Raw genomic sequence first — 72,089 nt, forward strand, 5'->3', positions numbered from 1 at the left:
CATTACGTCATGCTTCAGAAAGGTGAAAAATGGTCAATTTTCAAATGTTTTATTTTTGCACGTCAGTTCACATTTGTAGGAAAATCATCAGTTTTAGAGCTAAAATTAGCATGTTTAAAGTGATTTTAAGGCTTCCAGGGGCCCAGGAAGTGAATTAAAAACCATTTGGAGGCATTTAATGTTCAAGCAAAAACAGCTGATTTTTGAGTTTTAGAGCTAAAATTAGCATGTTTAAAGTGATTTTCATGCTTCTAGGGGCCCTAAACACAACATTTGTGGAATGGTTAAAAGTGCATAAAAATGGCCAATTTACTCACTCTGAGGTCTCAAAAAGTGTTTCTTCACCCCGGGAAATAAATGAAATACCATTTGGAGGCATTTAATGTTCAAGAAAAAACAGCTGATTTTTGACAAAAGAGATAACACCCCCCCCCCCATTACGTCATGCTTCAGAAAGGTGAAATATGGTCCGTTTTCAAATGTTTTATTTTTGAACGTCAGTTCACATTTGTAGGTGGATCATCAGTTTTAGAGCTAAAATTAGCATGTTTAAAGTGATTTTCATGCTTCTAGGGGCCCTAAACACAACATTTGTGAAATGGTTAAAAGTGCATGAAAATGGCCAATTTACTCACTCTGAGGTCTCAAAAAGTGTTTCATCACACTGGGAAGTGAATTAAATACCATTTGGAGGCATTTAATGTTCAAGCAAAAATGGCTGATTTTTGATAAAAGAGATAACACCCCCCCATTACGTCTTGCTTCAGAAAGGTGAAAAATTGTCCATTTTTTAATGTTTTATTTTTGAATGTCAGTTCACATTTGTAGGTAGAACATCAGTTTTAGATCTAAAATTAGCAAGTTTAAAGTGATTTTCATGCTTCCAGGGGCCCGTGAAGTGAATTAAAAACCATTTGGAGGCATTTAATGTTCAAGCAAAAACAGCAGATTTTTGACAAAAGAGATAACACCCCCCCATTACGTCATGCTTCAGAAAGGTGAAAAATTGTCCATTTTTAAATGTTTTATTTTTGAATGTCAGTTCACATTTGTAGGTAGATCATCAGTTTTAGAGCTAAAATTAGCATGTTTAAAGTGATTTTCATGCTTCCAGGGGCCCTAAACACAACATTTGTGGAATGGTTAAAAGTGCATGAAAATGGCCAATTTACTCACTCTGAGGTCTCAAAAAGTGTTTCTTCACCCCGGGAAGTGAATTAAATACCATTTGGAGGCATTTAATGTTCAAGCAAAAACAGCAGATTTTTGACAAAAGAGATAACACCCCCCCATTACGTCATGCTTCAGAAAGGTGCAAAATGTTCCAGTTTCAAATATTTAATTTTTGAACGTCAGTTCACATTTGTGGGAAAATCATCAGTTTTAGAGCTAAAATTAGCATGTTTAAAGTGATTTTCAGGCTTCCAGGGGCCCGGAAAGTGAATTAAAAACCATTTGGATGCATTTAATGTTCAAGCAAAAACAGCTGATTTTTGTTAAAAGAGATAACACCCCCCCATTACGTCATGCTTCAGAAAGGTGAAATATGGTCCGTTTTCAAATGTTTTATTTTTGAACGTCAGTTCACATTTGTAGGTGGATCATCAGTTTTAGAGCTAAAATTAGCATGTTTAAAGTGATTTTCATGCTTCCAGGGGCCCTAAACACAACATTTGTGGAATGGTTAAAAGTGCATGAAAATGGCCAAGTTACTCACTCTGAGGTCTCAAAAAGTGTTTCTTCATCCCGGGAAGTGAATTAAATACCATTTGGAGGCATTTAATGTTCAAGCAAAAACGGCTGATTTTTGACAAAAGAGATAACACCCCCCCCATTACGTCATGCTTCAGAAAGGTGAAAAATTGTCCGCTTTCAAATGTTTTATTTTTGAACGTCAGTTCACATTTGTAGGTAGATCATCAGTTTTAGAGTTAAAATTAGCATGTTTAAAGTGATTTTCATGCTTCCAGGGGCCCTAAACACAACATTTGTGTAATGGTTAAAAGTGCATGAAAATGGCCAATTTGCTCACTCTGAGGTCTCAAAAAGTGTTTCTTCACACCGGGAATACCATTTGGAGGCATTTAATGTTCAAGCAATAACGGCTGATTTTTGATAAAAGAGATAACACCCCCATTACGTCTTGCTTCAGAAAGGTGAAAAATGGTCCATTTTTAAATGTTTTATTTTTGAATGTCAGTTCACATTTGTAGGTAGATCATCAGTTTTAGAGCTAAAATTTGCATATTTAAAGTGATTTTCATGCTTCCAGGGGCCCTAAACACAACATTTGTGGAATGGTTAAAAGTGCATGAAAATGGCCAAGTTACTCACTCTGAGGTCTCAAAAAGTGTTTCTTCATCCCGGGAAGTGAATTAAATACCATTTGGAGGCATTTAATGTTCAAGCAAAAACGGCTGATTTTTGACAAAAGAGATAACACCCCCCCCATTACGTCATGCTTCAGAAAGGTGAAAAATTGTCCGCTTTCAAATGTTTTATTTTTGAACGTCAGTTCACATTTGTAGGTAGATCATCAGTTTTAGAGTTAAAATTAGCATGTTTAAAGTGATTTTCATGCTTCCAGGGGCCCTAAACACAACATTTGTGTAATGGTTAAAAGTGCATGAAAATGGCCAATTTGCTCACTCTGAGGTCTCAAAAAGTGTTTCTTCACACCGGGAATACCATTTGGAGGCATTTAATGTTCAAGCAATAACGGCTGATTTTTGATAAAAGAGATAACACCCCCATTACGTCTTGCTTCAGAAAGGTGAAAAATGGTCCATTTTTAAATGTTTTATTTTTGAATGTCAGTTCACATTTGTAGGTAGATCATCAGTTTTAGAGCTAAAATTTGCATATTTAAAGTGATTTTCATGCTTCCAGGGGCCCTAAACACAACATTTGTGGAATGGTTAAAAGTGCATGAAAATGGCCAATTTACTCACTCTGAGGTCTCAAAAAGTGTTTCTTCACCCCGGGAAGTGAATTAAATGCCATTTGGAGGCATTTATTGTTCAAGCAAAAACGGCTGATTTTTGACAAAAGAGATAACACCCCCCATTACATCATGCTTCAGAAAGGTGAAAAATGGTCCAGTTTCAAATATTTAATTTTTGAACGTCAGTTCACATTTGTGGGTGGATCATCAGTTTTAGAGCTAAAATTAGCATGTTTAAAGTGATTTTCATGCTTCCAGGGGCCCTAAACACAACATTTGTGGAATGGTTAAAAGTGCATGAAAATGGCCAATTTACTCACTCTGACGTCTCAAAAAGTGTTTCTTCACCCCGGGAAGTGAATTAAATGCCATTTGGAGGCATTTAATGTTCAAGCAAAAACGGCTGATTTTTGACAAAAGAGATAACACTTCCCCATTACGTCATGCTTCAGAAAGGTGAAAAATGGTCCATTTTCAAATGTTTTATTTTTGCACGTCAGTTCACATTTGTAGGAAAATCATCAGTTTTAGAGCTGAAATTAGCATGTTTAAAGTGATTTTAAGGCTTCCAGGGGCCCAGGAAGTGAATTAAAAACCATTTGGAGGCATTTAATGTTCAAGCAAAAACAGCTGATTTTTGAGTTTTAGAGCTAAAATTAGCATGTTTAAAGTGATTTTCATGCTTCTAGGGGCCCTAAACACAACATTTGTGGAATGGTTAAAAGTGCATGAAAATGGCCAATTTACTCACTCTGAGGTCTCAAAAAGTGTTTCTTCACCCCGGGAAGTAAATGAAATACCATTTGGAGGCATTTAATGTTCAAGCAAAAACGGCTGATTTTTGACAAAAGAGATAACACCCCCCCATTACGTCATGCATCAGAAAGGTGAAATATGGTCCGTTTTCAAATGTTTTATTTTTGAACGTCAGTTCACATTTGTAGGTGGATCATCAGTTTTAGAGCTAAAATTAGCATGTTTAAAGTGATTTTCATGCTTCCAGGGGCCCTAAACACAACATTTGTGAAATGGTTAAAAGTGCATGAAAATGGCCAATTTACTCACTCTGAGGTCTCAAAAAGTGTTTCATCACACCGGGAAGTGAATTAAATACCATTTGGAGGCATTTAATGTTCAAGCAAAAACGGCTGATTTTTGATAAAAGAGATAACACCCCCCCATTACGTCTTGCTTCAGAAAGGTGAAAAATGGTCCATTTTTAAATGTTTTATTTTTGAATGTAAGTTCACATTTGTAGGTAGATCATCAGTTTTAGATAAAAAATTAGCATGTTTAAAGTGATTTTCATGCTACCAGGGGCCCGTGAAGTGAATTAAAAAACATTTGGAGGCATTTAATGTTCAAGCAAAAACAGTAGATTTTTGACAAAAGAGATAACACCCCCCCATTATGTCATGCTTCAGAAAGGTGCAAAATAGTCCAGTTTCAAATATTTTATTTTTGAACATCAGTTCACATTTGTAGGTGGATCATCAGTTTTAGAGCTAAAATTAGCATGTTTAAAGTGATTTTCATGCTTCCAGGGGCCCTAAACACAACATCTGTGGAATGGTTAAAAGTGCATGAAAATGGCCAATTTACTCACTCTGACGTCTCAAAAAGTGTTTCTTCACCACGGGAAGTGAATTAAATGCCATTTGGAGGCATTTAATGTTCAAGCAAAAACGGCAGATTTTTGACAAAAGAGATAACACTCCCCCATTACGTCATGCTTCAGAAAGGTGAAAAATGGTCCGTTTTCAAATGTTTTATTTTTGCACATCAGTTCACATTCGTAGGAAAATCATCAGTTTTAGAGCTAAAATTAGCATGTTTAAAGTGATTTTAAGGCTTCCAGGGGCCCGGGAAGTGAATTAAAAACCATTTGGAGGCATTTCATGTTCAAGCAAAAACAGCTGATTTTTGACAAAAGAGATAACACCCCCCCATTACGTCATGCTTCAGAAATGTGCAAAATGGTCCGTTTTCAAATGTTTTATATTTGAACGTCAGTTCACATTTGTAGGTGGATCATCAGTTTTAGAGCTAAAATTAGCATGTTTAAAGTGATTTTCATGCTTCCAGGGGCCCTAAACACAACATTTGTGGAATGGTTAAAAGTGCATGAAAATGGCCAATTTACTCACTCTGAGGTCTCAAAAAGTGTTTCTTCACTTCGGGAAGTAAATGAAATACCATTTGGAGGCATTTAATGTTCAAGCAAAAACGGCTGATTTTTGACAAAAGAGATAACACCCCCCCATTCCGTCATGCATCAGAAAGGTGAAATATGGTCCGTTTTCAAATGTTTTATTTTTGAACGTCAGTTCACATTTGTAGGTGGATCATCAGTTTTAGAGCTAAAATTAGCATGTTTAAAGTGATTTTCATGCTTCCAGGGGCCCTAAACACAACATTTGTGAAATGGTTAAAAGTGCATGAAAATGGCCAATTTACTCACTCTGAGGTCTCAAAAAGTGTTTCATCACACCGGGAAGTGAATTAAATACCATTTGGAGGCATTTAATGTTCAAGCAAAAACGGCTGATTTTTGATAAAAGAGATAACACCCCCCCATTACGTCTTGCTTCAGAAAGGTGAAAAATGGTCCATTTTTAAATGTTTTATTTTTGAATGTCAGTTCACATTTGTAGGTAGATCATCAGTTTTAGATAAAAAATTAGCATGTTTAAAGTGATTTTCATGCTACCAGGGGCCCGTGAAGTGAATTAAAAAACATTTGGAGGCATTTAATGTTCAAGCAAAAACAGTAGATTTTTGACAAAAGAGATAACACCCCCCCATTACGTCATGCTTCAGAAAGGTGCAAAATAGTCCAGTTTCAAATATTTTATTTTTGAACATCAGTTCACATTTGTAGGTGGATCATCAGTTTTAGAGCTAAAATTAGCATGTTTAAAGTGATTTTCATGCTTCCAGGGGCCCTAAACACAACATCTGTGGAATGGTTAAAAGTGCATGAAAATGGCCAATTTACTCACTCTGACGTCTCAAAAAGTGTTTCTTCACCACGGGAAGTGAATTAAATGCCATTTGGAGGCATTTAATGTTCAAGCAAAAACGGCAGATTTTTGACAAAAGAGATAACACTCCCCCATTACGTCATGCTTCAGAAAGGTGAAAAATGGTCCGTTTTCAAATGTTTTATTTTTGCACATCAGTTCACATTCGTAGGAAAATCATCAGTTTTAGAGCTAAAATTAGAATATTTAAAGTGATTTTAAGGCTTCCAGGGGCCCGGGAAGTCAATTAAAAACCATTTGGAGGCATTTCATGTTCAAGCAAAAACAGCTGATTTTTGACAAAAGAGATAACACCCCCCCATTATGTCATGCTTCAGAAATGTGCAAAATGGTCCGTTTTCAAATGTTTTATATTTGAACGTCAGTTCACATTTGTAGGTGGATCATCAGTTTTAAAGCTAAAATTAGCATGTTTAAAGTGATTTTCATGCTTCCAGGGGCCCTAAACACAACATTTGTGGAATGGTTAAAAGTGCATGAAAATGGCCAATTTACTCACTCTGAGGTCTCAAAAAGTGTTTCTTCACCCCGGGAAGTGAATTAAATACCATTTGGAGGCATTTAATGTTCAAGCAAAAACGGCTGATTTTTGACAAAAGAGATAACACCCCCATTACGTCATGCTTCAGAAAGGTGAAAAATGGCCGTTTTCAAATGTTTTATTTTTTAACGTCAGTTCACTTTTGTAGGTAGATCATCAGTTTTAGAGCAAAAATTAGCATGTTTAAAGTGATTTTCATGCTTTCAGGGGCCCGGAAAGTGAATTAAAAATCATTTGGAGGCATTTAATGTTCAAGCAAAAACAGCTGATTTTTGACAAAAGAGATAACACCCCCCCATTACGTCATGCTTCAGAAAGGTGAAAAATTGTCCGCTTTCAAATGTTTTAATTTTGAACGTCATTTCACATTTGTAGGTGGATTTTCAGTTTTAGAGCTAAAATTAGCATGTTTAAAGTGATTTTCATGCTTCCAGGGGCCCTAAACACAACATTTGTGGAATGGTTAAAAGTGCATGAAAATTGCCAATTTACTCACTCTGAGGTCTAAAAAGTGTTTCTTCACCCCGGGAAGTGAATTAAATGCCATTTGGAGACATTTAATGTTCAAGCTAAAACGGCAGATTTTTGACAAAAGAGATAACACCCCCCCATTACGTCATGCTTCAGAAAGGTGAAAAATGGTCCGCTTTCAAATGTTTTATTTTTGAACGTCAGTTCACATTTGTAGGTGGATCATCAGTTTTAGAGCTAAAATTAGCATGTTTAAAGTGATTTTCAGGCTTCCAGGGGCCCGGAAAGTGAATTAAAAACCATTTGGATGCATTTAATGTTCAAGCAAAAACAGCTGATTTTTGATAAAAGAGATAACACCCCCCCATTACGTCTTGCTTCAGAAAGGTGAAAAATGGTCCATTTTTAAATGTTTTATTTTTGAATGTCAGTTCACATTTGTAGGTAGATCATCAGTTTTAGATAAAAAATTAGCATGTTTAAAGTGATTTTCATGCTACCAGGGGCCCGTGAAGTAAATTAAAAAACATTTGGAGGCATTTAATGTTCAAGCAAAAACAGTAGATTTTTGACAAAAGAGATAACACCCCCCCATTACGTCATGCTTCAGAAAGGTGCAAAATAGTCCAGTTTCAAATATTTTATTTTTGAACATCAGTTCACATTTGTAGGTGGATCATCAGTTTTAGAGCTAAAATTAGCATGTTTAAAGTGATTTTCATGCTTCCAGGGGCCCTAAACACAACATCTGTGGAATGGTTAAAAGTGCATGAAAATGGCCAATTTACTCACTCTGACGTCTCAAAAAGTGTTTCTTCACCACGGGAAGTGAATTAAATGCCATTTGGAGGCATTTAATGTTAAAGCAAAAACGGCAGATTTTTGACAAAAGAGATAACACTCCCCCATTACGTCATGCTTCAGAAAGGTGAAAAATGGTCCGTTTTCAAATGTTTTATTTTTGCACATCAGTTCACATTCGTAGGAAAATCATCAGTTTTAGAGCTAAAATTAGCATGTTTAAAGTGATTTTAAGGCTTCCAGGGGCCCGGGAAGTGAATTAAAAACCATTTGGAGGCATTTCATGTTCAAGCAAAAACAGCTGATTTTTTACAAAAGAGATAACACCCCCCCATTACGTCATGCTTCAGAAATGTGCAAAATGGTCCGTTTTCAAATGTTTTATATTTGAACGTCAGTTCACATTTGTAGGTGGATCATCAGTTTTAGAGCTAAAATTAGCATGTTTAAAGTGATTTTCATGCTTCCAGGGGCCCTAAACACAACATTTGTGGAATGGTTAAAAGTGCATGAAAATGGCCAATTTACTCACTCTGAGGTCTCAAAAAGTGTTTCTTCACCCCGGGAAGTGAATTAAATACCATTTGGAGGCATTTAATGTTCAAGCAAAAACGGCTGATTTTTGACAAAAGAGATAACACCCCCATTACGTCATGCTTCAGAAAGGTGAAAAATGGCCGTTTTCAAATGTTTTATTTTTTAACGTCAGTTCACTTTTGTAGGTAGATCATCAGTTTTAGAGCAAAAATTAGCATGTTTAAAGTGATTTTCATGCTTTCAGGGGCCCGGAAAGTGAATTAAAAATCATTTGGAGGCATTTAATGTTCAAGCAAAAACAGCTGATTTTTGTTAAAAGAGATAACACCCCCCCATTACGTCATGCTTCAGAAAGGTGAAAAATGGTCCGTTTTCAAATGTTTTAATTTTGAACGTCATTTCACATTTGTAGGTGGATTTTCAGTTTTAGAGCTAAAATTAGCATGTTTAAAGTGATTTTCATGCTTCCAGGGGCCCTAAACACAACATTTGTGGAATGGTTAAAAGTGCATGAAAATTGCCAATTTACTCACTCTGAGGTCTAAAAAGTGTTTCTTCACCCCGGGAAGTGAATTAAATGCCATTTGGAGGCATTTAATGTTCAAGCTAAAACGGCAGATTTTTGACAAAAGAGATAACACCCCCCCATTACGTCATGCTTCAGAAAGGTGAAAAATGGTCAGCTTTCAAATGTTTTATTTTTGAACGTCAGTTCACATTTGTAGGTGGATCATCAGTTTTAGAGCTAAAATTAGCATGTTTAAAGTGATTTTCAGGCTTCCAGGGGCCCGGAAAGTGAATTAAAAACCATTTGGATGCATTTAATGTTCAAGCAAAAACAGCTGATTTTTGTTAAAAGAGATAACACCCCCCCCCATTACGTCATGCTTCAGAAAGGTGAAATATGGTCCATTTTCAAATGTTTTATTTTTGAACGTCAGTTCACATTTGTAGGTGGATCATCAGTTTTAGAGCTAAAATTAGCATGTTTAAAGTGATTTTCATGCTTCCAGGGGCCCTAAACACAACATTTGTGAAATGGTTAAAAGTGCATGAAAATGGCCAATTTACTCACTCTGAGGTCTCAAAAAGTGTTTCATCACACTGGGAAGTGAATTTAATACCATTTGGAGGCATTTAATGTTCAAGCAAAAACGGCTGATTTTTGATAAAAGAGATAACACCCCCCCCATTACGTCATGCTTCAGAAAGGTGAAAAATGGTCCATTTTTAAATGTTTTATTTTTGAATGTCAGTTCACATATGTAGGTAGATCATCAGTTTTAGAGCCCAAATTAGCATGTTTAAAGTGATTTTCATGCTTCCAATGGCCCGTGAAGTGAATTAAAAACCATTTGGAGGCATTTAATGTTCAAGCAAAAACAGCAGATTTTTGACAAAAGAGATAACACCCCCCCATTACGTCATGCTTTAGAAAGGTGCAAAATGTTCCAGTTTCAAATATTTAATTTTTGAACGTCAGTTCACATTTGTGGGTGGATCATCAGTTTTAGAGCTAAAATTAGCATGTTTAAAGTGATTTTCATGCTTCCAGGGGCCCTAAACACAACATTTGTGGAATGGTTAAAAGTGCATGAAAATGGCCAATTTACTCACTTTGACGTCTCAAAAAGTGTTTCTTCACCCCGGGAAGTGAATTAAATGCCATTTGGAGGCATTTAATGTTCAAGCAAAAACGGCTGATTTTTGACAAAAGAGATAACACTTCCCCATTACGTCATGCTTCAGAAAGGTGAAAAATGGTCCATTTTCAAATGTTTTATTTTTGCACGTCAGTTCACATTTGTAGGAAAATCATCAGTTTTAGTGCTAAAATTAGCATGTTTAAAGTGATTTTAAGGCTTCCAGGGGCCCAGGAAGTGAATTAAAAACCATTTGGAGGCATTTAGTGTTCAAGCAAAAACAGCAGATTTTTGAGTTTTAGAGCTAAAATTAGCATGTTTAAAGTGATTTTCATGCTTCTAGGGGCCCTAAACACAACATTTGTGGAATGGTTAAAAGTGCATGAAAATGGCCAATTTACTCACTCTGAGGTCTAAAAAGTGTTTCTTCACCCCGGGAAGTGAATTAAATGCCATTTGGAGGCATTTAATGTTCAAGCAAAAACGGCTGATTTTTGACAAAAGAGATAACACCCCCCCATTACGTCATGCTTCAGAAAGGTGAAAAATGGTCCATTTTCAAATGTCTTATTTTTGCACGTCAGTTCACATTTGTAGGAAAATCATCAGTTTTAGAGCTAAAATTAGCATGTTTAAAGTGATTTTCAGGCTTCCAGGGGCCCGGAAAGTGAATTAAAAACCATTTGGATGCATTTAATGTTCAAGCAAAAACAGCTGATTTTTGTTAAAAGAGATAACACCCCCCCCATTACGTCATGCTCCAGAAAGGTGAAAAATGGTCAATTTTCAAATGTTTTATTTTTGCACGTCAGTTCACATTTGTAGGAAAATCATCAGTTTTAGAGCTAAAATTAGCATGTTTAAAGTGATTTTAAGGCTTCCAGGGGCCCAGGAAGTGAATTAAAAACCATTTGGAGGCATTTAATGTTCAAGCAAAAACAGCTGATGTTTGAGTTTAAGTGCTAAAATTAGCATGTTTAAAGTGATTTTCATGCTTCTAGGGGCCCTAAACACAACATTTGTGGAATGGTTAAAAGTGCATAAAAATGGCCAATTTACTCACTCTGAGGTCTCAAAAAGTGTTTCTTCACCCCGGGAAATAAATGAAATACCATTTGGAGGCATTTAATGTTCAAGAAAAAACGGCTGATTTTTGACAAAAGAGATAACACCCACCCCCCATTACGTCATGCTTCAGAAAGGTGAAATATGGTCCGTTTTCAAATGTTTTATTTTTGAACGTCAGTTCACATTTGTAGGTGGATCATCAGTTTTAGAGCTAAAATTAGCATGTTTAAAGTGATTTTCATGCTTCCAGGGGCCCTAAACACAACATTTGTGAAATGGTTAAAAGTGCATGAAAATGGCCAATTTACTCACTCTGAGGTCTCAAAAAGTGTTTCATCACACTGGGAAGTGAATTAAATACCATTAGGAGGCATTTAATGTTCAAGCAAAAATGGCTGATTTTTGATAAAAGAGATAACACCCCCCCATTACGTCTTGCTTCAGAAAGGTGAAAAATGGTCCATTTTTTAATGTTTTATTTTTGAATGTCAGTTCACATTTGTAGGTAGATCATCAGTTTTAGATCTAAAATTAGCAAGTTTAAAGTGATTTTCATGCTTCCAGGGGCCCGTGAAGTGAATTAAAAACCATTTGGAGGCATTTAATGTTCAAGCAAAAACAGCAGATTTTTGACAAAAGAGATAACACCCCCCCATTACGTCATGCTTCAGAAAGGTGAAAAATGGTCCATTTTTAAATGTTTTATTTTTGAATGTCAGTTCACATTTGTAGGTAGATCATCAGTTTTAGAGCTAAAATTAGCATGTTTAAAGTGATTTTCATGCTTCCAGGGGCCCTAAACACAACATTTGTGGAATGGTTAAAAGTGCATGAAAATGGCCAATTTACTCACTCTGAGGTCTCAAAAAGTGTTTCTTCACCCCGGGAAGTGAATTAAATACCATTTGGAGGCATTTAATGTTCAAGCAAAAACAGCAGATTTTTGACAAAAGAGATAACACCCCCCCATTACGTCATGCTTCAGAAAGGTGCAAAATGTTCCAGTTTCAAATATTTAATTTTTGAACGTCAGTTCACATTTGTGGGAAAATCATCAGTTTTAGAGCTAAAATTAGCATGTTTAAAGTGATTTTCAGGCTTCCAGGGGCCCGGAAAGTGAATTAAAAACCATTTGGATGCATTTAATGTTCAAGCAAAAACAGCTGATTTTTGTTAAAAGAGATAACACCCCCCCATTACGTCATGCTTCAGAAAGGTGAAATATGGTCCGTTTTCAAATGTTTTATTTTTGAACGTCAGTTCACATTTGTAGGTGGATCATCAGTTTTAGAGCTAAAATTAGCATGTTTAAAGTGATTTTCATGCTTCCAGGGGCCCTAAACACAACATTTGTGGAATGGTTAAAAGTGCATGAAAATGGCCAAGTTACTCACTCTGAGGTCTCAAAAAGTGTTTCTTCATCCCGGGAAGTGAATTAAATACCATTTGGAGGCATTTAATGTTCAAGCAAAAACGGCTGATTTTTGACAAAAGAGATAACACCCCCCCCATTACGTCATGCTTCAGAAAGGTGAAAAATTGTCCGCTTTCAAATGTTTTATTTTTGAACGTCAGTTCACATTTGTAGGTAGATCATCAGTTTTAGAGTTAAAATTAGCATGTTTAAAGTGATTTTCATGCTTCCAGGGGCCCTAAACACAACATTTGTGTAATGGTTAAAAGTGCATGAAAATGGCCAATTTGCTCACTCTGAGGTCTCAAAAAGTGTTTCTTCACACCGGGAATACCATTTGGAGGCATTTAATGTTCAAGCAATAACGGCTGATTTTTGATAAAAGAGATAACACCCCCCATTACGTCTTGCTTCAGAAAGGTGAAAAATGGTCCATTTTTAAATGTTTTATTTTTGAATGTCAGTTCACATTTGTAGGTAGATCATCAGTTTTAGAGCTAAAATTAGCATGTTTAAAGTGATTTTCATGCTTCCAGGGGCCCTAAACACAACATTTGTGGAATGGTTAAAAGTGCATGAAAATGGCCAAGTTACTCACTCTGAGGTCTCAAAAAGTGTTTCTTCATCCCGGGAAGTGAATTAAATGCCATTTGGAGGCATTTATTGTTCAAGCAAAAACGGCTGATTTTTGATAAAAGAGATAACACCCCCCCATTACGTCTTGCTTCAGAAAGGTGAAAAATGGTCCATTTTTAAATGTTTTATTTTTGAATATCAGTTCACATTTGTAGGTAGATCATCAGTTTTAGATAAAAAATTAGCATGTTTAAAGTGATTTTCATGCTACCAGGGGCCCGTGAAGTGAATTAAAAAACATTTGGAGGCATTTAATGTTCAAGCAAAAACAGTAGATTTTTGACAAAAGAGATAACACCCCCCCATTACGTCATGCTTCAGAAAGGTGCAAAATAGTCCAGTTTCAAATATTTTATTTTTGAACATCAGTTCACATTTGTAGGTGGATCATCAGTTTTAGAGCTAAAATTAGCATGTTTAAAGTGATTTTCATGCTTCCAGGGGACCTAAACACAACATCTGTGGAATGGTTAAAAGTGCATGAAAATGGCCAATTTACTCACTCTGACGTCTCAAAAAGTGTTTCTTCACCACGGGAAGTGAATTAAATGCCATTTGGAGGCATTTAATGTTCAAGCAAAAACGGCAGATTTTTGACAAAAGAGATAACACTCCCCCATTACGTCATGCTTCAGAAAGGTGAAAAATGGTCCGTTTTCAAATGTTTTATTTTTGCACATCAGTTCACATTCGTAGGAAAATCATCAGTTTTAGAGCTAAAATTAGCATGTTTAAAGTGATTTTAAGGCTTCCAGGGGCCCGGGAAGTGAATTAAAAACCATTTGGAGGCATTTCATGTTCAAGCAAAAACAGCTGATTTTTGACAAAAGAGATAACACCCCCCCATTACGTCATGCTTCAGAAATGTGCAAAATGGTCCGTTTTCAAATGTTTTATATTTGAACGTCAGTTCACATTTGTAGGTGGATCATCAGTTTTAGAGCTAAAATTAGCATGTTTAAAGTGATTTTCATGCTTCCAGGGGCCCTAAACACAACATTTGTGGAATGGTTAAAAGTGCATGAAAATGGCCAATTTACTCACTCTGAGGTCTCAAAAAGTGTTTCTTCACCCCGGGAAGTGAATTAAATACCATTTGGAGGCATTTAATGTTCAAGCAAAAACGGCTGATTTTTGACAAAAGAGATAACACCCCCATTACGTCATGCTTCAGAAAGGTGAAAAATGGCCGTTTTCAAATGTTTTATTTTTTAACGTCAGTTCACTTTTGTAGGTAGATCATCAGTTTTAGAGCAAAAATTAGCATGTTTAAAGTGATTTTCATGCTTTCAGGGGCCCGGAAAGTGAATTAAAAATCATTTGGAGGCATTTAATGTTCAAGCAAAAACATCTGATTTTTGTTAAAAGAGATAACACCCCCCCATTACGTCATGCTTCAGAAAGGTGAAAAATGGTCCGTTTTCAAATGTTTTAATTTTGAACGTCATTTCACATTTGTAGGTGGATTTTCAGTTTTAGAGCTAAAATTAGCATGTTTAAAGTGATTTTCATGCTTCCAGGGGCCCTAAACACAACATTTGTGGAATGGTTAAAAGTGCATGAAAATTGCCAATTTACTCACTCTGAGGTCTAAAAAGTGTTTCTTCACCCCGGGAAGTGAATTAAATGCCATTTGGAGGCATTTAATGTTCAAGCTAAAACGGCAGATTTTTGACAAAAGAGATAACACCCCCCCATTACGTCATGCTTCAGAAAGGTGAAAAATGGTCCGCTTTCAAATGTTTTATTTTTGAACGTCAGTTCACATTTGTAGGTGGATCATCAGTTTTAGAGCTAAAATTAGCATGTTTAAAGTGATTTTCAGGCTTCCAGGGGCCCGGAAAGTGAATTAAAAACCATTTGGATGCATTTAATGTTCAAGCAAAAACAGCTGATTTTTGTTAAAAGAGATAACACCCCCCCCCATTACGTCATGCTTCAGAAAGGTGAAATATGGTCCATTTTCAAATGTTTTATTTTTGAACGTCAGTTCACATTTGTAGGTGGATCATCAGTTTTAGAGCTAAAATTAGCATGTTTAAAGTGATTTTCATGCTTCCAGGGGCTCTAAACACAACATTTGTGGAATGGTTAAAAGTGCATGAAAATGGCCAAGTTACTCACTCTGAGGTCTCGAAAAGGGTTTCTTCATCCCGGGAAGTGAATTAAATACCATTTGGAGGCATTTAATGTTCAAGCAAAAACAGCTGATTTTTGACAAAAGAGATAACACCCCCCCATTACGTCATGCTTCAGAAAGGTGAAAAATTGTCCGCTTTCAAATGTTTTATTTTTGAACATCAGTTCACATTTGTAGGTAGATCATCAGTTTTAGAGCTTAAATTAGCATGTTTAAAGTGATTTTCATGCTTCCAGGGGCCCTAAACACAACATTTGTGTAATGGTTAAAAGTGCATGAAAATGGCCAATTTACTCACTCTGAGGTCTCAAAAAGTGTTTCTTCACCCTGGGAAGTGAATTAAATACCATTTGGAGGCATTTAATGTTCAAGCAAAAACAGCAGATTTTTGACAAAAGAGATAACACCCCCCATTACATTATGCTTCAGAAAGGTGCAAAATGGTCCAGTTTCAAATATTTTATTTTTGAACGTCAGTTCACATTTGTAGGTGGATCGTCAGTTTTAGAGCTAAAATTAGCATGTTTAAAGTGATTTTAAGGCTTCCAGGGGCCCGGGAAGTGAATTAAAAACCATTTGGAGGCATTTAATGTTCAAGCAAAAACAGCTGATTTTTGACAAAAGAGATAACACCCCCCCATTACGTCATGCTTCAGAAAGGTGAAAAATGGTCAGTTTTCAAATGTTTTATTTTTGAACGTCAGTTCACATTTGTAGGTGGATCATCAGTTTTAGAGCTAAAATTAGCATGTTTAAAGTGATTTTCATGCTTCTAGGGGCCCTAAACACAACATTTGTGGAATGGTTAAAAGTGCATGAAAATGGCAAATTTACTCACTCTGAGGTCTCAAAAAGTGTTTCTTCACCCCGGGAAGTGAATTAAATGCCATTTGGAGGCATTTAATGTTCAAGCAAAAACAGCTGATTTTTGACCACAGAGATAACACTCCCCCATTACGTCATGCTTCAGAAAGGTGAAAAATGGTCCGTTTTCAAATGTTTTATTTTTGCACGTCAGTTCACATTTGTAGGAAAATGATCAGTTTTAGAGCTAAAATTAGCCTGTTTAAAGTGATTTTAAGGCTTCCAGGGGCCCGGGAAGTGAATTAAAAAACAATTGGAGGCATTTAATGTTCAAGCAAAAACGGCTGATTTTTGACAAAAGAGATAACACCCCCATTACGTCATGCTTCAGAAAGGTGAAAAATGGCCCGTTTTCAGATGTTTTATTTTTTAACGTCAGTTCACATTTGTAGGTAGATCATCAATTTTAGAGCAAAAATTAGCATGTTTAAAGTGCTTTTCATGCTTTCAGGGGCCCGGAAAGTGAAGTAAAAACCATTTAGAGGCATTTAATGTTCAAGCAAAAACAGCTGATTTTTGTTAAAAGAGATAACACCCCCCATTATGTCATTCTTCAGAAAGGTGAAAAATGGTCCGTTTTCAAATGTTTATTTTTGAACGTCAGTTCACATTTGTAGGTGGATCATCAGTTTTAGAGCTAAAATTAGCATGTTTAAAGTGATTTTCATGCATCCAGGGGCCCGTGAAGTGAATTAAAAACCATTTGGAGGCATTTAATATTCAAGCAAAAACAGCAGATTTTTGACAAAAGAGATAACACCCCCCCATTACGTCATGCTTCAGAAAGGTGCAAAATGGTCCATTTTCAAATGTTTTATTTTTGAACGTCAGTTCACATTTGTAGGTGGATCATCAGTTTTAGAGCTAAAATTAGCATGTTTAAAGTGATTTTCATGCTTCCAGGGGCCCTAAACACAACATTTGTGGAATGGTTAAAAGTGCATGAAAATGGCCAATTTACTCACTCTAAGGTCTCAAAAAGTGTTTGTTCACCCCGGGAAGTGAATTAAATACCATTTGGAGGCATTTAATGTTCAAGCAAAAACGGCTGATTTTTGACAAAAGAGATAACACCCCCATTACGTCATGCTTCAGAAAGGTGAAAAATGGCCCGTTTTCAAATGTTTTATTTTTTAACCTCAGTTCACATTTGTAGGTGGATCATCAGTTTTAGAGCTAAAATTAGCATGTTTAAAGTGATTTTCATGCTTCCAAGGGCCCTAAACACAACATTTGTGGAATGGTTAAAGTGCATGAAAATGGCCAATTTCCTCACTCTGAGGTCTCAAATAGTGTTTCTTCACACCGGGAAGTGAATTAAATACCGTTTGGAGGCATTTAATGTTCAAGCAAAAACAGCTGATTTTTGACAAAAGAGATAACACCCCCCCATTACGTAATGCTTCAGAAAGGTGCAAAATGGTCCGTTTTCAAATGTTTTATTTTTGAACGTCAGTTCACATTTGTATTTGGATCATCAGTTTTAGAGCTAACATTAGCATGTTTAAAGTGATTTTCATGCTTCCAGGGGCCCTAAACACAACATTTGTGGAATGGTTAAAAGTGCATAAAAATGGCCAATTTACTCACTCTGACGTCTCAAAAAGTGTTTGTTCACCCCGGGAAGTGAATTAAATACCATTTGGAGGCATTTAATGTTCAAGCAAAAACGGCTGATTTTTGACAAAAGAGATAACACCCCCATTACGTCATGCTTCAGAAAGGTGCAAAATGGTCCATTTTCAAATGTTTTATTTTTGAACGTCAGTTCACATTTGTAGGTGGATCATCAGTTTTAGAGCTAAAATTAGCATGTTTAAAGTGATTTTAAGGCTACCAGGGGCCCGGGAAGTGAATTAAAAACCAATTGGAGGCATTTAATGTTCAAGCAAAAATGGCTGATTTTTGATAAAAGAGAAACACCCCCATTATGTCATGCTTCAGAAAGGTGAAAAATGGCCCGTTTTCAAATGTTTTATTTTTTAACCTCAGTTCACATTTGTAGGTGGATCATCAGTTTTAGAGCTAAAATTAGCATGTTTAAAGTGAATTTCATGCTTCTAGGGGCCCTAAACACAACATTTGTGGAATGGTTAAAAGTGCATGAAAATGGCCAATTTACTCACTCTGAGGTCTCAAAAAGTGTTTCTTCACCCCGGGAAGTGAATTAAATGCCATTTGGAGGCATTTAATGTTCAAGCAAAAACAGCTGATTTTTGACAAAAGAGATAACACTCTCCCATTACGTCATGCTTCAGAAAGGTGAAAAATGGTCCGTTTTCAAATGTTTTATTTTTGCACGTCAGTTCACATTTGTAGGAAAATCATCAGTTTTAGAGCTAAAATTAGCCTGTTTAAAGTGATTTTAAGGCTTCCAGGGGCCCGGGAAGTGAATTAAAAAACAATTGGAGGCATTTAATGTTCAAGCAAAAACGGCTGATTTTTGACAAAAGAGATAACACCCCCATTACGTCATGCTTCAGAAAGGTGAAAAATGTCCCGTTTTCAGATGTTTTATTTTTTAACGTCAGTTCACATTTGTAGGTAGATCATCAGTTTTAGAGCAAAAATTAGCATGTTTAAAGTGCTTTTCATGCTTTCAGGGGCCCGGAAAGTGAAGTAAAAACCATTTAGAGGCATTTAATGTTCAAGCAAAAACAGCTGATTTTTGTTAAAAGAGATAACACCCCCCATTATGTCATTCTTCAGAAAGGTGAAAAATGGCCCGTTTTCAAATGTTTTATTTTTGAACGTCAGTTCACATTTGTAGGTGGATCATCAGTTTTAGAGCTAAAATTAGCATGTTTAAAGTGATTTTCATGCTTCCAGGGGCCCGTGAAGTGAATTAAAAACCATTTGGAGGCATTTAATGTTCAAGCAAAAACGGATGATTTTTGACAAAAGAGATAACACCCCCCCCATTACGTCTTGCTTCAGAAAGGTGAAAAATGGTCCATTTTCAAATGTTTTATTTTTGAATGTCAGTTCACATTTGTAGGTAGATCATCAGTTTTAGAGCTAAAATTAGCATGTTTAAAGTGATTTTCATGCTTCCAGGGGCCCGTGAAGTGAATTAAAAACCATTTGGAGGCATTTAATATTCAAGCAAAAACAGCAGATTTTTGACAAAAGAGATAACACCCCCCCATTACGTCATGCTTCAGAAAGGTGCAAAATGGTCCGTTTTCAAATGTTTTATTTTTGAACGTCAGTTCACATTTGTAGGTGGATCATCAGTTTTAGAGCTAAAATTAGCATGTTTAAAGTGATTTTCATGCTTCCAGGGGCCCTAAACACAACATTTGTGGAATGGTTAAAAGTGAATGAAAATGGCCAATTTACTCACTCTGAGGTCTCAAAAAGTGTTTGTTCAACCCGGGAAGTGAATTAAATACCATTTGGAGGCATTTAATGTTCAAGCAAAAACGGCTGATTTTTGACAAAAGAGATAACACCGCCATTACGTCATGCTTCAGAAAGGTGAATAATTGTCCGCTTTCAAATGTTTTATTGTTGAACGTCAGTTCACATTTGTAGGTAGATCACCAGTTTTAGAGCTAAAATTAGCATGTTTAAAGTGATTTTAAGGCTTCCGGGGCCCGGGAAGTGAATTAAAAACCAATTGGAGGCATTTAATGTTCAAGCAAAAACGGCTGATTTTTGACAAAAGAGATAACACCCCCATTACGTCATGCTTCAGAAAGGTGAAAAATGGCCCATTTTCAGATGTTTTATTTTTTAACGTCAGTTCACATTTGTAGGTAGATCATCAGTTTTAGAGCGAAAATTAGCATGTTTAAAGTGATTTTCATGCTTTCAGGGGCCCGGAAAGTGAATTAAAAACCATTTGGAGGCATTTAATGTTCAAGCAAAAACAGCAGATTTTTATTAAAAGAGATTACACCCCCCCATTACGTCATGCTTCAGAAAGGTGAAAAATGGTCCGTTTTCAAATGTTTTATTTTTGCACATCAGTTCACATTTGTAGGAAAATCATCAGTTTTAGAGCTAAAATTAGCATGTTTAAAGTGATTTTAAGGCTTCCAGGGGCCCGGGAAGTGAATTAAAAACCATTTGGAGGCATTTAATGTTCAAGCAAAAACAGCTGATTTTTGACAAAAGAGATAACACCCCCATTACGTCATGCTTCAGAAAGGTGAAAAATGGCCCATTTTCAAATGTTTTATTTTTTAACGTCAGTTCACATTTGTAGGTAGATCATCAGTTTTAGAGCGAAAATTAGCATGTTTAAAGTGATTTTAAGGCTTCCAGGGGCCCGGGAAGTGAATTAAAAACCATTTGGAGGCATTTAATGTTCAAGCAAAAACAGCTGATTTTTGACAAAAGAGATAACACCCCCCCATTACGTCATGCTTCAGAAAGGTGAAATATAGTCCGTTTTCAAATGTTTTATTTTTGCACATCAGTTCACATTTGTAGGAAAATCATCAGTTTTAGAGCTAAAATTAGCATGTTTAAAGTGATTTTAAGGCTTCCAGGGGCCCGGGAAGTGAATTAAAAACCATTTGGAGGCATTTAATGTTCAAGCAAAAACGGCTGATTTTTGACAAAAGAGATAACACCCCCATTACGTCATGCTTCAGAAAGGTGAAAAATGGCCCATTTTCAGATGTTTTATTTTTTAACGTCAGTTCACATTTGTAGGTAGATCATCAGTTTTAGAGCGAAAATTAGCATGTTTAAAGTGATTTTCATGCTTTCAGGGGCCCGGAAAGTGAATTAAAAACCATTTGGAGGCATTTAATGTTCAAGCAAAAACAGCTGATTTTTGACAAAAGAGATAACACCCCCCCATTACGTCATGCTTCAGAAAGGTGAAATATAGTCCGTTTTCAAATGTTTTATTTCTGAACGTCAGTTCACATTTGTAGGTGGATCATCAGTTTTAGAGCTAAAATTAGCATGTTTAAAGTGAATTTCATGCTTCTAGGGGCCCTAAACACAACATTTGTGGAATGGTTAAAAGTGCATGAAAATGGCCAATTTACTCACTCTGAGGTCTCAAAAAGTGTTTCTTCACCCCGGGAAGTAAATTAAATACCATTTGGAGGCATTTAATGTTCACGCAAAAATGGCTGATTTTTGACAAAAGAGATAACATCCCCCATTATGTCATGCTTCAGAAAGGTGAAAAATTGTCCGCTTTCAAATGTTTTATTTTTGAACATCAGTTCACATTTGTAGGTAGATCATCAGTTTTAGAGCTAAAATTAGCATGTTTAAAGTGATTTTCATTCTTCCAGGGGCCCTAAACACAACATTTGTGGAATGGTTAAAGTGCATGACAATGGCCAATTTACTCACTCTGAGGTCTCAAAAAGTGTTTCTTCACACCGGGAAGTGAATTAAATACCATTTGGAGGCATTTAATGTTCAAGCAAAAACAGCAGATTTTTGACAAAAGAGATAACACCCCCCATTACGTAATGCTTCAGAAAGGTGCAAAATGGTCCGTTTTCAAATGTTTTATTTTTGAACGTCAGTTCACATTTGTATTTGGATCATCAGTTTTAGAGCTAAAATTAGCATGTTTAAAGTGATTTTCATGCTTCCAGGGGCCCTAAACACAACATTTGTGGAATGGTTAAAAGTGCATGAAAATGGCCAATTTACTCACTCTGACGTCTCAAAAAGTGTTTCTTCACCCCGGGAAGTGAATTAAATGCCATTTGGAGGCATTTAATGTTCAAGCAAAAACGGCTGATTTTTGACAAAAGAGATAACACTCCCCCATTACGTCATGCTTCAGAAAGGTGAAAAATGGTCCGTTTTCAGATGTTTTATTTTTGCACGTCAGTTCACATTTGTAGGAAAATTATCAGTTTTAGAGCTAAAATTAGCAGGTTTGAAGTGATTTTCATGCTTTCAGGGGCCCGGAAAGTGAATTAAAAACCATTTGGAGGCATTTAATGTTCAAGCAAAAACAGCTGATTTTTGTTAAAAGAGATAACACCCCCCATTACGTCATGCTTCAGAAAGGTGAAAAATGGTCCGTTTTCAAATGTTTTATTTTTGAACCTCAGTTCACATTTGTAGGTGGATCATCAGTTTTAGAGCTAAAATTAGCATGTTTAAAGTGAATTTCATGCTTCTAGGGGCCCCAAACACAACATTTGTGGTATGGTTAAAAGTGCATGAAAATGGCCAATTTACTCACTCTGAGGTCTCAAAAAGTGTTTCTTCACCCCGGGAAGTAAATTAAATACCATTTGGAGGCATTTAATGTTCAAGCAAAAACGGCTGATTTTTGACAAAAGAGATAACACCCCCCCATTACGTCATGCTTCATGAAGGTGAAAAATTGTCCGCTTTCAAATGTTTTATTTTTTAACGTCAGTTCACATTTGTAGGTAGATCATCAGTTTTAGAGCAAAAATTAGCATGTTTAAAGTGATTTTCATGCTTTCAGGGGCCCGGAAAGTGAATTAAAAACCATTTGGAGGCATTTAATGTTCAAGCAAAAACAGCTGATTTTTGTTAAAAGAGATAACACACCCCCATTACGTCATGCTTCAGAAAGGTGAAAAATGGTCAGTTTTCAAATGTTTTATTTTTGCACATCATTTCACATTTGTAGGAAAATCATCAGTTTTAGAGCTAAAATTAGCATGTTTAAAGTGAATTTCATGCTTCTAGGGGCCCTAAACACAACATTTGTGGAATGGTTAAAAGTGCATGAAAATGGCCAATTTACTCACTCTGAGGTCTCAAAAAGTGTTTCTTCACCCCGGGAAGTGAATTAAATGCCATTTGGAGGCATTTAATGTTCAAGCAAAAACAGCTGATTTTTGACAAAAGAGATAACACTCCCCCATTACGTCATGCTTCAGAAAGGTGAAAAATGGTCCGTTTTCAAATGTTTTATTTTTGCACGTCAGTTCACATTTGTAGGAAAATCATCAGTTTTAGAGCTAAAATTAGCCTGTTTAAAGTGATTTTAAGGCTTCCAGGGGCCCGGGAAGTGAATTAAAAAACAATTGGAGGCATTTAATGTTCAAGCAAAAACGGCTGATTTTTGACAAAAGAGATAACACCCCCATTACGTCATGCTTCAGAAAGGTGAAAAATGGCCCGTTTTCAGATGTTTTATTTTTTAACGTCAGTTCACATTTGTAGGTAGATCATCAGTTTTAGAGCAAAAATTAGCATGTTTAAAGTGCTTTTCATCCTTTCAGGGGCCCGGAAAGTGAAGTAAAAACCATTTAGAGGCATTTAATGTTCAAGCAAAAACAGCTGATTTTTGTTAAAAGAGATAACACCCCCCATTACGTCATTCTTCAGAAAGGTGAAAAATGGTCCGTTTTCAAACGTTTATTTTTGAACATCAGTTCACATTTGTAGGTGGATCATCAGTTTTAGAGCTAAAATTAGCATGTTTAAAGTGATTTTCATGCTTCCAGGGGCCCGTGAAGTGAATTAAAAACCATTTGGAGGCATTTAATATTCAAGCAAAAACAGCAGATTTTTGACAAAAGAGATAACACCCCCCCATTACGTCATGCTTCAGAAAGGTGCAAAATGGTCCGTTTTCAAATGTTTTATTTTTGAACGTCAGTTCACATTTGTAGGTGGATCATCAGTTTTAGAGCTAAAATTAGCATGTTTAAAGTGATTTTCATGCTTCCAGGGGCCCTAAACACAACATTTGTGGAATGGTTAAAAGTGCATGAAAATGGCCAATTTACTCACTCTAAGGTCTCAAAAAGTGTTTGTTCACCCCGGGAAGTGAATTAAATACCATTTGGAGGCATTTAATGTTCAAGCAAAAATGGCTGATTTTTGACAAAAGAGAACACCGCCATTACGTCAAGCTTCAGAAAGGTGAAAAATGGCCCGTTTTCAAATGTTTTATTTTTTAACGTCAGTTCACATTTGTAGGTAGATCATCAGTTTTAGAGCTAAAATTAGCATGTTTAAAGTGATTTTCATGCTTCCAGGGGCCCTAAACACAACATTTGTGGAATGGTTAAAGTGCATGAAAATGGCCAATTTACTCACTCTGAGGTCTCAAAAAGTGTTTCTTCACACCGGGAAGTGAATTAAATACCATTTGGAGGCATTTAATGTTCAAGCAAAAACGGCTGATTTTTGACAAAAGAGATAACACCCCCCCATTACGTGATGCTTCAGAAAGGTGCAAAATGGTCCGTTTTCAAATGTTTTATTTTTGCACGTCAGTTCACATTTGTAGGAAAATCATCAGTTTTAGAGCTAAAATTAGCATGTTTAAAGTGATTTTAAGGCTACCAGGGGCCCGGGAAGTGAATTAAAAACCAAGTGGAGGCATTTAATGTTCAAGCAAAAACGGCTGATTTTTGACAAAAGAGAAACACCCCCATTACGTCATGCTTCAGAAAGGTGAAAAATGGCCCGTTTTCAAATGTTTTATTTTTTAACGTCAGTTCACATTTGTAGGTAGATCATCAGTTTTAGAGCAAAAATTAGCATGTTTAAAGTGATTTTCATGCTTTCAGGGGCCCGGAAAGTGAAGTAAAAACCATTTGGAGGCATTTAATGTTCAAGCAAAAACAGCAGATTTTTGTTAAAAGAGATAACACCCCCCCATTACGTCATTCTTCAGAAAGGTGAAAAATGGTCCGTTTTCAAACGTTTTATTTTTGAACGTCAGTTCACATTTGTAGGTGGATCATCAGTTTTAGAGCTAAAATTTGCATGTTTAAAGTGATTTTCATGCTTCCAGGGGCCCTAAACACAACATTTGTGGAATGGTTAAAAGTGCATGAAAATGGCCAATTTACTCACTCTGAGGTCTCAAAAAGTGTTTCTTCAGCCCGGGAAGTGAATTAAATACCATTTAGAGGCATTTAATGTTCAAGCAAAAACGGATGATTTTTGACAAAAGAGATAACACCCCCCCATTACGTCTTGCTTCAGAAAGGTGAAAAATGGTCCATTTTCAAATGTTTTATTTTTGAATGTCAGTTCACATTTGTAGGTAGATCATCAGTTTTAGAGCTAAAATTAGCATGTTTAAAGTGATTTTCATGCTTCCAGGGGCCCGTGAAGTGAATTAAAAACCATTTGGAGGCATTTAATATTCAAGCAAAAACAGCAGATTTTTGACAAAAGAGATAACACCCCCCCATTACGTCATGCTTCAGAAAGGTGCAAAATGGTCCGTTTTCAAATGTTTTATTTTTGAACATCAGTTCACATTTGTAGGTGGATCATCAGTTTTAGAGCTAAAATTAGCATGTTTAAAGTGATTTTCATGCTTCCAGGGGCCCTAAACACAACATTTGTGGAATGGTTAAAAGTGCATGAAAATTGCCAATTTACTCACTCTGAGGTCTCAAAAAGTGTTTGTTCACCCCGGGAAGTGAATTAAATACCATTTGGAGGCATTTAATGTTCAAGCAAAAACAGCTGATTTTTGACAAAAGAGATAACACCGCCATTACGTCATGCTTCAGAAAGGTGAAAAATGGCCTGTTTTCAAATGTTTTATTTTTTTACGTCAGTTCACATTTGTAGGTAGATCATCAGTTTTAGAGCAAAAATTAGCATGTTTAAAGTGATTTTCATGCTTTCAGGGGCCCGGAAAGTGAATTAAAAACCATTTGGAGGCATTTAATGTTCAAGCAAAAACGGCTGATTTTTGACAAAAGAGACAACACCCCCCCATAAAATGGTCCATTTTTAAATGTTTTACATTTGAATGTCAGTTCACATTTGTAGGTAGATCATCAGTTTTAGAGCTAAAATTAGCATGTTTAAAGTGATTTTCATGCTTCCAGGGGCCCTAAACACAACATTTGTGGAATGGTTAAAAGTGCATGAAAATGGCCAATTTACTCACTCTGAGGTCTCAAAAAGTGTTTCTTCAACCCCGGGAAGTGAATTAAATACCATTTGGAGGCATTTAATGTTCAAGCAAAAACGGCTGATTTTTCACAAAAGAGATAACACCCCCCCCATTACGTCATGCTTCAGAAAGGTGAAAAATGGTCCGCTTTCAAATGTTTTATTTTTGAACGTCAGTTCACATTTGTAGGTAGATCATCAGTTTTAGAGCTAAAATTAGCATGTTTAAAGTGATTTTCATGCTCCCAGGGGCCCGTGAAGTGAATTAAAAACCATTTGGAGGCATTTAATGTTCAAGCAAAAACAGCAGATTTTTGACAAAAGAGATAACACCCTCCCATTACGTCATGCTTCAGAAAGGTGCAAAATGGTCCAGTTTCAAATGTTTTATTTTTGAACGTCAGTTCACATTTGTAGGTGGATCATCAGTTTTGAGCTAAAATTAGCATGTTTAAAGTGATTGTCATGCTTTCAGGGGCCCGGAAAGTGAATTAAAAACCATATGGAGGCATTTAATGTTCAAGCAAAAACAGCAGATTTTTGTTAAAAGAGATAACACGTCATGCTTCAGAAAGGTGAAAACTGGTCCGTTTTCAAATGTTTTATTTTTGAACCTCAGTTCACATTTGTAGGTGGATCATCAGTTTTAGAGCTAAAATTAGCATGTTTAAAGTGAATTTCATGCTTCTAGGGGCCCTAAACACAACATTTGTGGAATGGTTAAAAGTGCATGAAAATGGCCAATTTACTCACTCTGAGGTCTCAAAAAGTGTTTCTTCAACCCGGGAAGTAAATTAAATACCATTTGGAGGCATTTAATGTTCAAGCAAAAACGGCTGTTTTTTGACAAAAGAGATAACACCCCCCCATTACGTCATGCTTCAGAAAGGTGAAAACTTGTCCGCTTTCAAATGTTTTATTTTTGAACGTCAGTTCACATTTGAAGGTAGATCATCAGTTTTAGAGCTAAAATTAGCATGTTTAAAGTGATTTTCATGCTTCCAGGGGCCCTAAACACAACATTTGTGTAATGGTTAAAAGTGCATGAAAATGGCCAATTTACTCACTCTGAGGTCTCAAAAAGTGTTTCTTCACCCCGGGAAGTGAATTAAATACCATTTGGAGGCATTTAATGTTCAAGCAAAAACGGCTGATTTTTGACAAAAGAGATAACACCCCCCCCTTACGTCATGCTTCAGAAAGGTGAAAAATGGTCCGCTTTCAAATGTTTCATTTTTGAACGTCAGTTCACATTTGTAAGTAGATCATCAGTTTTAGAGCTAAAATTAGCATGTTTAAAGTGATTTTCATGCTCCCAGGGGCCCTAAACACAACATTTGTGTAATGGTTAAAAGTGCATGAAAATGGCCAATTTACTCACTCTGAGGTCTCAAAAAGTGTTTTTTCACCCCGGGAAGTATATTAAATACCATTTGGAGGCATTTAATGTTCAAGCAAAAACGGCTGATTTTTGACAAAAGAGATAACACCCCCCCATTACGTCATGCTTCAGAAAGGTGAAAAATTGTCCGCTTTCAAATCTTTTATTTTTGAACGTCAGTTCACATTTGTAGGTAGATCATCAGTTTTAGAGCTAAAATTAGCATGTTTAAAGTGATTTTCATGCTCCCAGGGGCCCTAAACACAACATTTGTGTAATGGTTAAAAGTGCATGAAAATGGCCAATTTACTCACTCTGAGGTCTCAAAAAGTGTTTCTTCACACCGGGAAGTGAATTAAATACCATTTGGAGGCATTTAATGTTCAAGCAAAAACTGCTGATTTTTGACAAAAGACATAACACCCCCCCCATTACGTCTTGCTTCAGAAAGGTGAAAAATGGTCCATTTTTAAATGTTTTATTTTTGAATGTCAGTTCACATTTGTAGGTAGATCATGAGTTTTGAGCTAAAATTAGCATGTTTAAAGTGATTTTCATGCTTCCAGGGGCCCTAAACACAACATTTGTTGAATGGTTAAAAGTGCATGAAAATGGCCAATTTACTCACTCTGAGGTCTCAAAAAGTGTTTCTTCACCCCGGGAAGTAAATTAAATACCATTTGGAGGCATTTAATGTTCAAGCAAAAACGGCTGATTTTTGACAAAAGAGATAACACCCCCCCATTACGTCATGCTTCAAAAAGGTGAAAAATGGTCCATTTTCAAATGTTTTATTTTTGAACCTCAGTTCACATTTGTAGGTGGATCATCAGTTTTAGAACTAAAATTAGCATGTTTAAAGTGATTTTCATGCTTCCAGGGGCCCTAAACACAACATTTGTGTAATGGTTAAAAGTGCATGAAAATGGCCAATTTACTCACTCTGAGGTCTCAAAAAGTGTTTCTTCACACCGGGAAGTGAAACAAATACCATTTGGAGGCATTTAATGTTCAAGCAAAAACGGCTGATTTTTGACAAAAGAGATAACACTCCCCCATTACGTCATGCTTCAGAAAGTTAAAAAATGGTCCGTTTTCAAATGTTTTATTTTTGCACGTCAGTTCACATTTGTAGGAAAATCATCAGTTTTAGAGCTAAAAGTAGCCTGTTTAAAGTGATTTTAAGGCTTCCAGGGGCCCGGGAAGTGAATTAAAAACCAATTGGAGGCATTTAATGTTCAAGCAAAAACGGCTGATTTTTGACAAAAGAGATAACACCCCCATTACGTCATGCTTCAGAAAGGTGAAAAATGGCCCGTTTTCAGATGTTTTATTTTTTAACGTCAGTTCACATTTGTAGGTAGATCATCAGTTTTAGAGCAAAAATTAGCATGTTTAAAGTGATTTTCATGCTTTCAGGGGCCCGGAAAGTGAATTAAAAACCATTTGGAGGCATTTAATGTTCAAGCAAAAACAGCAGATTTTTGTTAAAAGAGATAACACACCCCCATTACGTCATGCTTCAGAAAGGTGAAAAATGGTCCGTTTTCAAATGTTTTATTTTTGCACATCAGTTCACATTTGTAGGTGGATCATCAGTTTTAGAGCAAAAATTAGTATGTTTAAAGTGATTTTCATGCTTCCAGGGGCCCTAAACACAACATTTGTGGAATGGTTAAAAGTGCATGAAAATGGCCAATTTACTCACTCTGAGGTCTCAAAAAGTGTTTCTTCTAACCGGGAAGTGAATTAAATACCATTTGGAGGCATTTAATGTTCAAGCAAAAACGGCTGATTTTTGACAAAAGAGACAACACCCCCCCATAAAATGGTCCATTTTTAAATGTTTTACATTTGAATGTCAGTTCACATTTGTAGGTAGATCATCAGTTTTAGAGCTAAAATTAGCATGTTTAAAGTGATTTTCATGCTTCCAGGGGCCCTAAACACAACATTTGTGGAATGGTTAAAAGTGCATGAAAATGGCCAATTTACTCACTCTGAGGTCTCAAAAAGTGTTTCTTCAACCCCGGGAAGTGAATTAAATACCATTTGGAGGCATTTAATGTTCAAGCAAAAACGGCTGATTTTTGACAAAAGAGATAACACCCCCCCATTACGTCATGCTTCAGAAAGGTGAAAAATGGTCCGCTTTCAAATGTTTTATTTTTGAACGTCAGTTCACATTTGTAGGTAGATCATCAGTTTTAGAGCTAAAATTAGCATGTTTAAAGTGATTTTCATGCTTCCAGGGGCCCGTGAAGTGAATTAAAAACCATTTGGAGGCATTTAATGTTCAAGCAAAAACGGCTGATTTTTGACAAAAGAGATAACACCCCCCCATTACGTCATGCTTCAGAAAGGTGAAAAATGGTCCGCTTTCAAATGTTTTATTTTTGAACGTCAGTTCACATTTGAAGGTAGATCATCAGTTTTAGAGCTAAAATTAGCATGTTTAAAGTGATTTTCATGCTTCCAGGGGCCCTAAACACAACATTTGTGTAATGGTTAAAAGTGCATGAAAATGGCCAATTTACTCACTCTGAGGTCTCAAAAAGTGTTTCTTCACCCCGGAAAGTGAATTAAATTCCATTTGGAGGCATTTAATGTTCAAGCAAAAACGGCTGATTTTTGACAAAAGAGATAACACCCCCCCCCCTTACGTCATGCTTCAGAAAGGTGAAAAATGGTCCGCTTTCAAATGTTTCATTTTTGAACGTCAGTTCACATTTGTAAGTAGATCATCAGTTTTAGAGCTAAAATTAGCATGTTTAAAGTGATTTTCATGCTCCCAGGGGCCCTAAACACAACATTTGTGTAATGGTTAAAAGTGCATGAAAATGGCCAATTTACTCACTCTGAGGTCTCAAAAAGTGTTTCTTCACCCCGGGAAGTATATTAAATACCATTTGGAGGCATTTAATGTTCAAGCAAAAACGGCTGATTTTTGACAAAAGAGATAACACCCCCCCATTACGTCATGCTTCAGAAAGGTGAAAAATTGTCCGCTTTCAAATCTTTTATTTTTGAACGTCAGTTCACATTTGTAGGTAGATCATCAGTTTTAGAGCTAAAATTAGCATGTTTAAAGTGATTTTCATGCTCCCAGGGGCCCTAAACACAACATTTGTGTAATGGTTAAAAGTGCATGAAAATGGCCAATTTACTCACTCTGAGGTCTCAAAAAGTGTTTCTTCACACCGGGAAGTGAAATAAATACCATTTGGAGGCATTTAATGTTGAAGCAAAAACGGCTGATTTTTGACAAAAGACATAACACCCCCCCATTACGTCTTGCTTCAGAAAGGTGAAAAATGGTCCATTTTTAAATGTTTTATTTTTGAATGTCAGTTCACATTTGTAGGTAGATCATCAGTTTTGAGCTCAAATTAGCATGTTTAAAGTGATTTTCATGCTTCCAGAGGCCCGTGAAGTGAATTAAAAACCATTTGGAGGCATTTAATGTTCAAGCAAAAACAGCAGATTTTTGACAAAAGAGATAACACCCCCCCCCCATTACGTCATGCTTCAGAAAGGTGCAAAATGGTCCGTTTTCAAATGTTTTATTTTTGAACGTCAGTTCACATTTGTAGGTGGATCATCAGTTTTAGAGCTAAAATTAGCATGTTTAAAGTGATTTTCATGCTTCCAGGGGCCCTAAACACAACATTTGTTGAATGGTTAAAAGTGCATGAAAATGGCCAATTTACTCACTCTGAGGTCTCAAAAAGTGTTTCTTCACCCCGGGAAGTAAATTAAATACCATTTGGAGGCATTTAATGTTCAAGCAAAAACGGCTGATTTTTGACAAAAGAGATAACACCCCCCATTACGTCATGCTTCAGAAAGGTGAAAAATGGTCCATTTTCAAATGTTTTATTTTTGAACCTCAGTTCACATTTGTAGGTGGATCATCAGTTTTAGAACTAAAATTAGCATGTTTAAAGTGAATTTCATGCTTCTAGGGGCCCTAAACACAACATTTGTGGAATGGTAAAAAGTGCATGAAAATGGCCAATTTACTCACTCTGAGGTCTCAAAAAGTGTTTCTTCACCCCGGGAAGTAAATTAAATACCATTTGGAGGCATTTAATGTTCAAGCAAAAACGGCTGTTTTTTGACAAAAGAGATAACATCCCCCCATTACGTCATGCTTCAGAAAGGTGAAAAATTGTCCGCTTTCAAATGTTTTATTTTTGAACGTCAGTTCACATTTGTAGGTAGATCATCAGTTTTAGAGCTAAAATTAGCATGTTTAAAGTGATTTTCATGCTTCCAGGGGCCCTAAACACAACATTTGTGTAATGGTTAAAAGTGCATGAAAATGGCCAATTTACTCACTCTTAGGTCTCAAAAAGTGTTTCTTCACCCCGGGAAGTGAATTAAATACCATTTGGAGGCATTTAATGTTCAAGCAAAAACGGCTGATTTTTGACAAAAGAGACAACACCCCCCCATTACGTCATGCTTCAGAAAGGTGAAAAATGGTCCGCTTTCAAATGTTTTATTTTTGAACGTCAGTTCACATTTGTAGGTAGATCATCAGTTTTGAGCTAAAATTAGCATGTTTAAAGTGATTGTCATGCTTTCAGGGGCCCGGAAAGTGAATTAAAAACCATATGGAGGCATTTAATGTTCAAGCAAAAACAGCTGATTTTTGTTAAAAGAGATAACACCCCCCCATTACGTCATGCTTCAGAAAGGTGAAAAATGGTCCGTTTTCAAATGTTTTATTTTTGAACCTCAGTTCACATTTGTCGGTGGATCATCAGTTTTAGAGCTAAAATTAGCATGTTTAAAGTGAATTTCATGCTTCTAGGGGCCCTAAACACAACATTTGTGGAATGGTTAAAAGTGCATGAAAATGGCCAATTTACTCACTCTGAGGTCTCAAAAAGTGTTTCTTCAACCCGGGAAGTAAATTAAATACCATTTGGGGGCATTTAATGTTCAAGCAAAAACGGCTGATTTTTGACAAAAGAGATAACACCCCCCCATTATGTCATGCTTCAGAAAGGTGAAAAATTGTCCGCTTTCAAATGTATTATTTTTGAACGTCAGTTCACATTTGTAGGTAGATCATCAGTTTTAGAGCTAAAATTAGCATGTTTAAAGTGATTTTCATGCTTCCAGGGGCCATAAACACAACATTTGTGTAATGGTTAAAAGTGCATGAAAATGGCCAATTTTCTCACTCTGAGGTCTCAAAAAGTGTTTCTTCACCCCGGGAAGTATATTAAATACAATTTGGAGGCATTTAATGTTCAAGCAAAAACGGCTGATTTTTGACAAAAGAGATAACACCCCCCCATTACGTCATGCTTCAGAAAGGTCAAACATTGTCCGCGTTCAAATGTTTTATTTTTGAATGTCAGTACACATTTGTAGGTAGATCATCAGTTTTAGAGCTAAAATCAGCATGTTTAAAGTGATTTTCATGCTCCCAGGGGCCCTAAACACAACATTTGTGTAATGGTTAAAAGTGCATGAAAATGGCCAATTTACTCACTCTGAGGTCTCAAAAAGTGTTTCTTCACACCAGGAAGTGAATTAAATACCATTTGGAGGCGTTTAATGTTCAAGCAAAAACGGCTGACTTTTGACAAAAGAGATAACACCCCCCCATTACGTCATGCTTCAGAAAGGTGAAAAATGGTCCGCTTTCAAATGTTTTATTTTTGAACGTCAGTTCACATTTGTAGGTAGATCATCAGTTTTAGAGCTAAAATTAGCATGTTTAAAGTGATTTTCATGCTTCCAGGGGCCTGTGAAGTGAATTCAAAACCATTTGGAGGCATTTAATGTTCAAGCAAAAACAGCAGATTTTTGACAAAAGAGATAACACCCCCCCATTACGTCATGCTTCAGAAAGGTGCAAAATGGTCCAGTTTCAAATGTTTTATTTTTGAACGTCAGTTCACATTTGTAGGTGGATCATCAGTTTTGAGCTAAAATTAGCATGTTTAAAGTGAATTTCATGCTTCTAGGGGCCCTAAACACAACATTTGTGGAATGGTTAAAAGTGCATGAAAATGGCCAATTTACTCACTCTGAGGTCTCAAAAAGTGTTTCTTCAACCCGGGAAGTAAATTAAATACCATTTGGAGGCATTTAATGTTCAAGCAAAAACGGCTGATTTTTGACAAAAGAGATAACACCCCCCCATTATGTCATGCTTCAGAAAGGTGAAAAATTGTCCGCTTTCAAATGTTTTATTTTTGAACGTCAGTTCACATTTGTAGGTAGATCATCAGTTTTAGAGCTAAAATTAGCATGTTTAAAGTGATTTTCATGCTTCCAGGGGCCCTAAACACAACATTTGTGTAATGGTTAAAAGTGCATGAAAATGGCCAATTTACTCACTCTGAGGTCTCAAAAAGTGTTTCTTCACCCCGGGAAGTGAATTAAATACCATTTGGAGGCATTTAATGTTCAAGCAAAAACGGCTGATTTTTGACAAAAGAGATAACACCCCCCCCCCTTACGTCATGCTTCAGAAAGGTGAAAAATGGTCCGCTTTCAAATGTTTTATTTTTGAACGTCAGTTCACATTTGTAAGTAGATCATCCGTTTTAGAGCTAAAATTAGCATGTTTAAAGTGATTTTCATGCTTCCAACGGCCCGTGAAGTGAATTAAAAACCATTTGGAGGCATTTAATGTTCAAGCAAAAACAGCAGATTTTTGACAAAAGCGATAACACCCCCCCATTACGTCATGCTTCAGAAAGGTGCAAAATGGTCCAGTTTCAAATGTTTTATTTTTAAACGTCAGTTCACATTTGTAGGTGGATCATCAGTTTTGAGCTAAAATTAGCATGTTTAAAGGGATTTTCATGCTTTCAGGGGCCCGGAAAGTGAATTAAAAACCATTTGGAGGCATTTAATGTTCAAGCAAAAACAGCAGATTTTTGTTAAAAGAGATAACACCCCCCCATTACGTCATGGTTCAGAGAGGTGAAAAATGGTCCGTTTTTAAATGTTTTATTTTTGAACCTCAGTTCACATTTGTAGGTGTATCATCAGTTTTAGAGCTAAAATTAGCATGTTTAAAGTGAATTTCATGCTTCTAGGGGCCCTAAACACAACATTTGTGGAATGGTTAAAAGTGCATGAAAATGGCCAATTTACTCACTCTGGGGTCTCAAAAAGTGTTTCTTCACCCCGGGAAGTGAATTAAATACCATTTGGAGGCATTTAATGTTCAAGCAAAAACGGCTGATTTTTGACAAAAGAGATAACACTCCCCCCTTACGTCATGCTTCAGAAAGGTGAAAAATGGTCCGCTTTCAAATGTTTTCTTTTTGAACATCAGTTCACATTTGTAAGTAGATCATCAGTTTTAGAGCTAAAATTAGCATGTTTAAAGTGATTTTCATGCTTCCAACGGCCCGTGAAGTGAATTAAAAACCATTTGGAGGCATTTAATGTTCAAGCAAAAACAGCAGATTTTTGACAAAAGCGATAACACCCCCCCATTACGTCATGCTTCAGAAAGGTGCAAAATGGTCCAGTTTCAAATGTTTTATTTTTAAACGTCAGTTCACATTTGTAGGTGGATCATCAGTTTTGAGCTAAAATTAGCATGTTTAAAGTGATTTTCATGCTTTCAGGGGCCCGGAAAGTGAATTAAAAACCATTTGGAGGCATTTAATGTTCAAGCAAAAACAGCTGATTTTTGACAAAAGAGATAACACCCCCCCATTACGTCATCCTTCAGAAAGGTGCAAAATGGTCCGTTTTCAAATGTTTTATTTTTGAACGTCAGTTCACATTTGTAGGTGGATCATCAGTTTTAGAGCTAAAATTAGCATGTTTAAAGTGATTTTCATGCTTCCAGGGGCCCTAAACACAACATTTGTTGAATGGTTAAAAGTGCATGAAAATGGCCAATTTACTCACTCTGAGGTCTCAAAAAGTGTTTCTTCACCCGGGAAGTAAATTAAATACCATTTGGAGGCATTTAATGTTCAAGCAAAAACGGCTGATTTTTGACAAAAGAGATAACATCCCCCCATTACGTCATGCTTCAGAAAGGTGAAAAATTGTCCGCTTTCAAATGTTTTATTTTTGAACGTCAGTTCACATTTGTAGGTAGATCATCAGTTTTAGAGCTAAAATTAGCATGTTTAAAGTGATTTTCATGCTCCCAGGGGCCCTAAACACAACATTTGTGTAATGGTTAAAAGTGCATGAAAATTGCCAATTTACTCACTCTGAGGTCTCAAAAAGTGTTTCTTCACACCAGGAAGTGAATTAAATACCATTTGGAGGCATTTAATGTTCAAGCAAAAATGGCTGATTTTTGACAAAAGAGACAACACCCCCCCATTACGTCTTGCTTCAGAAAGGTGAAAAATGGTTCCATTTTTAAATGTTTTAAATTTGAATGTCAGTTCACATTTGTAGGTAGATCATCAGTTTTAGAGCTAAAATTAGCATGGTTAAAGTGATTTTCATGCTTCCAGGGGCCCTAAATACAACATTTGTGGAATGGTTAAAAGTGCATGAAAATGGCCAATTTACTCACTCTGAGGTCTCAAAAAGTGTTTCTTCACCCCGGGAAGTGAATTAAATACCATTTGGAGGCATTTAATGTTCAAGCAAAAACGGCTGATTTTTGACAAAAGAGATAACACCCCCCCATTACGTCATGCTTCAGAAAGGTGAAAAATGGTCCAGTTTTAAATGTTTTATTTTTGAACGTCAGTTCACATTTGTAGGTGGATCATCAGTTTTGAGCTAAAATTAGCATGTTTAAAGTGATTGTCATGCTTTCAGGGGTCCGGAAAGTGAATTAAAAACCATTTGGAGGCATTTAATGTTCAAGCAAAAACAGCTGATTTTTGACAAAAGAGATAACACCCCCCCATTACGTCATCCTTCAGAAAGATGCAAAATGGTCCGTTTTCAAATGTTTTATTTTTGAACGTCAGTTCACATTTGTAGGTGGATCATCAGTTTTAGAGCTAAAATTAGCATGTTTAAAGTGATTTTCATGCTTCCAGGGGCCCTAAACACAACATTTGTTGAATGGTTAAAAGTGCATGAAAATGGCCAATTTACTCACTCTGAGGTCTCAAAAAGTGTTTCTTCACCCCGGGAAGTAAATTAAATACCATTTGGAGGCATTTAATGTTCAAGCAAAAACGGCTGATTTTTGACAAAAGAGATAACACCCCCCCCATTACGTCATGCTTCAGAAAGGTGAAAAATGGTCCATTTTCAAATGTTTTATTTTTGAACCTCAGTTCACATTTGTAGGTGGATCATCAGTTTTAGAACTAAAATTAGCATGTTTAAAGTGAATTTCATGCTTCTAGGGGCCCTAAACACAACATTTGTGGAATGGTAAAAAGTGCATGAAAATGGCCAATTTACTCACTCTGAGGTCTCAAAAAGTGTTTCTTCACCCCGGGAAGTAAATTAAATACCATTTGGAGGCATTTAATGTTCAAGCAAAAACGGCTGATTTTTGACAAAAGAGATAACATCCCCCCATTACGTCATGCTTCAGAAAGGTGAAAAATTGTCTGCTTTCAAATGTTTTATTTTTGAACGTCAGTTCACATTTGTAGGTAGATCATCAGTTTTAGAGCTAAAATTAGCATGTTTAAAGTGATTTTCATGCTTCCAGGGGCCCTAAACACAACATTTGTGTAATGGTTAAAAGTGCATGAAAATGGCCAATTTACTCACTCTGAGGTCTCAAAAAGTGTTTCTTCACACCGGGAAGTGAATTAAATACCATTTGGAGGCATTTAATTTTCAAGCAAAAACGGCTGATTTTTGACAAAAGAGACAACACCCCCCCATTACGTCTAGCTTCAGAAAGGTGAAAAATGGTCCATTTTTAAATGTTTTAAATTTGAATGTCAGTTCACATTTGTAGGTAGATCATCAGTTTTAGAGCTACAATTAGCATGTTTAAAGTGATTTTCATGCTTCCAGGGGCCCTAAACACAACATTTGTGGAATGGTTAAAAGTGCATGAAAATGGCCAATTTACTAACTCTGAGGTCTCAAAAAGTGTTTCTTCACCCCGGGAAGTGAATTAAATACCATTTGGAGGCATTTAATGTTCAAGCAAAAACGGCTGATTTTTGACAAAAGAGATAACACCCCCCCATTACGTCATGCTTCAGAAAGGTGAAAAATGGTCCGCTTTCAAATGTTTTATTTTTGAACGTCAGTTCACATTTGTAGGTGGATCATCAGTTTTGAGCTAAAATTAGCATGTTTAAAGTGATTTTCATGCTTTCAGGGGCCCGGAAAGTGAATTAAAAACCATTTGGAGGCATTTAATGTTCAAGCAAAAACAGCTGATTTTTGACAAAAGAGATAACACCCCCCCATTACGTCATCCTTCAGAAAGGTGTAAAATGGTCCGTTTTCAAATGTTTTATTTTTGAACGTCAGTTCACATTTGTAGGTGGATCATCAGTTTTAGAGCTAAAATTAGCATGTTTAAAGTGATTTTCATGCTTCCAGGGGCCCTAAACACAACATTTGTTGAATGGTTAAAAGTGCATGAAAATGGCCAATTTACTCACTCTGAGGTCTCAAAAAGTGTTTCTTCACCCCGGGAAGTAAATTAAATACCATTTGGAGGCATTTAATGTTCAAGCAAAAACGGCTGATTTTTGACAAAAGAGATAACACCCCCCATTACGTCATGCTTTAGAAAGGTGAAAAATGGTCCGTTTTCAAATGTTTTATTTTTGAACCTCAGTTCACATTTGTAGGTGGATCATCAGTTTTAGAACTAAAATTAGCATGTTTAAAGTGAATTTCATGCTTCTAGGGGCACTAAACACAACATTTGTGGAATGGTAAAAAGTGCATGAAAATGGCCAATTTACTCACTCTGAGGTCTCAAAAAGTGTTTCTTCACCCCGGGAAGTAAATTAAATACCATTTGGAGGCATTTAATGTTCAAGCAAAAACGGCTGATTTTTGACAAAAGAGATAACATCCCCCCATTACGTCATGCTTCAGAAAGGTGAAAAATTGTCCGCATTCAAATGTTTTATTTTTGAACGTCAGTTCACATTTGTAGGTAGATCATCAGTTTTAGAGCTAAAATTAGCATGTTTAAAGTGATTTTCATGCTCCCAGGGGCCCTAAACACAACATTTGTGTAATGGTTAAAAGTGCATGAAAATGGCCAATTTACTCACTCTGAGGTCTCAAAAAGTGTTTCTTCACCCCGGGAAGAAAATTAAATACCATTTGGAGACATTTAATGTTCAAGCAAAAACGGCTGATTTTTGACAAAAGAGATAACACCCCCCATTACAACATGCTTCAGAAAGGTGAAAAATGGTCCGTTTTCAAATGTTTTATTTTTGAACCTCAGTTCACATTTGTAGGTGGATCATCAGTTTTAGAACTAAAATTAGCATGTTTAAAGTGAATTTCATGCTTCTAGGGGCCCTAAACACAACATTTGTGGAATGATAAAAAGTGCATGAAAATGGCCAATTTACTCACTCTGAGGTCACAAAAAGTGTTTCTTCACCCCGGGAAGTAAATTAAATACCATTTGGAGGCATTTAATGTTCAAGCAAAAACGGCTGATTTTTTACAAAATTGATAACATCCCCCCATTACGTCATGCTTCAGAAAGGTGAAAAATTGTCCGCTTTCAAATGTTTTATTTTTGAACGTCAGTTCACATTTGTAGGTAGATCATCAGTTTTAGAGCTAAAATTAGCATGTTTAAAGTGATTTTCATGCTTCCAGGGGCCCTAAACACAACAATTGTGTAATGGTTAAAAGTGCATGAAAATTGCCAATTTACTCACTCTGAGGTCTCAAAAAGTGTTTATTCACACCAGGAAGTGAATAAAATACCATTTGGAGGCATTTAATGTTCAAGCAAAAATGGCTGATTTTTGACAAAAGAGACAACACCCCCCATTACGTCTTGCTTCAGAAAGGTGAAAAATGGTCCATTTTTAAATGTTTTAAATTTGAATGTCAGTTCACATTTGTAGGTAGATCATCAGTTTTAGAGCTAAAATTAGCATGTTTAAAGTGATTTTCATGCTTCCAGGGGCCCTAAATACAACATTTGTGGAATGGTTAAAAGTGCATGAAAATGGCCAATTTACTCACTCTGAGGTCTCAAAAAGTGTTTCTTCACCCCGGGAAGTGAATTAAATACCATTTGGAGGCATTTAATGTTCAAGCAAAAACGGCTGATTTTTGACAAAAGAGATAACACCCCCCCATTACGTCATGCTTCAGAAAGGTGAAAAATGGTCCAGTTTTAAATGTTTTATTTTTGAACGTCAGTTCACATTTGTAGGTGGATCATCAGTTTTGAGCTAAAATTAGCATGTTTAAAGTGATTGTCATGCTTTCAGGGGTCCGGAAAGTGAATTAAAAACCATTTGGAGGCATTTAATGTTCAAGCAAAAACAGCTGATTTTTGACAAAAGAGATAACACCCCCCCATTACGTCATCCTTCAGAAAGATGCAAAATGGTCCGTTTTCAAATGTTTTATTTTTGAACGTCAGTTCACATTTGTAGGTGGATCATCAGTTTTAGAGCTAAAATTAGCATGTTTAAAGTGATTTTCATGCTTCCAGGGGCCCTAAACACAACATTTGTTGAATGGTTAAAAGTGCATGAAAATGGCCAATTTACTCACTCTGAGGTCTCAAAAAGTGTTTCTTCACCCCGGGAAGTAAATTAAATACCATTTGGAGGCATTTAATGTTCAAGCAAAAACGGCTGATTTTTGACAAAAGAGATAACACCCCCCCATTACGTCATGCTTCAGAAAGGTGAAAAATGGTCCATTTTCAAATGTTTTATTTTTGAACCTCAGTTCACATTTGTAGGTGGATCATCAGTTTTAGAACTAAAATTAGCATGTTTAAAGTGAATTTCATGCTTCTAGGGGCCCTAAACACAACATTTGTGGAATGGTAAAAAGTGCATGAAAATGGCCAATTTACTCACTCTGAGGTCTCAAAAAGTGTTTCTTCACCCCGGGAAGTAAATTAAATACCATTTGGAGGCATTTAATGTTCAGGCAAAAACGGCTGATTTTTGACAAAAGAGATAACATCCCCCCATTACGTCATGCTTCAGAAAGGTGAAAAATTGTCCGCTTTCAAATGTTTTATTTTTGAACGTCAGTTCACATTTGTAGGTAGATCATCAGTTTTAGAGCTAAAATTAGCATGTTTAAAGTGATTTTCATGCTTCCAGGGGCCCTAAACACAACATTTGGGTAATGGTTAAAAGTGCATGAAAATGGCCAATTTACTCACTCTGAGGTCTCAAAAAGTGTTTCTTCACACCGGGAAGTGAATTAAATACCATTTGGAGGCATTTAATTTTCAAGCAAAAACGGCTGATTTTTGACAAAAGAGACAACACCCCCCCATTACGTCTAGCTTCAGAAAGGTGAAAAATGGTCCATTTTTAAATGTTTTAAATTTGAATGTCAGTTCACATTTGTAGGTAGATCATCAGTTTTAGAGCTAAAATTAGCATGTTTAAAGTGATTTTCATGCTTCCAGGGGCCCTAAATACAACATTTGTGGAATGGTTAAAAGTGCATGAAAATGGCCAATTTACTCACTCTGAGGTCTCAAAAAGTGTTTCTTCACCCCGGGAAGTGAATTAAATACCATTTGGAGGCATTTAATGTTCAAGCAAAAACGGCTGATTTTTGACAAAAGAGATAACACCCCCCCATTACGTCATGCTTCAGAAAGGTGAAAAATGGTCCAGTTTTAAATGTTTTATTTTTGAACGTCAGTTCACATTTGTAGGTGGATCATCAGTTTTGAGCTAAAATTAGCATGTTTAAAGTGATTGTCATGCTTTCAGGGGTCCGGAAAGTGAATTAAAAACCATTTGGAGGCATTTAATGTTCAAGCAAAAACAGCTGATTTTTGACAAAAGAGATAACACCCCCCCATTACGTCATCCTTCAGAAAGATGCAAAATGGTCCGTTTTCAAATGTTTTATTTTTGAACGTCAGTTCACATTTGTAGGTGGATCATCAGTTTTAGAGCTAAAATTAGCATGTTTAAAGTGATTTTCATGCTTCCAGGGGCCCTAAACACAACATTTGTTGAATGGTTAAAAGTGCATGAAAATGGCCAATTTACTCACTCTGAGGTCTCAAAAAGTGTTTCTTCACCCCGGGAAGTAAATTAAATACCATTTGGAGGCATTTAATGTTCAAGCAAAAACGGCTGATTTTTGACAAAAGAGATAACACCCCCCCATTACGTCATGCTTCAGAAAGGTGAAAAATGGTCCATTTTCAAATGTTTTATTTTTGAACCTCAGTTCACATTTGTAGGTGGATCATCAGTTTTAGAACTAAAATTAGCATGTTTAAAGTGAATTTCATGCTTCTAGGGGCCCTAAACACAACATTTGTGGAATGGTAAAAAGTGCATGAAAATGGCCAATTTACTCACTCTGAGGTCTCAAAAAGTGTTTCTTCACCCCGGGAAGTGAATTAAATACCATTTGGAGGCATTTAATGTTCAAGCAAAAACGGCTGATTTTTGACAAAAGAGATAACACCCCCCCATTACGTCATGCTTCAGAAAGGTGAAAAATGGTCCGCTTTCAAATGTTTTATTTTTGAACGTCAGTTCACATTTGTAGGTGGATCATCAGTTTTGAGCTAAAATTAGCATGTTTAAAGTGATTTTCATGCTTTCAGGGGCCCGGAAAGTGAATTAAAAACCATTTGGAGGCATTTAATGTTCAAGCAAAAACAGCTGATTTTTGACAAAAGAGATAACACCCCCCATTACGTCATCCTTCAGAAAGGTGCAAAATGGTCCGTTTTCAAATGTTTTATTTTTGAACGTCAGTTCACATTTGTAGGTGGATCATCAGTTTTAGAGCTAAAATTAGCATGTTTAACCCCTTCAGCGCTAATGACAAGGGTAACTCGTCATGGAGTTTCCATTGATTTCAATGGAAAGTCAATGGGCATGATCGGCATGCCTTAGCATCCAAGTGGTTAAAGTGATTTTCATGCTTCCAGGGGCCCTAAACACAACATTTGTTGAATGGTTAAAAGTGCATGAAAATGGCCAATTTACTCACTCTGAGGTCTCAAAAAGTGTTTCTTCACCCCGGGAAGTAAATTAAATACCATTTGGAGGCATTTAATGTTCAAGCAAAAACGGCTGATTTTTGACAAAAGAGATAACACCCCCCATTACGTCATGCTTTAGAAAGGTGAAAAATGGTCCGTTTTCAAATGTTTTATTTTTGAACCTCAGTTCACATTTGTAGGTGGATCATCAGTTTTAGAACTAAAATTAACATGTTTAAAGTGAATTTCATGCTTCTAGGGGCCCTAAACACAACATTTGTGGAATGGTAAAAAGTGCATGAAAATGGCCAATTTACTCACTCTGAGGTCTCAAAAAGTGTTTCTTCACCCCGGGAAGTAAATTAAATACCATTTGGAGGCATTTAATGTTCAAGCAAAAACGGCTGATTTTTGACACAAGAGATAACATCCCCCCATTACGTCATGCTTCAGAAAGGTGAAAAATTGTCCGCATTCAAATGTTTTATTTTTGAACGTCAGTTCACATTTGTAGGTAGATCATCAGTTTTAGAGCTAAAATTAGCATGTTTAAAGTGATTTTCATGCTCCCAGGGGCCCTAAACACAACATTTGTGTAATGGTTAAAAGTGCATGAAAATGGCCAATTTACTCACTCTGAGGTCTCAAAAAGTGTTTCTTCACCCCGGGAAGAAAATTAAATACCATTTGGAGACATTTAATGTTCAAGCAAAAATGGCTGATTTTTGACAAAAGAGATAACACCCCCCATTACGTCATGCTTCAGAAAGGTGAAAAATGGTCCGTTTTCAAATGTTTTATTTTTGAACCTCAGTTCACATTTGTAGGTGGATCATCAGTTTTAGAACTAAAATTAGCATGTTTAAAGTGAATTTCATGCTTCTAGGGGCCCTAAACACAACATTTGTGGAATGGTAAAAAGTGCATGAAAATGGCCAATTTACTCACTCTGAGGTCACAAAAAGTGTTTCTTCACCCCGGGAAGTAAATTAAATACCATTTGGAGGCATTTAATGTTCAAGCAAAAACGGCTGATTTTTTACAAAATTGATAACATCCCCCCATTACGTCATGCTTCAGAAAGGTGAAAAATGGTCCGTTTTCAAATGTTTTATTTTTGAACCTCAGTTCACATTTGTAGGTGGATCATCAGTTTTAGAGCTAAAATTAGCATGTTTAAAGTGATTTTCATGCTTCCAGGGGCCCTAAACACAACAATTGTGTAATGGTTAAAAGTGCATGAAAATGGCCAATTTACTCACTCTGAGGTCTCAAAAAGTGTTTCTTCACACCAGGAAGTGAATTAAATACCATTTGGAGGCATTTAATGTTCAAGCAAAAATGGCTGATTTTTGACAAAAGAGACAACACCCCCCCCATTACGTCTTGCTTCAGAAAGGTGAAAAATGGTCCATTTTTAAATGTTTTAAATTTGAATGTCAGTTCACATTTGTAGGTAGATCATCAGTTTTAGAGCTAAAATTAGAATGTTTAAAGTGATTTTCATGCTTCCAGGGGCCCTAAACACAACAATTGTGTAATGGTTAAAAGTGCATGAAAATGGCCAATTTACTCACTCTGAGGTCTCAAAAAGTGTTTCTTCACACCAGGAAGTGAATTAAATACCATTTGGAGGCATTTAATGTTCAAGCAAAAATGGCTGATTTTTGACAAATGAGACAACACCCCCCCATTACGTCTTGCTTCAGAAAGGTGAAAAATGGTCCATTTTTAAATGTTTTAAATTTGAATGTCAGTTCACATTTGTAGGTAGATCATCAGTTTTAGAGCTAAAATTAGAATGTTTAAAGTGATTTTCATGCTTCCAGGGGCCCTAAATACAACATTTGTGGAATGGTTAAAAGTGCATGAAAATGGCCAATTTACTCACTCTGAGGTCTCAAAAAGTGTTTCTTCACCCCGGGAAGTGAATTAAATACCATTTGGAGGCATTTAATGTTCAAGCAAAAACGGCTGATTTTTGACAAAAGAGATAACACCCCCCCATTACGTCATGCTTCAGAAAGGTGAAAAATGGTCCAGTTTTAAATGTTTTATTTTTGAACGTCAGTTCACATTTGTAGGTGGATCATCAGTTTTGAGCTAAAATTAGCATGTTTAAAGTGGTTGTCATGCTTTCAGGGGTCCGGAAAGTTAATTAAAAACCATATGGAGGCATTTAATGTTCAAGCAAAAACAGCTGATTTTTGTTAAAAGAGATAACACCCCCCCATTACGTCATGCTTCAGAAAGGTGAAAAATGGTCCGTTTTCAAATGTTTTATTTTTGAACCTCAGTTCACATTTGTAGGTGGATCATCAGTTTTAGAGCTAAAATTAGCATGTTTAAAGTGAATTTCATGCTTCTAGGGGCCCTAAACACAACATTTGTGGAATGGTTAAAAGTGCATGAAAATGGCCAATTTGCTCACTCTGAGGTCTCAAAAAGTGTTTCTTCGACCCGGGAAGTAAATTAAATACCATTTGGAGGCATTTCATGTTCAAGCAAAAACGGCTGATTTTTGACAAAAGAGATAACACCCCCCCTTACGTCATGCTTCAGAAAGGTGAAAAGTGGTCCGCTTTCAAATGTTTTATTTTTGTACGTCAGTTCACATTTGTAAGTAGATCATCAGTTTTAGAGCTAAAATTAGCATGTTTAAAGTGATTTTCATGCTTCCAACGGCCCGTGAAGTGAATTAAAAACCATTTGGAGGCATTTAATGTTCAAGCAAAAACAGCAGATTTTTGACAAAAGAGATAACACCCCCCCCATTACGTCATGCTTCAGAAAGGTGCAAAATGGTCCGTTTTCAAATGTTTTATTTTTGAACGTCAGTTCACATTTGTAGGTGGATCATCAGTTTTAGAGCTAAAATTAGCATGTTTAAAGTGATTTTCATGCTTCCAGGGGCCCTAAACACAACATTTGTTGAATGGTTAAAAGTGCATGAAAATGGCCAATTTACTCACTCTGAGGTCTCAAAAAGTGTTTCTTCACCCCGGGAAGTAAATTAAATACCATTTGGAGGCATTTAATGTTCAAGCAAAAACGGCTGATTTTTGACAAAAGAGATAACACCCCCCCATTACGTCATGCTTCAGAAAGGTGAAAAATGGTCCATTTTCAAATGTTTTATTTTTGAACCTCAGTTCACATTTGTAGGTGGATCATCAGTTTTAGAACTAAAATTAGCATGTTTAAAGTGAATTTCATGCTTCTAGGGGCCCTAAACACAACATTTGTGGAATGGTAAAAAGTGCATGAAAATGGCCAATTTACTCACTCTGAGGTCTCAAAAAGTGTTTCTTCACCCCGGGAAGTAAATTAAATACCATTTGGAGGCATTTAATGTTCAAGCAAAAACGGCTGATTTTTGACAAAAGAGATAACATCCCCCCATTACGTCATGCTTCAGAAAGGTGAAAAATTGTCCGCTTTCAAATGTTTTATTTTTGAACGTCAGTTCACATTTGTAGGTAGATCATCAGTTTTAGAGCTAAAATTAGCATGTTTAAAGTGATTTTCATGCTTCCAGGGGCCCTAAACACAACATTTGTGTAATGGTTAAAAGTGCATGAAAATGGCCAATTTACTCACTCTTAGGTCTCAAAAAGTGTTTCTTCACCCCGGGAAGTGAATTAAATACCATTTGGAGGCATTTAATGTTCAAGCAAAAACGGCTGATTTTTGACAAAAGAGACAACACCCCCCCATTACGTCTTGCTTCAGAAAGGTGAAAAATGGTCCATTTTTAAATGTTTTAAATTTGAATGTCAGTTCACATTTGTAGGTAGATTATCAGTTTTAGAGCTAAAATTAGCATGTTTAAAGTGATTTTCATGCTTCCAGGGGCCCTAAACACAACATTTGTGGAATGGTTAAAAGTGCATGAAAATGGCCAATTTACTAACTCTGAGGTCTCAAAAAGTGTTTCTTCACCCCGGGAAGTGAATTAAATACCATTTGGAGGCATTTAATGTTCAAGCAAAAATGGCTGATTTTTGACAAAAGAGATAACACCCCCCATTACGTCATGCTTCAGAAAGGTGAAAAATGGTCCGCTTTCAAATGTTTTATTTTTGAACGTCAGTTCACATTTGTAGGTAGATCATCAGTTTTGAGCTAAAATTAGCATGTTTAAAGTGATTGTCATGCTTTCAGGGGCCCGGAAAGTGAATTAAAAACCATATGGAGGCATTTAATGTTCAAGCAAAAACAGCTGATTTTTGTTAAAAGAGATAACACCCCCCCATTACGTCATGCTTCAGAAAGGTGAAAAATGGTCCGTTTTCAAATGTTTTATTTTTGAACCTCAGTTCACATTTGTCGGTGGATCATCAGTTTTAGAGCTAAAATTAGCATGTTTAAAGTGAATTTCATGCTTCTAGGGGCCCTAAACACAACATTTGTGGAATGGTTAAAAGTGCATGAAAATGGCCAATTTACTCACTCTGAGGTCTCAAAAAGTGTTTCTTCAACCCGGGAAGTAAATTAAATTCCATTTGGAGGCATTTAATGTTCAAGCAAAAACGGCTGATTTTTGACAAAAGAGATAACACCCCCCCATTACGTCATGCTTAAGAAAGGTGAAACATTGTCCGCGTTCAAATGTTTTATTTTTGAATGTCAGTACACATTTGTAGGTAGATCATCAGTTTTAGAGCTAAAATTAGCATGTTTAAAGTGATTTTCATGCTCCCAGGGGCCCTAAACACAACATTTGTGTAATGGTTAAAAGTGCATGAAAATGGCCAATTTACTCACTCTGAGGTCTCAAAAAGTGTTTCTTCACCCCGGGAAGAAAATTAAATACCATTTGGAGGCATTTAATGTTCAAGCAAAAACAGCTGATTTTTGACAAAAGAGATAACACCCCCCCATTACGTCATGCTTCAGAAAGGTGAAAAATGGTCAGTTTTCAAATGTTTTATTTTTGAACGTCAGTTCACATTTGTAGGTAGATCATCAGTTTTAGAGCTAAAATTAGCATGTTTAAAGTGATTTTCATGCTTCCAGGGGCCCTAAACACAACATTTGTGTAATGGTTAAAAGTGCATGAAAATGGCCAATTTACTCACTCTGAGGTCTCAAAAAGTGTTTCTTCACACCAGGAAGTGAATTAAATACCATTTGGAGGCGTTTAATGTTCAAGCAAAAACGGCTGATTTTTGACAAAAGAGACAACACCCCCCCATTACGTCTTGCTTCAGAAAGGTGAAAAATGGTCCATTTTTGAATGTTTTAAATTTGAATGTCAGTTCACATTTGTAGGTAGATCATCAGTTTTAGAGCTAAAATTAGCATGTTTAAAGTGATTTTCATGCTTCCAGGGGCCCTAAACACAACATTTGTGGAATGGTTAAAAGTGCATGAAAATGGCCAATTTACTCACTCTGAGGTCTCAAAAAGTGTTTCTACACCCCGGGAAGTGAATTAAATACCATTTGGAGGCATTTAATGTTCAAGCAAAAACAGCTGATTTTTGACAAAAGAGATAACACCCCCCCATTACGTCATGCTTCAGAAAGGTGAAAAATGGTCCGCTTTCAAATGTTTTATTTTTGAACGTCAGTTCACATTTGTAGGTGGATCATCAGTTTTGAGCTAAAATTAGCATGTTTAAAGTGAATTTCATGCTTCTAGGGGCCCTAAACACAACATTTGTGGAATGGTTAAAAGTGCATTAAAATGGCCAATTTACTCACTCTGAGGTCTCAAAAAGTGTTTCTTCAACCCGGGAAGTAAATTAAATACCATTTGGAGGCATTTAATGTTCAAGCAAAAACGGCTGATTTTTGACAAAAGAGATAACACCCCCCCATTATGTCATGCTTCAGAAAGGTGAAAAATTGTCCGCTTTCAAATGTTTTATTTTTGAACGTCAGTTCACATTTGTAGGTAGATCATCAGTTTTAGAGCTAAAATTAGCATGTTTAAAGTGATTTTCATGCTTCCAGGGGCCCTAAACACAACATTTGTGTAATGGTTAAAAGTGCATGAAAATGGCCAATTTACTCACTCTGAGGTCTCAAAAAGTGTTTCTTCACCCCGGGAAGTGAATTAAATACCATTTGGAGGCATTTAATGTTCAAGCAAAAACGGCTGATTTTTGACAAAAGAGATAACAACCCCCCCCCTTACGTCATGCTTCAGAAAGGTGAAAAATGGTCCGCTTTCAAATGTTTTATTTTTGAACCTCAGTTCACATTTGTAAGTAGATCATCCGTTTTAGAGCTAAAATTAGCATGTTTAAAGTGATTTTCATGCTTCCAACGGCCCGTGAAGTGAATTAAAAACCATTTGGAGGCATTTAATGTTCAAGCAAAAACAGCAGATTTTTGACAAAAGCGATAACACCCCCCCATTACGTCATGCTTCAGAAAGGTGCAAAATGGTCCAGTTTCAAATGTTTTATTTTTAAACGTCAGTTCACATTTGTAGGTGGATCATCAGTTTTGAGCTAAAATTAGCATGTTTAAAGGGATTTTCATGCTTTCAGGGGCCCGGAAAGTGAATTAAAAACCATTTGGAGGCATTTAATGTTCAAGCAAAAACAGCAGATTTTTGTTAAAAGAGATAACACCCCCCCATTACGTCATGGTTCAGAGAGGTGAAAAATGGTCCGTTTTTAAATGTTTTATTTTTGAATCTCAGTTCACATTTGTAGGTGTATCATCAGTTTTAGAGCTAAAATTAGCATGTTTAAAGTGAATTTCATGCTTCTAGGGGCCCTAAACACAACATTTGTGGAATGGTTAAAAGTGCATGAAAATGGCCAATTTACTCACTCTGGGGTCTCAAAAAGTGTTTCTTCACCCCGGGAAGTGAATTAAATACCATTTGGAGGCATTTAATGTTCAAGCAAAAACGGCTGATTTTTGACAAAAGAGATAACACTCCCCCCTTACGTCATGCTTCAGAAAGGTGAAAAATGGTCCGCTTTCAAATGTTTTCTTTTTGAACATCAGTTCACATTTGTAAGTAGATCATCAGTTTTAGAGCTAAAATTAGCATGTTTAAAGTGATTTTCATGCTTCCAACGGCCCGTGAAGTGAATTAAAAACCATTTGGAGGCATTTAATGTTCAAGCAAAAACAGCAGATTTTTGACAAAAGCGATAACACCCCCCCATTACGTCATGCTTCAGAAAGGTGCAAAATGGTCCAGTTTCAAATGTTTTATTTTTAAACGTCAGTTCACATTTGTAGGTGGATCATCAGTTTTGAGCTAAAATTAGCATGTTTAAAGTGATTTTCATGCTTTCAGGGGCCCGGAAAGTGAATTAAAAACCATTTGGAGGCATTTAATGTTCAAGCAAAAACAGCTGATTTTTGACAAAAGAGATAACACCCCCCCATTACGTCATCCTTCAGAAAGGTGCAAAATGGTCCGTTTTCAAATGTTTTATTTTTGAACGTCAGTTCACATTTGTAGGTGGATCATCAGTTTTAGAGCTAAAATTAGCATGTTTAAAGTGATTTTCATGCTTCCAGGGGCCCTAAACACAACATTTGTTGAATGGTTAAAAGTGCATGAAAATGGCCAATTTACTCACTCTGAGGTCTCAAAAAGTGTTTCTTCACCCCGGGAAGTAAATTAAATACCATTTGGAGGCATTTAATGTTCAAGCAAAAACGGCTGATTTTTGACAAAAGAGATAACATCCCCCCATTACGTCATGCTTCAGAAAGGTGAAAAATTGTCCGCTTTCAAATGTTTTATTTTTGAACGTCAGTTCACATTTGTAGGTAGATCATCAGTTTTAGAGCTAAAATTAGCATGTTTAAAGTGATTTTCATGCTCCCAGGGGCCCTAAACACAACATTTGTGTAATGGTTAAAAGTGCATGAAAATGGCCAATTTACTCACTCTGAGGTCTCAAAAAGTGTTTCTTCACCCCGGGAAGAAAATTAAATACCATTTGGAGGCATTTAATGTTCAAGCAAAAACGGCTGATTTTTGACAAAAGAGATAACACCCCCCATTACGTCATGCTTCAGAAAGGTGAAAAATGGTCCGTTTTCAAATGTTTTATTTTTGAACCTCAGTTCACATTTGTAGGTGGATCATCAGTTTTAGAACTAAAATTAGCATGTTTAAAGTGAATTTCATGCTTCTAGGGGCCCTAAACACAACATTTGTGGAATGATAAAAAGTGCATGAAAATGGCCAATTTACTCACTCTGAGGTCACAAAAAGTGTTTCTTCACCCCGGGAAGTAAATTAAATACCATTTGGAGGCATTTAATGTTCAAGCAAAAACGGCTGATTTTTTACAAAATTGATAACATCCCCCCATTACGTCATGCTTCAGAAAGGTGAAAAATTGTCCGCTTTCAAATGTTTTATTTTTGAACGTCAGTTCACATTTGTAGGTAGATCATCAGTTTTAGAGCTAAAATTAGCATGTTTAAAGTGATTTTCATGCTTCCAGGGGCCCTAAACACAACATTTGTGTAATGGTTAAAAGTGCATGAAAATGGCCAATTTACTCACTCTGAGGTCTCAAAAAGTGTTTCTTCACACCGGGAAGTGAATTAAATACCATTTGGAGGCATTTAATGTTCAAGCAAAAACGGCTGATTTTTGACAAAAGAGAACACACCCCCCCATTACGTCTTGCTTCAGAAAGGTGAAAAATGGTCCATTTTTAAATGTTTTATTTTTGAACGTCAGTTCACATTTGTAGGTAGATCATCAGTTTTAGAGCTAAAATTAGCATGTTTAAAGTGATTTTCATGCTTCCAGGGGCCCTAAACACAACATTTGTGGAATGGTTAAAAGTGCATGAAAATGGCCAATTTACTAAATCTGAGGTCTCAAAAAGTGTTTCTTCACCCCGGGAAGTGAATTAAATACCATTTGGAGGCATTTAATGTTCAAGCAAAAACAGCTGATTTTTGTTAAAAGAGATAACACCCCCCATTACGTCTTGCTTCAGAAAGGTGAAAAATGGTCCGCTTTCAAATGTTTTATTTTTGAACGTCAGTTCACATTTGTAGGTAGATCATCAGTTTTAGAGCTAAAATTAGCATGTTTAAAGTGATTTTCATGCTCCCAGGGGCCCTAAACACAACATTTGTGTAATGGTTAAAAGTGCATGAAAATGGCCAATTTACTCACTCTGAGGTCTCAAAAAGTGTTTCTTCACCCCGGGAAGAAAATTAAATACCATTTGGAGGCATTTAATGTTCAAGCAAAAACGGCTGATTTTTGACAAAAGAGATAACACCCCCCATTACGTCATGCTTCAGAAAGGTGAAAAATGGTCCGTTTTCAAATGTTTTATTTTTGAACCTCAGTTCACATTTGTAGGTGGATCATCAGTTTTAGAACTAAAATTAGCATGTTTAAAGTGAATTTCATGCTTCTAGGGGCCCTAAACACAACATTTGTGGAATGATAAAAAGTGCATGAAAATGGCCAATTTACTCACTCTGAGGTCACAAAAAGTGTTTCTTCACCCCGGGAAGTAAATTAAATACCATTTGGAGGCATTTAATGTTCAAGCAAAAACGGCTGATTTTTTACAAAATTGATAACATCCCCCCATTACGTCATGCTTCAGAAAGGTGAAAAATTGTCCGCTTTCAAATGTTTTATTTTTGAACGTCAGTTCACATTTGTAGGTAGATCATCAGTTTTAGAGCTAAAATTAGCATGTTTAAAGTGATTTTCATGCTTCCAGGGGCCCTAAACACAACATTTGTGTAATGGTTAAAAGTGCATGAAAATGGCCAATTTACTCACTCTGAGGTCTCAAAAAGTGTTTCTTCACACCGGGAAGTGAATTAAATACCATTTGGAGGCATTTAATGTTCAAGCAAAAACGGCTGATTTTTGACAAAAGAGAACACACCCCCCCATTACGTCTTGCTTCAGAAAGGTGAAAAATGGTCCATTTTTAAATGTTTTATTTTTGAACGTCAGTTCACATTTGTAGGTAGATCATCAGTTTTAGAGCTAAAATTAGCATGTTTAAAGTGATTTTCATGCTTCCAGGGGCCCTAAACACAACATTTGTGGAATGGTTAAAAGTGCATGAAAATGGCCAATTTACTAAATCTGAGGTCTCAAAAAGTGTTTCTTCACCCCGGGAAGTGAATTAAATACCATTTGGAGGCATTTAATGTTCAAGCAAAAACAGCTGATTTTTGTTAAAAGAGATAACACCCCCCATTACGTCTTGCTTCAGAAAGGTGAAAAATGGTCCGCTTTCAAATGTTTTATTTTTGAACGTCAGTTCACATTTGTAGGTGGATCATCAGTTTTGAGCTAAAATTAGCATGTTTAAAGTGAATTTCATGCTTCTAGGGGCCCTAAACACAACATTTGTGGAATGATAAAAAGTGCATGAAAATGGCCAATTTACTCACTCTGAGGTCACAAAAAGTGTTTCTTCACCCCGGGAAGTAAATTAAATACCATTTGGAGGCATTTAATGTTCAAGCAAAAACGGCTGATTTTTTACAAAATTGATAACATCCCCCCATTACGTCATGCTTCAGAAAGGTGAAAAATTGTCCGCTTTCAAATGTTTTATTTTTGAACGTCAGTTCACATTTGTAGGTAGATCATCAGTTTTAGAGCTAAAATTAGCATGTTTAAAGTGATTTTCATGCTTCCAGGGGCCCTAAACACAACATTTGTGGAATGATAAAAAGTGCATGAAAATGGCCAATTTACTCACTCTGAGGTCACAAAAAGTGTTTCTTCACCCCGGGAAGTAAATTAAATACCATTTGGAGGCATTTAATGTTCAAGCAAAAACGGCTGATTTTTGACAAAAGAGAACACACCCCCCCATTACGTCTTGCTTCAGAAAGGTGAAAAATGGTCCATTTTTAAATGTTTTATTTTTGAACGTCAGTTCACATTTGTAGGTAGATCATCAGTTTTAGAGCTAAAATTAGCATGTTTAAAGTGATTTTCATGCTTCCAGGGGCCCTAAACACAACATTTGTGGAATGGTTAAAAGTGCATGAAAATGGCCAATTTACTAAATCTGAGGTCTCAAAAAGTGTTTCTTCACCCCGGGAAGTGAATTAAATACCATTTGGAGGCATTTAATGTTCAAGCAAAAACAGCTGATTTTTGTTAAAAGAGATAACACCCCCCATTACGTCTTGCTTCAGAAAGGTGAAAAATGGTCCGCTTTCAAATGTTTTATTTTTGAACGTCAGTTCACATTTGTAGGTGGATCATCAGTTTTGAGCTAAAATTAGCATGTTTAAAGTGATTTTCATGCTTTCAGGGGCCCGGAAAGTGAATTAAAAACCATTTGGAGGCATTTAATGTTCAAGCAAAAACAGCTGATTTTTGACAAAAGAGATAACACCCCCCCATTACGTCATCCTTCAGAAAGGTGCAAAATGGTCCGTTTTCAAATGTTTTATTTTTGAACGTCAGTTCACATTTGTAGGTGGATCATCAGTTTTAGAGCTAAAATTAGCATGTTTAACCCCTTCAGCGCTAATGACAAGGGTAACTCGTCATGGAGTTTCCATTGATTTCAATGGAAAGTCAATGGGCATGATCGGCATGCCTTAGCATCCAAGTGGTTAAAGTGATTTTCATGCTTCCAGGGGCCCTAAACACAACATTTGTTGAATGGTTAAAAGTGCATGAAAATGGCCAATTTACTCACTCTGAGGTCTCAAAAAGTGTTTCTTCACCCCGGGAAGTAAATTAAATACCATTTGGAGGCATTTAATGTTCAAGCAAAAACGGCTGATTTTTGACAAAAGAGATAACACCCCCCATTACGTCATGCTTTAGAAAGGTGAAAAATGGTCCGTTTTCAAATGTTTTATTTTTGAACCTCAGTTCACATTTGTAGGTGGATCATCAGTTTTAGAACTAAAATTAGCATGTTTAAAGTGAATTTCATGCTTCTAGGGGCCCTAAACACAACATTTGTGGAATGGTAAAAAGTGCATGAAAATGGCCAATTTACTCACTCTGAGGTCTCAAAAAGTGTTTCTTCACCCCGGGAAGTAAATTAAATACCATTTGGAGGCATTTAATGTTCAAGCAAAAACGGCTGATTTTTGACAAAAGAGATAACATCCCCCCATTACGTCATGCTTCAGAAAGGTGAAAAATTGTCCGCATTCAAATGTTTTATTTTTGAACGTCAGTTCACATTTGTAGGTAGATCATCAGTTTTAGAGCTAAAATTAGCATGTTTAAAGTGATTTTCATGCTCCCAGGGGCCCTAAACACAAAATTTGTGTAATGGTTAAAAGTGCATGAAAATGGCCAATTTACTCACTCTGAGGTCTCAAAAAGTGTTTCTTCACCCCGGGAAGAAAATTAAATACCATTTGGAGACATTTAATGTTCAAGCAAAAACGGCTGATTTTTGACAAAAGAGATAACACCCCCCATTACGTCATGCTTCAGAAAGGTGAAAAATGGTCCGTTTTCAAATGTTTTATTTTTGAACCTCAGTTCACATTTGTAGGTGGATCATCAGTTTTAGAACTAAAATTAGCATGTTTAAAGTGAATTTCATGCTTCTAGGGGCCCTAAACACAACATTTGTGGAATGGTAAAAAGTGCATGAAAATGGCCAATTTACTCACTCTGAGGTCTCAAAAAGTGTTTCTTCACCCCGGGAAGTAAATTAAATACCATTTGGAGGCATTTAATGTTCAAGCAAAAACGGCTGATTTTTGACAAAAGAGATAACATCCCCCCATTACGTCATGCTTCAGAAAGGTGAAAAATTGTCCGCATTCAAATGTTTTATTTTTGAACGTCAGTTCACATTTGTAGGTAGATCATCAGTTTTAGAGCTAAAATTAGCATGTTTAAAGTGATTTTCATGCTTCCAGGGGCCCTAAACACAACAATTGTGTAATGGTTAAAAGTGCATGAAAATGGCCAATTTACTCACTCTGAGGTCTCAAAAAGTGTTTCTTCACACCAGGAAGTGAATTAAATACCATTTGGAGGCATTTAATGTTCAAGCAAAAATGGCTGATTTTTGACAAAAGAGACAACACCCCCCCCATTACGTCTTGCTTCAGAAAGGTGAAAAATGGTCCATTTTTAAATGTTTTAAATTTGAATGTCAGTTCACATTTGTAGGTAGATCATCAGTTTTAGAGCTAAAATTAGAATGTTTAAAGTGATTTTCATGCTTCCAGGGGCCCTAAATACAACATTTGTGGAATGGTTAAAAGTGCATGAAAATGGCCAATTTACTCACTCTGAGGTCTCAAAAAGTGTTTCTTCACCCCGGGAAGTGAATTAAATACCATTTGGAGGCATTTAATGTTCAAGCAAAAACGGCTGATTTTTGACAAAAGAGATAACACCCCCCCATTACGTCATGCTTCAGAAAGGTGAAAAATGGTCCAGTTTTAAATGTTTTATTTTTGAACGTCAGTTCACATTTGTAGGTGGATCATCAGTTTTGAGCTAAAATTAGCATGTTTAAAGTGATTGTCATGCTTTCAGGGGTCCGGAAAGTGAATTAAAAACCATATGGAGGCATTTAATGTTCAAGCAAAAACAGCTGATTTTTGTTAAAAGAGATAACACCCCCCCATTACGTCATGCTTCAGAAAGGTGAAAAATGGTCCGTTTTCAAATGTTTTATTTTTGAACCTCAGTTCACATTTGTAGGTGGATCATCAGTTTTAGAGCTAAAATTAGCATGTTTAAAGTGAATTTCATGCTTCTAGGGGCCTTAAACACAACATTTGTGGAATGGTTAAAAGTGCATGAAAATGGCCAATTTGCTCACTCTGAGGTCTCAAAAAGTGTTTCTTCGACCCGGGAAGTAAATTAAATACCATTTGGAGGCATTTCATGTTCAAGCAAAAATGGCTGATTTTTGACAAAAGAGATAACACCCCCCCTTACGTCATGCTTCAGAAAGGTGAAAAGTGGTCCGCTTTCAAATGTTTTATTTTTGTACGTCAGTTCACATTTGTAAGTAGATCATCAGTTTTAGAGCTAAAATTAGCATGTTTAAAGTGATTTTCATGCTTCCAACGGCCCGTGAAGTGAATTAAAAACCATTTGGAGGCATTTAATGTTCAAGCAAAAACAGCAGATTTTTGACAAAAGCGATAACACCCCCCATTACGTCATGCTTCAGAAAGGTGCAAAATGGTCCAGTTTCAAATGTTTTATTTTTAAACGTCAGTTCACATTTGTAGGTGGATCATCAGTTTTGAGCTAAAATTAGCATGTTTAAAGTGATTTTCATGCTTTCAGGGGCCCGGAAAGTGAATTAAAAACCATTTGGAGGCATTTAATGTTCAAGCAAAAACAGCAGATTTTTGTTAAAAGAGATAACACCCCCCCCCATTACGTCATGCTTCAGAAAGGTGAAAAATGGTCCGTTTTTAAATGTTTTATTTTTGAACCTCAGTTCACATTTGTAGGTGGATCATCAGTTTTAGAGCTAAAATTAGCATGTTTAAAGTGAATTTCATGCTTCTAAGGGCCCTAAACACAACATTTGTGGAATGGTTAAAAGTGCATGAAAATGGCCAATTTACTCACTCTGAGGTCTCAAAAAGTGTTTCTTCACCCCGGGAAGTAAATTAAATACCATTTGGAGGCATTTAATGTTCAAGCAAAAATGGCTGATTTTTGACAAAAGAGACAACACCCCCCCATTACGTCTTGCTTCAGAAAGGTGAAAAATGGTCCATTTTTAAATGTTTTAAATTTGAATGTCAGTTCACATTTGTTGGTAGATCATCAGTTTTAGAGCTAAAATTAGCATGTTTAAAGTGATTTTCATGCTTCCAGGGGCCCTAAATACAACATTTGTGGAATGGTTAAAAGTGCATGAAAATGGCCAATTTACTCACTCTGAGGTCTCAAAAAGTGTTTCTTCACCCCGGGAAGTGAATTAAATACCATTTGGAGGCATTTAATGTTCAAGCAAAAACGGCTGATTTTTGACAAAAGAGATAACACCCCCCCATTACGTCATGCTTCAGAAAGGTGAAAAATGGTCCAGTTTTAAATGTTTTATTTTTGAACGTCAGTTCACATTTGTAGGTGGATCATCAGTTTTGAGCTAAAATTAGCATGTTTAAAGTGATTGTCATGCTTTCAGGGGTCCGCAAAGTGAATTAAAAACCATTTGGAGGCATTTAATGTTCAAGCAAAAACAGCTGATTTTTGACAAAAGAGATAACACCCCCCCATTACGTCATCCTTCAGAAAGATGCAAAATGGTCCGTTTTCAAATGTTTTATTTTTGAACGTCAGTTCACATTTGTAGGTGGATCATCAGTTTTAGAGCTAAAATTAGCATGTTTAAAGTGATTTTCATGCTTCCAGGGGCCCTAAACACAACATTTGATGAATGGTTAAAAGTGCATGAAAATGGCCAATTTACTCACTCTGAGGTCTCAAAAAGTGTTTCTTCACCCCGGGAAGTAAATTAAATACCATTTGGAGGCATTTAATGTTCAAGCAAAAACGGCTGATTTTTGACAAAAGAGATAACACCCCCCCATTACGTCATGCTTCAGAAAGGTGAAAAATGGTCCATTTTCAAATGTTTTATTTTTGAACCTCAGTTCACATTTGTAGGTGGATCATCAGTTTTAGAACTAAAATTAGCATGTTTAAAGTGAATTTCATGCTTCTAGGGGCCCTAAACACAACATTTGTGGAATGGTAAAAAGTGCATGAAAATGGCCAATTTACTCACTCTGAGGTCTCAAAAAGTGTTTCTTCACCCCGGGAAGTAAATTAAATACCATTTGGAGGCATTTAATGTTCAAGCAAAAACGGCTGATTTTTGACAAAAGAGATAACATCCCCCCATTACGTCATGCTTCAGAAAGGTGAAAAATTGTCCGCTTTCAAATGTTTTATTTTTGAACGTCAGTTCACATTTGTAGGTAGATCATCAGTTTTAGAGCTAAAATTAGCATGTTTAAAGTGATTTTCATGCTTCCAGGGGCCCTAAACACAACATTTGTGTAATGGTTAAAAGTGCATGAAAATGGCCAATTTACTCACTCTGAGGTCTCAAAAAGTGTTTCTTCACACCGGGAAGTGAATTAAATACCATTTGGAGGCATTTAATTTTCAAGCAAAAACTGCTGATTTTTGACAAAAGAGAACACACCCCCATTACGTCTAGCTTCAGAAAGGTGAAAAATGGTCCATTTTTAAATGTTTTAAATTTGAATGTCAGTTCACATTTGTAGGTAGATCATCAGTTTTAGAGCTACAATTAGCATGTTTAAAGTGATTTTCATGCTTCCAGGGGCCCTAAACACAACATTTGTGGAATGGTTAAAAGTGCATGAAAATGGCCAATTTACTAACTCTGAGGTCTCAAAAAGTGTTTCTTCACCCCGGGAAGTGAATTAAATACCATTTGGAGGCATTTAATGTTCAAGCAAAAACAGCTGATTTTTGTTAAAAGAGATAACACCCCCCATTACGTCTTGCTTCAGAAAGGTGAAAAATGGTCCGCTTTCAAATGTTTTATTTTTGAACGTCAGTTCACATTTGTAGGTGGATCATCAGTTTTGAGCTAAAATTAGCATGTTTAAAGTGATTTTCATGCTTTCAGGGGCCCGGAAAGTGAATTAAAAACCATTTGGAGGCATTTAATGTTCAAGCAAAAACAGCTGATTTTTGACAAAATAGATAACACCCCCCCATTACGTCATCCTTCAGAAAGGTGCAAAATGGTCCGTTTTCAAATGTTTTATTTTTGAACGTCAGTTCACATTTGTAGGTGGATCATCAGTTTTAGAGCTAAAATTAGCATGTTTAAAGTGATTTTCATGCTTCCAGGGGCCCTAAACACAACATTTGTTGAATGGTTAAAAGTGCATGAAAATGGCCAATTTACTCACTCTGAGGTCTCAAAAAGTGTTTCTTCACCCCAGGAAGTAAATTAAATACCATTTGGAGGCATTTAATGTTCAAGCAAAAACGGCTGATTTTTGACAAAAGAGATAACACCCCCCATTACGTCATGCTTTAGAAAGGTGAAAAATGGTCCGTTTTCAAATGTTTTATTTTTGAACCTCAGTTCACATTTGTAGGTGGATCATCAGTTTTAGAACTAAAATTAGCATGTTTAAAGTGAATTTCATGCTTCTAGGGGCCCTAAACACAACATTTGTGGAATGGTAAAAAGTGCATGAAAATGGCCAATTTACTCACTCTGAGGTCTCAAAAAGTGTTTCTTCACCCCGGGAAGTAAATTAAATACCATTTGGAGGCATTTAATGTTCAAGCAAAAACGGCTGATTTTTGACAAAAGAGATAACATCCCCCCATTACGTCATGCTTCAGAAAGGTGAAAAATTGTCCGCATTCAAATGTTTTATTTTTGAACGTCAGTTCACATTTGTAGGTAGATCATCAGTTTTAGAGCTAAAATTAGCATGTTTAAAGTGATTTTCATGCTCCCAGGGGCCCTAAACACAAAATTTGTGTAATGGTTAAAAGTGCATGACAATGGCCAATTTACTCACTCTGAGGTCTCAAAAAGTGTTTCTTCACCCCGGGAAGAAAATTAAATACCATTTGGAGACATTTAATGTTCAAGCAAAAACAGCAGATTTTTGTTAAAAGAGATAACACCCCCCCCATTACGTCATGCTTCAGAAAGGTGAAAAATGGTCTGTTTTTAAATGTTTTATTTTTGAACCTCAGTTCACATTTGTAGGTGGATCATCAGTTTTAGAGCTAAAATTTGCATGTTTAAAGTGAATTTCATGCTTCTAAGGGCCCTAAACACAACATTTGTGGAATGGTTAAAAGTGCATGAAAATGGCCAATTTACTCACTCTGAGGTCTCAAAAAGTGTTTCTTCACCCCGGGAAGTAAATTAAATACCATTTGGAGGCATTTAATGTTCAAGCAAAAACGGCTGATTTTTGACAAAAGAGATAACACCCCCCATTACGTCATGCTTCAGAAAGGTGAAAAATTGTCCGCTTTCAAATGTTTTATTTTTGAACGTCAGTTCACATTTGTAGGTAGATCATCAGTTTTAGAGCTAAAATTAGCATGTTTAAAGTGATTTTCATGCTTCCAGGGGCCCTAAACACAACATTTGTATAATGGTTAAAAGTGCATGAAAATGGCCAATTTACTCACTCTGAGGTCTCAAAAAGTGTTTCTTCACCCCGGGAAGTGAATTAAATACCATTTGGAGGCATTTAATGTGCAAGCAAAAACGGCTGATTTTTGACAAAAGAGATAACACCCCCCCTCACGTCATGCTTCAGAAAGGTGAAAAGTGGTCCGCTTTCAAATGTTTTATTTTTGTACGTCAGTTCACATTTGTAAGTAGATCATCAGTTTTAGAGCTGAAATTAGCATGTTTAAAGTGATTTTCATGCTTCCAACGGCCCGTGAAGTGAATTAAAAACCATTTGGAGGCATTTAATGTTCAAGCAAAAACAGCAGATTTTTGACAAAAGCGATAACACCCCCCCATTACGTCATGCTTCAGAAAGGTGAAAAATTGTCCGCTTTCAAATGTTTTATTTTTGAACGTCAGTTCACATTTGTAGGTAGATCATCAGTTTTAGAGCTAAAATTAGAATGTTTAAAGTGATTTTCATGCTTCCAGGGGCCCTAAATACAACATTTGTGGAACGGTTAAAAGTGCATGAAAATGGCCAATTTACTCACTCTGAGGTCTCAAAAAGTGTTTCTTCACCCCGGGAAGTGAATTAAATACCATTTGGAGGCATTTAATGTTCAAGCAAAAACGGCTGATTTTTGACAAAAGAGATAACACCCCCCCCATTACGTCATGCTTCAGAAAGGTGAAAAATGGTCCAGTTTTAAATGTTTTATTTTTGAACGTCAGTTCACATTTGTAGGTGGATCATCAGTTTTGAGCTAAAATTAGCATGTTTAAAGTGATTGTCATGCTTTCAGGGGTCCGGAAAGTGAATTAAAAACCATATGGAGGCATTTAATGTTCAAGCAAAAACAGCTGATTTTTGTTAAAAGAGATAACACCCCCCCATTACGTCATGCTTCAGAAAGGTGAAAAATGGTCCGTTTTCAAATGTTTTATTTTTGAACCTCAGTTCACATTTGTAGGTGGATCATCAGTTTTAGAGCTAAAATTAGCATGTTTAAAGTGAATTTCATGCTTCTAGGGGCCTTAAACACAACATTTGTGGAATGGTTAAAAGTGCATGAAAATGGCCAATTTGCTCACTCTGAGGTCTCAAAAAGTGTTTCTTCGACCCGGGAAGTAAATTAAATACCATTTGGAGGCATTTCATGTTCAAGCAAAAACGGCTGATTTTTGACAAAAGAGATAACACCCCCCATTACGTCATGCTTCAGAAAGGTGAAAAATTGTCCGCTTTCAAATGTTTTATTTTTGAACGTCAGTTCACATTTGTAGGTAGATCATCAGTTTTAGAGCTAAAATTAGCATGTTTAAAGTGATTTTCATGCTTCCAACGGCCCGTGAAGTGAATTAAAAACCATTTGGAGGCATTTAATGTTCAAGCAAAAACAGCAGATTTTTGACAAAAGCGATAACACCCCCCCATTACGTCATGCTTCAGAAAGGTGCAAAATGGTCCAGTTTCAAATGTTTTATTTTTAAACGTCAGTTCACATTTGTAGGTGGATCATCAGTTTTGAGCTAAAATTAGCATGTTTAAAGTGATTTTCATGCTTTCAGGGGCCCGGAAAGTGAATTAAAAACCATTTGGAGGCATTTAATGTTCAAGCAAAAACAGCAGATTTTTGTTAAAAGAGATAACACCCCCCCCATTACGTCATGCTTCAGAAAGGTGAAAAATGGTCCGTTTTTAAATGTTTTATTTTTGAACCTCAGTTCACATTTGTAGGTGGATCGTCAGTTTTAGAGCTAAAATTAGCATGTTTAAAGTGAATTTCATGCTTCTAAGGGCCCTAAACACAACATTTGTGGAATGGTTAAAAGTGCATGAAAATGGCCAATTTACTCACTCTGAGGTCTCAAAAAGTGTTTCTTCACCCCGGGAAGTAAATTAAATACCATTTGGAGGCATTTAATGTTCAAGCAAAAACGGCTGATTTTTGACAAAAGAGATAACACCCCCCATTACGTCATGCTTCAGAAAGGTGAAAAATTGTCCGCTTTCAAATGTTTTATTTTTGAACGTCAGTTCACATTTGTAGGTAGATCATCAGTTTTAGAGCTAAAATTAGCATGTTTAAAGTGATTTTCATGCTTCCAGGGGCCCTAAACACAACATTTGTATAATGGTTAAAAGTGCATGAAAATGGCCAATTTACTCACTCTGAGGTCTCAAAAAGTGTTTCTTCACCCCGGGAAGTGAATTAAATACCATTTGGAGGCATTTAATGTGCAAGCAAAAACGGCTGATTTTTGACAAAAGAGATAACACCCCCCCTCACGTCATGCTTCAGAAAGGTGAAAAGTGGTCCGCTTTCAAATGTTTTATTTTTGTACGTCAGTTCACATTTGTAAGTAGATCATCAGTTTTAGAGCTGAAATTAGCATGTTTAAAGTGATTTTCATGCTTCCAACGGCCCGTGAAGTGAATTAAAAACCATTTGGAGGCATTTAATGTTCAAGCAAAAACAGCAGATTTTTGACAAAAGCGATAACACCCCCCCATTACGTCATGCTTCAGAAAGGTGCAAAATGGTCCAGTTTCAAATGTTTTATTTTTAAACGTCAGTTCACATTTGTAGGTGGATCATCAGTTTTGAGCTAAAATTAGCATGTTTAAAGTGATTTTCATGCTTTCAGGGGCCCGGAAAGTGAATTAAAAACCATTTGGAGGCATTTAATGTTCAAGCAAAAACAGCAGATTTTTGACAAAAGCGATAACACCCCCCCATTACGTCATGCTTCAGAAAGGTGCAAAATGGTCCAGTTTCAAATGTTTTATTTTTAAACGTCAGTTCACATTTGTAGGTGGATCATCAGTTTTGAGCTAAAATTAGCATGTTTAAAGTGATTTTCATGCTTTCAGGGGCCCGGAAAGTGAATTAAAAACCATTTGGAGGCATTTAATGTTCAAGCAAAAACAGCTGATTTTTGACAAAAGAGATAACACCCCCCCCATTACGTCATCCTTCAGAAAGGTGCAAAATGGTCCGTTTTCAAATGTTTTATTTTTGAACGTCAGTTCACATTTGTAGGTGGATCATCAGTTTTAGAGCTAAAATTAGCATGTTTAAAGTGATTTTCATGCTTCCAGGGGCCCTAAACACAACATTTGTTGAATGGTTAAAAGTGCATGAAAATGGCCAATTTACTCACTCTGAGGTCTCAAAAAGTGTTTCTTCACCCCGGGAAGTAAATTAAATACCATTTGGAGGCATTTAATGTTCAAGCAAAAACGGCTGATTTTTGACAAAAGAGATAACACCCCCCCCATTACGTCATGCTTCAGAAAGGTGAAAAATGGTCCATTTTCAAATGTTTTATTTTTGAACCTCAGTTCACATTTGTAGGTGGATCATCAGTTTTAGAACTAAAATTAGCATGTTTAAAGTGAATTTCATGCTTCTAGGGGCCCTAAACACAACATTTGTGGAATGGTAAAAAGTGCATGAAAATGGCCAATTTACTCACTCTGAGGTCTCAAAAAGTGTTTCTTCACCCGGGAAGTAAATTATATACCATTTGGAGGCATTTAATGTTCAAGCAAAAACGGCTGATTTTTGACAAAAGAGATAACATCCCCCCATTACGTCATGCTTCAGAAAGGTGAAAAATTGTCCGCTTTCAAATGTTTTATTTTTGAACGTCAGTTCACATTTGTAGGTAGATCCTCAGTTTTAGAGCTAAAATTAGCATGTTTAAAGTGATTTTCATGCTTCCAGGGGCCCTAAACACAACATTTGTGTAATGGTTAAAAGTGCATGAAAATGGCCAATTTACTCACTCTGAGGTCTCAAAAAGTGTTTCTTCACACCGGGAAGTGAATTAAATACCATTTGGAGGCATTTAATGTTCAAGCAAAAACGGCTGATTTTTGACAAAAGAGACAACACCCCCCCATTACGTCTAGCTTCAGAAAGGTGAAAAATGGTCCATTTTTAAATGTTTTAAATTTGAATGTCAGTTCACATTTGTAGGTAGATCATCAGTTTTAGAGCTACAATTAGCATGTTTAAAGTGATTTTCATGCTTCCAGGGGCCCTAAACACAACATTTGTGGAATGGTTAAAAGTGCATGAAAATGGCCAATTTACTAACTCTGAGGTCTCAAAAAGTGTTTCTTCACCCCGGGAAGTGAATTAAATACCATTTGGAGGCATTTAATGTTCAAGCAAAAACGGCTGATTTTTGACAAAAGAGATAACACCCCCCCATTACGTCATGCTTCAGAAAGGTGAAAAATGGTCCGCTTTCAAATGTTTTATTTTTGAACGTCAGTTCACATTTGTAGGTAGATCATCAGTTTTAGAGGTAAAATTAGCATGTTTAAAATGATTTTCATGCTTCCAGGGGCCCGTGAAGTGAATTAAAAACCATTTGGAGGCATTTAATGTTCAAGCAAAAACAGCAGATTTTTGACAAAAGAGATAACACCCCCCCATTACGTCATGCTTCAGAAAGGTGCAAAATGGTCCAGTTTCAAATGTTTTATTTTTGAACGTCAGTTCACATTTGTAGGTGGATCATCAGTTTTGAGCTAAAATTAGCATGTTTAAAGTGATTGTCATGCTTTCAGGGGCCCGGAAAGTGAATTAAAAACCATATGGAGGCATTTAATGTTCAAGCAAAAACAGCTGATTTTTGTTAAAAGAGATAACACCCCCCATTACGTCATGCTTCAGAAAGGTGAAAAATGGTCCGTTTTCAAATGTTTTATTTTTGAACCTCAGTTCACATTTGTAGGTGGATCATCAGTTTTAGAGCTAAAATTAGCATGTTTAAAGTGAATTTCATGCTTCTAGGGGCCCTAAACACAACATTTGTGGAATGGTTAAAAGTGCATGAAAATGGCCAATTTACTCACTCTGAGGTCTCAAAAAGTGTTTCTTCACCCCGGGAAGTATATTAAATACCATTTGGAGGCATTTAATGTTCAAGCAAAAACGGCTGATTTTTGACAAAAGAGATAACACCCCCCCATTACGTCATGCTTCAGAAAGGTGAAAAATTGTCCGCTTTCAAATGTTTTATTTTTGAACGTCAGTTCACATTTGTAGGTAGATCATCAGCTTTAGAGCTAAAATTAGCATGTTTAAAGTGATTTTCATGCTCCCAAGGGCCCTAAACACAACATTTGTGTAATGGTTAAAAGTGCATGAAAATGGCCAATTTACTCACTCTGAGGTCTCAAAAAGTGTTTCTTCACACCGGGAAGTGAATTAAATACCATTTGGAGGCATTTAATGTTCAAGCAAAAACAGCAGATTTTTGACAAAAGAGATAACAACCCCCCATTACGTCATGCTTCAGAAAGGTAAAAAATGGTCCATTTTCAAATGTTTTATTTTTGAACCTCAGTTCACATTTGTAGGTGGATCATCAGTTTTAGAACTAAAATTAGCATGTTTAAAGTGAATTTCATGCTTCTAGGGGCCCTAAACTCAACATTTGTGGAATGGTAAAAAGTGCATGAAAATGGCCAATTTACTCACTCTGAGGTCTCAAAAAGTGTTTCTTCACCCCGGGAAGTAAATTAAATACCATTTGGAGGCATTTAATGTTCAAGCAAAAACGGCTGATTTTTGACAAAAGAGATAACATCCCCCCATTACGTCATGCTTCAGAAAGGTGAAAAATTGTCCGCTTTCAAATGTTTTATTTTTGAACGTCAGTTCACATTTGTAGGTAGATCATCAGTTTAAGAGGTAAAATTAGCATGTTTAAAGTGATTTTCATGCTTCCAGGGGCCCGTGAAGTGAATTAAAAACCATTTGGAGGCATTTAATGTTCAAGCAAAAACAGCAGATTTTTGACAAAAGAGATAACACCCCCCCCATTACGTCATGCTTCAGAAATGTGCAAAATGGTCCAGTTTCAAATGTTTTATTTTTGAACGTCAGTTCACATTTGTAGGTGGATCATCAGTTTTGAGCTAAAATTAGCATGTTTAAAGTGATTGTCATGCTTTCAGGGGCCCGGAAAGTGAATTAAAAACCATAGGGAGGCATTTAATGTTCAAGCAAAAACAGCTGATTTTTGTTAAAAGAGATAACACCCCCCCATTACGTCATGCTTCAGAAAGGTGAAAAATGGTCCGTTTTCAAATGTTTTATTTTTGAACCTCAGTTCACATTTGTAGGTGGATCATCAGTTTTAGAGCTAAAATTAGCATGTTTAAAGTGAATTTCATGCTTCTAGGGGCCCTAAACACAACATTTGTGGAATGGTTAAAAGTGCATGAAAATGGCCAATTTACTCACTCTGAGGTCTCAAAAAGTGTTTCTTCAACCCGGGAAGTAAATTAAATACCATTTGGAGGCATTTAATGTTCAAGCAAAAATGGCTGATTTTTGACAAAAGAGATAACACCCCCCCATTACATCATGCTTCAGAAAGGTGAAAAATTGTCCGCTTTCAAATGTTTTATTTTTGAACGTCAGTTCACATTTGTGGGTAGATCATCAGTTTTAGAGCTAAAATTAGCATGTTTAAAGTGATTTTCATGCTTCCAGGGGCCCTAAACACAACATTTGTGTAATGGTTAAAAGTGCATGAAAATGGCCAATTTACTCACTCTGAGGTCTCAAAAAGTGTTTCTTCACACCGGGAAGTGAATTAAATACCATTTGGAGGCATTTAATGTTCAAGCAAAAACAGCAGATTTTTGACAAAAGAGATAACAACCCCCCATTACGTCATGCTTCAGAAAGGTAAAAAATGGTCCATTTTCAAATGTTTTATTTTTGAACCTCAGTTCACATTTGTAGGTGGATCATCAGTTTTAGAACTAAAATTAGCATGTTTAAAGTGAATTTCATGCTTCTAGGGGCCCTAAACACAACATTTGTGGAATGGTAAAAAGTGCATGAAAATGGCCAATTTACTCACTCTGAGGTCTCAAAAAGTGTTTCTTCACCCCGGGAAGTAAATTAAATACCATTTGGAGGCATTTAATGTTCAAGCAAAAACGGCTGATTTTTGACAAAAGAGATAACATCCCCCCATTACGTCATGCTTCAGAAAGGTGAAAAATTGTCCGCTTTCAAATGTTTTATTTTTGAACGTCAGTTCACATTTGTAGGTAGATCATCAGTTTTAGAGGTAAAATTAGCATGTTTAAAGTGATTTTCATGCTTCCAGGGGCCCGTGAAGTGAATTAAAAACCATTTGGAGGCATTTAATGTTCAAGCAAAAACAGCAGATTTTTGACAAAAGAGATAACACCCCCCCCATTACGTCATGCTTCAGAAAGGTGCAAAATGGTCCAGTTTCAAATGTTTTATTTTTGAACGTCAGTTCACATTTGTAGGTGGATCATCAGTTTTGAGCTAAAATTAGCATGTTTAAAGTGATTGTCATGCTTTCAGGGGCCCGGAAAGTGAATTAAAAACCATAGGGAGGCATTTAATGTTCAAGCAAAAACAGCTGATTTTTGTTAAAAGAGATAACACCCCCCCATTACGTCATGCTTCAGAAAGGTGAAAAATGGTCCGTTTTCAAATGTTTTATTTTTGAACCTCAGTTCACATTTGTGGGTAGATCATCAGTTTTAGAGCTAAAATTAGCATGTTTAAAGTGATTTTCATGCTTCCAGGGGCCCTAAACACAACATTTGTGTAATGGTTAAAAGTGCATGAAAATGGCCAATTTACTCACTCTGAGGTCTCAAAAAGTGTTTCTTCACCCCGGGAAGTGAATTAAATACCATTTGGAGGCATTTAATGTTCAAGCAAAAACGGCTGATTTTTGACAAAAGAGATAACACCCCCTCTTACGTCATGCTTCAGAAAGATGAAAAATGGTCCGCTTTCAAATGTTTTATTTTTGAACGTCAGTTCACATTTGTAAGTAGATCATCAGTTTTAGAGCTAAAATTAGCATGTTTAAAGTGATTTTCATGCTTCCAACGGCCCGTGAAGTGAATTAAAAACCATTTGGAGGCATTTAATGTTCAAGCAAAAACAGCAGATTTTTGACAAAAGCGATAACACCCCCCCCATTACGTCATGCTTCAGAAAGGTGCAAAATGGTCCAGTTTCAAATGTTTTATTTTTAAACTTCAGTTCACATTTGTAGGTGGATCATCAGTTTTGACCTAAAATTAGCATGTTTAAAGTGATTTTCATGCTTTCAGGGGCCCGGAAAGTGAATAAAAAAACATTTGGAGGCATTTAATGTTCAAGCAAAAACAGCAGATTTTTGTTAAAAGAGATAACACCCCCCCATTACGTCATGCTTCAGAAAGGTGAAAAATGGTCCGTTTTCAAATGTTTTATTTTTTAACCTCAGTTCACATTTGTAGGTGGATCATCAGTTTTAGAGCTAAAATTAGCATGTTTAAAGTGAATTTCATGCTTCTAGGGGCCCTAAACACAACATTTGTGGAATGGTAAAAAGTGCATGAAAATGGCCAATTTACTCACTCTGAGGTCTCAAAAGTGTTTCTTCACACCGGGAAGTGAATTAAATACCACTTGGAGGCATTTAATGTTCAAGCAAAAACGGCTGATTTTTGACAAAAGAGATAACACCCCCCATTACGTCTTGCTTCAGAAAGGTGAAAAATTGTCCATTTTTAAATGTTTTATTTTTGAATGTCAGTTCACATTTGTAGGTAGATCATCAGTTTTAGAGCTAAAATTAGCATGTTTAAAGTGATTTTCATGCTTCCAGGGGCCCATGAAGTGAATTAAAAACCATTTGGAGGCATTTAATGTTCAAGCAAAAACAGCAGATTTTTGACAAAAGAGATAACACCCCCCCCATTACGTCATGCTTCAGAAAGGTGCAAAATGGTTCGTTTTCAAATGTTTTATTTTTGAACCTCAGTTCACATTTGTAGGTGGATCATCAGTTTTAGAGCTAAAATTAGCATGTTTAAAGTGAATTTCATGCTTCTAGGGGCCCTAAACACAACATTTGTGTAATGGTTAAAAGTGCATGAAAATGGCCAATTTACTCACTCTGAGGTCTCAAAAAGTGTTTCTTCACCCCGGGAAGTATATTAAATACAATTTGGAGGCATTTAATGTTCAAGCAAAAACAGCAGATTTTTGACAAAAGAGATAACACCCCCCCATTACGTCATGCTTCAGAAAGGTGAAACATTGTCCGCTTTCAAATGTTTTATTTTTGAACGTCAGTTCACATTTGTAGGTAGATCATCAGTTTTAGAGCTAAAATTAGCATGTTTAAAGTGATTTTCATGCTACCAGGGGCCCTAAACACAACATTTGTGTAATGGTTAAAAGTGCATGAAAATGGCCAATTTACTCACTCTGTGGTCTCAAAAAGTGTTTCTTCACACCGGGAAGTGAATTAAATACCATTTGGAGGCATTTAATGTTCAAGCAAAAACGGCTGATTTTGTACAAAAGAGATAACACCCCCCCATTACGTCTTGCTTCAGAAAGGTGAAAAATGGTCCATTTCAAAATGTTTTATTTTTGATTGTCAGTTCACATTTGTAGGTAGATCATCAGTTTTAGAGCTAAAATTAGCATGTTTAAAGTGATTGTCATGCTTCCAGAGGCCAGTGAAGTGAATTAAAAACCATTTGGAGGCATTTAATGTTCAAGCAAAAACAGCAGATTTTTGACAAAAGAGATAACACCCCCCCATTACGTCATGCTTCAGAAAGGTGCAAAATGGTCCGTTTTCAAATGGTTTATTTTTGAACGTCAGTTCACATTTGTAGGTGGATCATCAGTTTTAGAGCTAAAATTAGCATGTTTAAAGTGATTTTCATGCTTCCAGGGGCCCTAAACACAACATTTGTGTAATGGTTAAAAGTGCATGAAAATGGCCAATTTACTCACTCTGAGGTCTCAAAAAGTGTTTCTTCACCCTGGGAAGTAAATTAAATACCATTTGGAGGCATTTAATGTTCAAGCAAAAACAGCAGATTTTTGACAAAAGCGATAACACCCCCCCATTACGTCATGCTTCAGAAAGGTGCAAAATGGTCCAGTTTCAAATGTTTTATTTTTAAACGTCAGTTCACATTTGTAGGTGGATCATCAGTTTTGAGCTAAAATTAGCATTTTTTAAAGTGATTTTCATGCTTTCAGGGGCCCGGAAAGTGAATAAAAAACCATTTGGAGGCATTTAATGTTCAAGCAAAAACAGCTGATTTTTGTTAAAAGAGATAACACCCCCCCATTACGTCATTCTTCAGAAAGGTGCAAAATGGTCCGTTTTCAAATGTTTTATTTTTGAACCTCAGTTCACATTTGTAGGTAGATCATCAGTTTTAGAGCTAAAATTAGCATGTTTAAAGTGATTTTCATGCTCCCAGGGGCCCTAAACACAACATTTGTGTAATGGTTAAAAGTGCATGAAAATGGCCAATTTACTCACTCTGAGGTCTCAAAAAGTGTTTCTTCACACCGGGAAGTGAATTAAATACCATTTGGAGGCATTTAATGTTCAAGCAAAAACGGCTGATTTTTGACAAAAGAGATAACACCCCCCCATTACGTCTTGCTTCAGAAAGGTGAAAAATGGTCCATTTTTAAATGTTTTATTTTTGAATGTCAGTTCACATTTGTAGGTAGATCATCAGTTTTAGAGCTAAAATTAGCATGTTTAAAGTGATTTTCATGCTTCCAGGGGCCCATGAAGTGAATTAAAAACCATTTGGAGGCATTTAATGTTCAAGCAAAAACAGCAGATTTTTGACAAAAGAGATAACACCCCCCCATTACGTCATGCTTCAGAAAGGTTCAAAATGGTCCAGTTTCAAATGTTTTATTTTTGAACGTCAGTTCACATTTGTAGGTGGATCATCAGTTTTAGAGCTAAAATTAGCATGTTTAAAGTGAATTTCATGCTTCTAGGGGCCCTAAACACAACATTTGTGGAATGGTAAAAAGTGCATGAAAATGGCCAATTTACTCACTCTGAGGTCTCAAAAAGTGTTTCTTCACCCCGGGAAGTAAATTAAATACCATTTGGAGGCATTTAATGTTCAAGCAAAAACGGCAGATTTTTGACAAAAGAGATAACATCCCCCCATTACGTCATGCTTCAGAAAGGTGAAAAATTGTCCGCTTTCAAATGTTTTATTTTTGAACGTCAGTTCACATTTGTAAGTAGATCATCAGTTTTAGAGCTAAAATTAGCATGTTTAAAGTGATTTTCATGCTTCCAACGGCCCGTGAAGTGAATTAAAAACCATTTGGAGGCATTTAATGTTCAAGCAAAAACAGCAGATTTTTGACAAAAGCGATAACACCCCCCCATTACGTCATGCTTCAGAAAGGTGCAAAATGGTCCAGTTTCAAATGTTTTATTTTTAAACTTCAGTTCACATTTGTAGGTGGATCATCAGTTTTAGAGCTAAAATTAGCATGTTTAAAGTGAATTTCATGCTTCTAGGGGCCCTAAACACAACATTTGTGGAATGGTTAAAAGTGCATGAAAATGGCCAATTTACTCACTCTGAGGTCTCAAAAAGTGTTTCTTCACCCCGGGAAGTATATTAAATACCATTTGGAGGCATTTAATGTTCAAGCAAAAACGGCTGATTTTTTACAAAAGAGATAACACCCCCCCATT

The sequence above is a fragment of the Lissotriton helveticus genome, chromosome 3_1 (assembly GCF_964261635.1).
Source record: "Lissotriton helveticus chromosome 3_1, aLisHel1.1, whole genome shotgun sequence".
In the NCBI taxonomy this organism is placed as follows: domain Eukaryota; kingdom Metazoa; phylum Chordata; class Amphibia; order Caudata; family Salamandridae; genus Lissotriton; species Lissotriton helveticus.